Here is a 55,688-nt window from a genome sequence, read left to right as displayed (position 1 = left end):
ACAGCTACACAATGGGCTGGGATTTAAAAAACAGCACTTGCGCTTTCTGCATGAATTCCATCATCCTGACTAACAGAAACCAGTTTTTTTCAAAGGCTTCCTGCTAACGTTGATTGAAAGCCACATCCTCCTAACACTTCAAACATTTCTACCTGAAAATACAGTATTTTTTGATTTTAATATAGAAATGGGAGTATTGTTTAGAAAATTGTACTGGTAACAGTTTAGCCTCTAAAATCCAAAGACCTTCCACATACTCATTAGACTTCATTATAATAAAAATGTCCCAAAATATCAAACACTTTGGTTTGTCACAGTCATTTTCCCTTACCAGTGGAGAATACCCAGCCCAGAGAGGTCACAGGCTGGCTGGACTTCTCCAGCATATGTGACTTGCTGCTTTTCTTCATTAGCAGATGCTAACAAGCCATCAGCTTGTCACTTTTGTGGCTTCAGGTCACCAGGCTTGCACACCAAAGGAACCAGAAGTAACATATTGTTTACTTCAGCCTAATATTAGAATCACAGAATGGTTTGGGTTGGAAAGCACTTTAAAGACCATGCAGTTCCAACCCCCCTGCCATGGGGCAGGGACACCTTTTGGTACACCAGGCTGCTCAATTCCCTATGGATTGTGGCCTAATAGTCAGAGATGTTCCTGAAATGGGATACAAAATATTCAGAGCTGCAAAGAAGAAAGAGGCACGCAGCTGCTACTGCAGTCACGTTTTTAAGACCTTGTAGTTTACCTGATTCTCAACTGTGGGATCCACGAGTCATGTCACATGTTGGAGGAAATCCCGACGAGGGGCAAGGCAGTCCCACTCACTCTGGCAGCACACACAGGCAGCAGCATCTCTGCTAAAGTCATACTAAAGCAGTATTTTTAACATGACTTGAAAGAACTGCCAGCTCCTCTGTTGCCGAAAATGGGGCTATATTTAGCAATTATCTGTACTCAAACGTTCCTTTCAGGACTTGCACAGGCAGTAAATGGTTTAGTAGATTACCAGAAAGAATGAAACATTCCCCTAGATAAAAGCAGTGTTTACTGTGTTAAAAATGTTAACGCAGATGGAAATCTTCACACTTCACAGTACCAACTGACCCTGGGGCAGGGTTGGGAAGGGGTATAACCTCGAGGCTTCCCGTTAACATTTGTTTGCTCCCCTTGTGAGAAAAACTTGACTATTCCTCTGTCTTGCCTGATTCGTGATAGGGTTTTGCATTACTATAGCTCCTTTCAGCTCTCAATCTCAGACCCTTCACTGAAATAACATGGAGGCGGACAAGATAATCAGTAGGTGAGTGTGATCTGTTCCCATCTGGCAAACTCTTACTGATTTGTAACATTACTGTTGAATGTAGTTCTAGATAAAATCCATTTGACCTTCCTGGCATACAGCAGTCTGTGCCTTCCTATAAGCTATATTGTATTGTTAAAAATAACCAATTAATATTTCCAGGAGTCATAAAAATACACTTGAGGGGGTTTCCAGAAAGCACAGGGCTGCAGTGGTGGCTTAGGGCTTGGTACAATGGCAGCCAGAGCCAACTTTCTACTTGCCATAGTCAAAGCTTTCTCTTGTTCGCTTTGGCAAAAGACAGAGAAAGGGGCTGACGAGAAGTATCTGCCATTTTACAGGGCAGGCTATAATTTCATTGTTTTACTAGAAGGTGCAAATGTCTGTCTGTCTGCAACAGCAGCAGCAGAGCTGCCATAGCCTCTGCCATGTGAGCTTTGAGGTCTGGGAGAGCCTGACTGACTGGTACAAGTGTGGTAGCAGAGAGCAGGGTCAGGGTGGCTGTGAGGCAGTTTCTGAACACATGGGCATCCCTCACTGCTCAGTGCATCATATTATGCCTGGCACGTCACTAAAATTAACACCAGCTCCTTGAACAGGTCTAGCATCAGCCACCAGGCTGCCATGGGATAGCAGGAGATGGCTCTGATCTAGAGATGACATAGACTGTCATGAAATAAGAACAGGGCCTCAGATGGTCCCAATTCTGCAAATATTGGAAATGCTATTGCACAGAGCATATGCTTTCACTTTAAGTCTGCAGTCAAGGAGTTTGAGCAGAGACACAAAATTAAGCAAGTGTTCAACAGATTTGTTATAATTTTAAGTCCTCTGTTTGCTGCAGGGGGCCTGGCATTCAGTATTGCAAAGCAAATTTAATGCTTTTGGCTTGATCTGCAAAGCTGGGGAATTATTCAGCTGGGGAATTATTCAGCTGGGGGCAAGTGCAAAACATTGATTGCAGGCAATTGGGAGTTTTCTTTGACTTCCAGACAGGAGCAAGCCACAGGCCTACCAGATTCAGTGTTTCTTTCTGTGGTGCCTGTGAATGCTGGAGGTCGTGGGTGCAGGAGGCAGCTCTCCCATCACTCAGACCCCTTCAGAAAGTACTGGGTGGAAAAAGCTCTTTTCAGTCATAAAATCACATATGCACTTGGATAGCAGAGCTGCACCAAGACAAACCCTTTCTTCTGCATGGCAGGGATGGGAGGCATAGTCTGCCTTTTATTTCTCTTGAGCATCTCTGTGAGTCAAGATTTCCTTTGCAAGCCAATATAGAAACTTTAATGCCTGACATTAAATATTCTTTTTAAAGCTGTACTGAACTGGAAAAAAAAGTCAATTAGAGCTTCTTGCAAAGGAAATAAAAAAGTATATTTGTTAAAGTAGTGACATTTCCTTTTGATAGAAAGCTGGTGTTTCCAAGAGTCTGAGATAAAGGCTAATAGGCAAGCTATCAAAGAACACAGGAACAAGTCCTTATGCAATACCTCTCCCGTCTGTTCAGCACAAATTCATTTGATCTTTACCATTAAGCAATGCAATTTAGCTTCATAACACAAAAAAAAAAAACCAACAAAAAAACCCCAACAAAACAAACCAAAAAAACCACCAAAACTCTCTTGAAGTACATGAGAAGAATTATGTCCAGGCCATGAGCTTTCTGTCTGGAGTCATAGGCACTTTTCTCCACAGTCAAGGTGCATTCAGATGAGGAATTTGTTTTGACTTACTGCAAAACTAGTCAATAGCCATAAATGTAGACCTTGGATCTTGAGGAGATCCCAAAACTTAAGGAGGTACTAGAGCCTGAGGCCCAAACTCATATTTGTCTCTAAGATATGGGGAAAGAGTGCTACTCTGCAGCCCAGCTCTGGATCTTACACTGTCCTTCACAGTTCTCTTTTTCTGAGTTTCAACTCTGTTCCTTTTTCACCCTCTTCCTAGTTATCCTCTCTCTTATCTGCTATGCTTTTCTACATCTTCTTACTCTTTATTTCATATTGCCAACACTAAAACACTTATTTCTAAAAGTCGGGGTGATAATTTCTTGCTCCAAGAAGCCTTGCATCTAACATAGGAGGAATGCTGTGTTAGAACTCAGGTTTGTGGCTAAGATTCACTAGATGGAGAAGTAGAATCTCTTGTTTTGGTGCCAGCAGTGGTGCTTTGATTACCCTTGGAGCATACCATCCATAGGTAGAGTATCACAGGCAGGGTCAGGCTTAAAAAGGCAGAAACATACTTTCTCCAAGTGTGGGGATTTTTTATAACTTAGAAGCTTAGAGTTCTGATGCTTGTAAAGCAAGCAGAAAAAGCTGACTGCAATGTGCTTTCCTCCTCACCCATGAATGATATCTCCAAACAAGCATTTGGAAACCTCTGGAATTGTATCAGGCAGTCCAGTTCCTTCATGCAACACTGCTCTGTTTCTGAGTCCAGGCAATTTCTGTTTCAAATATCCAGTGGATTTTTTTCCTAGTCTTCTTAGATGAGACACTAATTAGCCCCAATCAAGAGTAAAGAATCTTCATCCTCTGGCACTGCATGTTCCTTGACTGAAAAGAGACATGCTGGTGTAAGTGTCTTACTCCTGTGAAGAAGAAAAGTTTGAGCAGGATTTGAAGCCTGGTGTGAAAACAGGTTTTGCTGACAAAGTCCTTGGAAATCAGAAAGCCATCCAGAACAGCTGAGGCCACCAGGGAGGGAACTGAAGGGAAATGGTTGCAATTTCAGCCTCCCTTTAGAAAGCCACAACATCACCTTTTTGCACGTGCTTTCCAGTTTTAGCTGGAAAGAGAGATGGGGTTAAGTGGTTCACACCAATCTCTGTCAGACCCCACCACAATGAGTATTCTGAGTTTGAAAGCTGAGGCATCCATCTCTGCTTGCATTCACTGAGCTTGCTGGACATTTTGCCACATACATTAGCGTGAAAAGGATCTCATACTGGTTCTCTTTCTTAAAAAGTGATAAAACAAACCAGTGAACAGTCTCAAATGTCATTAGGCTCAATGCATGTGCTCAGCTAATGGCAGGATTTAGTCTCTAGGCTCATATGTAGTTTATATCTCTTTCTCCTTGGTGACATATCAAATGCCATATTACCCCAGGAATGCAAAAATTGCTCCACTAAAGAAAATGCAGAAATTATTACTTTTTTCCATGTGCTGCTAACAGGCTTCATAACAGAGTAACAGGCTGGGGTGAATGGCAAGGGACCACTGCTGGCCTCTGCTTCAATCTAGTCCAGCAACAGAAGGATTCTCGGCTCTCATTCAGATGAATTCTGAATTATCTCCAAGGACAGAGATCCCACAGCCTCCCTGGACACCTGTTCCATTGCTTTATCACACTCTTGATAATCCTTTTTTTGTCCTATCAAAATCACAACCTCTCTTGTGTTTTAAATTGTGTCTATTACCTTTCAATCCTCCTGCTGTACACCTCTCCAAAGGGTCTGGTTCCATCTTCTCTAAACACACTCAGTTAACAGGATTTGTGTAATTTAAGAAAAAAAGATGGACAGAGTTACAGAATGCACATTCAGACTAAGAAATCAAATATTATGACTCCAGGGGAGTTAGACTGAGCTACTGGTTCAGATGATTGGCTCACTGAGGAACAAAAAGGTACAAAAATCGTGTTTGATCTGAGTCAAACACTGCTCAGAGCCTTGCACAGACCAAAGAATTCAGATCCGATTTATCACTAGGAAGAGTCAAACAGAAACTTCTCTCCAAGCAAGTTTCCGAATTAATTGTCCAATTTTGTTTTGAAAAAGCCTGTAAGTGTCCCAGCACTTTGTGGTGATCACATCTGAGATGGCCCTTTGTCCTTCCAGGTGGATTTGATAAGTGACATTGAGTGCCAATCCCCTCAGGAATGCAGATCCACTTTAAAATTGGTTGGTATGATGAGTCAAAGCCAAACCCAGAGCCAGAGGCTGAAATTCTCTCACTGTGCTCAGACTTCAAGGGCAGCTCTGAATTTGTCTCACTGTGGTGGTCACCTGCTGGCAATGGCAGCAATGTGGGATCATGTGAGCAAACATCTGTGAAACAGGAAACCTTAAAGAACTGTAAGACGTCTCTCAGGAACTGTACTCTCAGGTATCTGAAGAGCTATAGTAAGTCTCCTCTCCTGTTGAAGCTCACACTTCTGGGTACTAGTGTCACCTTGATAGATAGCTGAGTAATACAAAATTATGAAAAAAATCTGTGTTTGGTGTCAGGCTCAAGAATCCAACAAATGTGTTAAGTGTATGTTTAACTCTAGACAGGCATACAAGACCCATGCACTTAAGTGAGTTCAGAAACAATGCAGGATCAGAGCTAAGGAAGGCAGAAAGTTTGCCAACTCCTTTTTTTCCATCTTCTTTTTATTAAAGCAGTGGCATTTGAAAACCAGAGGATGTATCAGTCTATATATCTTCATTTTCATTATAGAAGCTAAAAAAGCACATGCCACCAACCACACAGGCACTAATGAAGAATACTGCTGCCTGTTTCAGCAGCAAGGCTAAGAAACTCTGACCTCTGAAGTGTCAGGCAGTCAAAATAGGGATGCAGTTTGAAAGCTATGCCATATGAAAGCTGGTGGAAACCAAAATGCTGCTATATATTTTTTTTCTTACTTTGTCCTGAGAAGCACACACCACCATGTACTGGCCTATTTTGCTCCCTGAGGATGTGAATAGAAATATGAGGCATGATAACTAATTAAGACTAGTTGCAGAGTGATTAAGCTAAACAGTATTTTCTTTTGGGAGAACCACAAGTGTTTCATGCCCTAGATAATTGATTTTCATATGCTTCCCTTGGCTACAAGTACAAGTTCCTTGCTACACATTCCCTGCTGGGTTTGGTCACTGAATTCTTGATGTTAGGGGAAGGAGATAATGAAAGTTATCATATCCCATTTACTCCTACAGACTCTTGGTTCAGTGGGGAGTCTGAACGTTTCTTCCCATCATCAATAATAATAGTAGGTCTCACTTAATGAGCTGTCACCGAGACAAGCATGCACAGGACAACAAATTAGCAACTACACATGCAGCCTTGGAAAAAGGAAGACCACAGGACTCCAGGATCAGAGGCCATTGATTTGTTGGTCCTTTAATGAAATGCATGATTATTGGTCCTTGCAACTTGCTGATTCTGTTTAAAGCACACTGTAAAGGAGGACCGTGGTTTCCAAAAGCAGTTTGTGAATGTAACTGTAGACCATGGGATCAGACTGACCGAGCAGAGGAGACGCGACAGAGGAGGCTGAGAATAGCAATGAGGCCTCTGCCAAAGCTGACCCTGGAGCAGGTGGGAATAACTCTCTTATTCAGACAGAGCAAAAGCAGGTATGAGGCAAAGGACCTGTAAACAAGACTTGGTGAGGAAACTCGGAGCCTTCTGCTTTGAGAAATGCCAAAGCCCATTTCTCTGCAACAACAGCAGCCACTTCCAGCACGTCGAGGCAGGCAAGAGCTGCTTGTCCTCTGCATTACCCTCCATGGTGGTGGACCACAGTCAATGGTGTTGGGGGAAGTCAGGGACACATAAGCTCCCGGTAGGTAATTGAAAGTTGATTGGCTCTAAAATTAGCTGCCAGCAGCCGAACATGGGCTGAATTGTCTGCAAGTGGGCACCTGGTCTCAGCTCAGTCACAGACAGGACGGGTCCACTTCTCAGCACCGATGGCACAGCCAGCTCTGGCTGCCTGCAGCCTCAGCAAAGAGGTGCATCCCTATCTTCCCCTACCAAGAGGTCAGTGTGCTCAGAAATAATATGTAGTAATGGCAATACTGGCCTTGTACTGCCTGCACACAGGTTTTCTCCAGGTGGAGAGGACTTAAGTTTCCAGCACTGCTAATCCCCTGTAAAGTTCACTTAGTAGCTGGAGAGATTGCTTCAGCTTTACTGAAAACAAACATCTTCCTCTGAAATGTGTTGCCTTTGGCTGGGCTGATGTGTTTATCCAGCAGTCAACTTTCGTCATTGCTTGCCTTATGTTATGCCAGATAATATCAGTGCCCTGTATGCTTAAACTCTGTGGTGTACTTTATGTGTAGTTTATCTCCAAACACAGCGCAAACAAAGTTAGTAGCTGGATTGCTCTAATTAGAGCAATGCTGAAGTGTGGGTCCTCAGTGTTGACATTGCTCTCCAGGATCAGGGTAGCAGACATCAGGACTCCTGGGTTCTGCTGCCAGCCTTCCCTCTCTCTGTGATCGCTGTGGAATAAATTGTGTAAATGGGATCTTTAGAATTAGAAACCTGAATAAATGCAGGGCACCTGAATTAGGGATTGAATATTTTGCATATTTGTGAATATATCGGATGCCTTTAACAAGTGTATTTTTATTAGGACAAAGAAACCAATTATCCTTTAATTAGGATATCCTCTAACACCTACTAGTCACAAAGGAAGACTAAAATTCCCTATCAGGAATATACGATTTAAAAGAAGACTGTCAAGATAAAATCCATGCTTAGAGATATTTATTGTCATGAACTTGTGTGATTGTAATAACCAGAGCTGAGAAAGGCTTCAGAAAGCAAACTTTATCAGATAAATGATCAGTGTTCCTCATTACGGTATTTACAAGCATTTCAGAGTTTTCTGAAACCAGCTGATTACAGAGGAGCCAGACCCACTTTTTAACAAGTTATGACCCCCGCAGAAATATTGAGCTCTTCTAAACAGTGTTGAGCTCTTAGTGAAACCCAGGGCCCTATAGACAAGAAGCAGATTTTTGGCAACTGAGGAAAAACGGTGTTCAGAGTTTCTGGGACCAGATACGTTTGTGTCTGAAGGCAACTGAGAATGAAAGTGAGCCTGTAAAGTCGTGAGGACAGGTGTTTGTAATTGGAAACCTGCTGATCACAGAGGCAAGAGAGATGAATTATGGGGTAGTGTAGCCTCCACTGTCAGCACTCATTTGTTGCACTTAATGAATTACTGGAATTAGTCACATAATGTATGCTCAAAGACCAGAAGAAACATCCTGCTGCTCACTTGGGCGGAACTGCAGAGCACCTGAACAAAAGCCTGACAAAAAGGGCCTGTGTGGGTACAAGCAAAGCAAAGTCTGTCTTCAGCTGAGCTGGGAAAGCAAGGTCTCAACTGTCTCTGTCCATCAAAACCAGATGGGATTTAGATTTTGGATAAATTATAGGGTCTAGCTGGATCAGGAAGCTGACTATGCAGTTTCACTGTTTTTTACCAGAATGCAGCACGCATTTCAAAGATGGATTTGTTTCAGAGGCTGCTGGTATATGTATCTTATAGGAAAGGGCCTGTAGACCTGTGCAGCTTGAACCTACCATAGAGCACCCATGGGACAGCGGAAATGTAATTTTCTTCTCTAGCCCATCAACACAATGCTACTGAGAGTGTAGTTGGCTACACTGTCTCTTTTAGCCCTCTGGCTCTTCTGTTTTGCCTTTATTTATTAGCTTTCAAGAATTCAATCTGGGAACCACAGGCAGAATCTCTAGCTGGCATTTTATGCTTTGGCAGCTGTGCTGGAGCAGAGAATGCCCAGACTGCTGGCACAGGTAGAGCTGGTATCTGTCCCTCTAGGGGTGCTGTGATCTGGCCTGGGGCCAGAGTATCATGGTGCTCTAGTCAGGAGTCGCATCTTGGCTTTGAAACTATGTGCTGTATTTCAAATTAGAGCTTCAGCAGAGGAAACTTCCATTCTTAATTAAACTTCACCATAATGCTGTAGCTTGGGACTGGCACATACAGATCTTTGAGCATGATCTCGGAGCTCTCTCTCCTGGTTCCTCCTCTTGAACATTTGGTTTTAGTGTTGCAGCTGGGGCTTCATTCCTTTAGCAACAAAGGTTCTGAGTTGCATCCACACAGGTGGAATTCTTAACAGCCCCACTGTACCACAGGGGGGAAAGATGGTGCTTAGGAACACAGGGAGGGGATTAAGCTTATGGGCAGCATCCACACAAAAAAAGTAGTGAGGTGGTGCAAGAAGGAGCTTGACATAATTTTTCATGCCCAAGACTGACCGAATGGCTGTGGGATCAGCCTGGGATTATGGAGACACGCAATCTGCTTTTTCACTGGTTGTAATTTCTTATTCTTGTTGGCACATAGCAGAAATCAAGAGTGGGCCGCAGCTGCCCATTCAGAGAGTGCTCATCCATCTCCAACGGACTGGGCTGAGCATTTCAAAGGAAGAACCCACGATGAGACTGAGGTTCATCTCTTTCCCATGTTATGTCTCCTCATGGCCATCATAAATTAGGTATGGGCTTAATCTCCCAAGCTCAATGTTTTATGCCCTTTTTAACATTTGCAGTTAGGAGAATTCCAAACAACTCCTTTCAACATTACTTTGCCACAACATCTGCTGTAGGTTCTGGTTTAATTAACTGGCCATGAGAACAAATTTCCTTTTACCGTTTTTTTTAGTTTCCCACTCTCTAATTTCATCACATAGTCATATGTGTCTCGGTTGCCACATGGGGACAGTAAAACAGGAATAATGGCGGAGTCTTTCCTATATGGGCATAATGTCAGAGTGAGTAACCTCAGAGCCTGGCAAGCACCCAGATACTAACTATGGCAAATACTGTGGCTGCACTCAGCTGTCTGCCACTGACTTCAGGTATGATCTTCCCCAGACTCAGGATGTGCAGGTCACACCAGCATTGTGTTACCACTGGATTTATTCAGAGAAGGGTACTCAGTCAAGCTCCTGGGCAGTCTGAAATGCTGCTTCTCCTTTATCAACCCCTCTTTACTTGCCTCTTCCAACATCTATTTTCCTGGGTATCTGGAAACCTGAAAAAAAAAAGATTTATTTAAGGAAGCTTTCTAAAGAATGGAGGAACCATCAGGGCGGCTTCCCAGAGAACTCTGTCCTGGTCTGTAATGCAAAATTGCTCCGGAGGGCTCAGAAGGAAGACAGCTCTGGGCAAAAATCTCACCTCTGCCCTCTAAATTAATCTAAAGAGGTAGCATATGTTTATTATCATCCAGTAGAGAGGAGCCATGGGAAGCTGTTAAGCTATTTAAGACATTTTTTAGGACCACCAGACAGGAAAATAAGCCCTCTGATTTATTGTGTGGAAAGAAAAGACAATATGATGCTCAGTTACATGCGGGGTGCATGCCCTCCCATCCCTTTCCCGTTGGTGTAGTCTCACCGGTGCCAATGGGATGATCACTTGCATAATTGAGAGGGCACAGCTGAGCTGCAGCAGTTGTTGCCTGTAGCCCTATTGCCTGAATGCAAACAGGGTTATACCAGCCACACTGATTATATGCAGTGGCATGAAAAAAGTGGATCATCAATGTAGACAAGACAACCTAGCACTGAATGGGATTTTGTTACAAAACTCTCAAGCTGTCAAATATCAAAAGCCAGATAATATAAAGTCTTTCCCAGCAACAAATCCAGACTTGAGCAAGAACACTTCTGACTATGCTATGGGCTACAAGCGATCATTTTCCCTATATATGTCCAACATTTTCTCACCCTTTATGAGATGCACAGCAGGGTGGAAATCTTGTAGGAAGACATCTCAAGCATGTGTCAGAAATGGAGCCCAAAGCAACATAGTCTGGAAAATTTAGTGCTCAGAGTACTGTCAGCACAATCTGAGGGGGAAGCATTTGGTTCTGTGACACTGAAGAGATATCTTAAGTCTTCCTAGTACCAGGAGTTTGACCCACTTCCCTCTGCCTTTCAGATGAATCTGATGCAAAATGGCCCAGAAAAAAAAATGTAATTCTTTGTGGTGCCCTGAAGTCACAAGTCAGGCACCTGAATGCAGGCCATTGAGTTTCACATCCTGAGACACTCAAAACTATCAGAGTCAGGGTTTGCTGGGTAATGCTTCTTTTCTTTACTGCTTTTCTGGGGTTTGCCTCTGGAGATCAGACATTGCTGGGGGCATCCTTAAACGTGATTGAGATTGCAGAAACAGAGGCCTTAAGAAAAATACAAAATATCCTGACATTTATGATGAAGCCTGCAAATCAGACCCTTTGATTATATCCTCTTCCTCACCTATGCTCACCTATGCAGACAGGTGCCGCCTGTGTCATATGGGTTGGTTTTTCCTGGCAAGTGCCATATTGTAAGCACCAGCAGCCAGTTTGGCATCTTGGGATCAGTATATGGTGATAAACAAAACTTATCTCTAAGGATAACCATGAGTTCTGCTCTGGTAACAGAGGAAAAACAAACCACTGGTCTCACATTTCAGTGCAGCACTTGTCATCCAACAGTATTCCAAAAGTCAGCAGTCCACTGAGGTGGGAATATTGTTAGAAAGGGGTGTAGACAGCCTGCATGAGACCATAAAAATCTTTCCCTCTTCAACTGCCTTTGCTCCTCCTGCATGCAGGCTCTGGTAAAACCCAGCAGTCAAATACCGGGGCTCTTGAAATACCAGATTTAATTAAAGGGATGGTACCCCATGCAATTTGCCTTGCAGATGCCACTTCTCTCAGTTGCTGCCAAAGCATTCCCTGTGCTGTAACAAAACTTGGTATCCTTGGTGCTGTTTGTGTTAGTGAGAGACCCTCGTGAGCACTAACTCACTGGTCTCCTACTGCCCTGGGAGACATAAAGGGATGTGCCGTGATCCATATATCACACCTGGAAAGATGCAGTGAGGCAGGCCTGTTGCAACCAATAGATTTTGAAAGGGATTAACATGATTTGGCAACTCTTTTAACACCACAAATCAGGACGACACTTTGCCTACAGAGGAAGTTACATTGCAGTAAGAAGAATCATAACAATGTAATTCCTTCTGTGTAGACATTCCCTTTCAAAGCAAGACACTAGTTATAGCCACACAAACTCCTGTGGACATTCTCAAAGTAGGGTTGAAAAGTAAAGTGCCCAGAGCTTTGTGCCTGATCCTTTCAACCAATGCTTGAGCTCATTCACACAGACAAACCACCTACCCCTTTAAAAAAGAAAATGCACTAACCCCAATTTGAATAGTATTAATGTAGTATGCACTCACAATTAAAAAAAAAGGTTAAACTTTGAATAGCCGGTTGTTCCTGTCACCTGCTTTGCTTGATGCCATGCTTGCATGCCTGTGAACTTCTGTGTATTGTTCTGTAAACTACTTCATGGTATTTTACCAATCCCCTGTAGGCTGTGGAGCAGCACTTTGGCGTTTGGACAAGGCTGCCTTGCCTTAGAAGTGAAAATAGCCCCTGCTGGAGAAAGCACTAACAAGCAGCTATTTCTCTTTTGCTCAAACCCTATAAATAAACAACATATAAACAAGCATATTTTCAGAGAAACTGGACAAATTCTGGAAAGAAAAAATCCCTCCAGAATGATGGCATGCAGGAAATTCCCAAGCCACATATCTCATGAGGCTGGGAAATATTTGGAAGATCAAGTAGTGCTTGTTTGGCCTTTTTTATGTCAGCTCCCAGCAGAGGCAGATTCAGGGTTAACCAGGCCATTGACTCGACTCAGGATGACACTTTCAAGTCAGCCCTTATGTCTGTGTAATTTGCTTTCCTTATGGAAGTCCCTGGATGGAGCAAGGCACCCATAGGTTTGTTAAAATGTGTGAATGCCACTCCATGCCTCTCTGCTGGTCACCTTCAAAGCAGGCAAAGCCCCTGACAGCCATGCGGGGCACTGTGGGGTGTGACTATCTCTGGCTCCCGGTCAGATCATCCAGATGAGCTCTCCTGGGTCTGTCTCCTTTTCCCAGTGTGGAACTAAATGCGCTGATGTGCCTGAAGCACTGGCGTTTGGGTCAAGAACTCTTGTAAGAAGTAATTAGCAATAGCAAAGGCTCCGCTGTATTGAGCACCTGTGTATCTGACCGTGTATTCGCAGCACCATCTAGTGCCTCACAGAGATTCTTCTCTTCCCCCAAATCCGCAGTGATGTATCCAGGGGGGGCCATCCTTCCTCCCCGGCACACTGCTAGTCCAGAGGCTGTTGTGGGCCTCGCTGTGAAGACAAACACTGCGTTTGGGCACAGCAGATGTGTGACGGCCTGGGAGATGGGCAGCATAAGATCAGAGGTGTGTCAGCATCTCAGGTTTGATGAGATGCCAGTGTGCAACTCTGAGTGACACCTGCGAGGTTTCTGAAGCCCAGCTGGGGCTGCACATCCAGCCTTAGTGGATGGAACCCTATTTCCAGAATCTCTATAATATTAATGACAAATACTTGCCAAGGGTTTGGAGTAACTTTAGTGCTCTCCTCTTCCTTTCTCCAGTGAAGCTGCAGAGCCAATGCCCTCTGCTGACACTGGAGAATAATTACTTCCTGTGAGGGAGAAAAAAAATCCAGATTTAGCTTCTCAAATCGCTCTACTTTGCTTTTGTCAGCAGCCTCACTGTTATCCCCAGGGGCTGGAGAAATCAGAATCACAGAGTAAGGGTTGGAGGGGACCTCTGGAGATCACACAGTCCAACCCCCCTGCCAAGGCAGGGTCACTCGGAGCAGGTGACACAGGAATGCAGCCAGGAGAGAGAGACTCCACGATTTGCCTGGGCAGCTGTTTCAGTGCTCTGCCACCATCAAGGTTGGGAACTTCTTCCTCATGTTGAGGTGGAACTTCTTGTGCTTTAATTTACGGCCATTGCTTCTCATCCTGTCGCTGGGCACCACCGAGGCGCCCTGGCTGGGAGCGGAATCACGCGGCCAGTATTGGGCTGCGGGAAAGCAGCTGAGCACTGGCTCGCCCAGGAGCCGGGGAGCCTGCCCTATGCGGCGGAGGCACGGGGGATCGGGACGAGGATGCGGCGGGTCCCGGGGGCGGTCGGGATGAGAATGCGGCGGGTCCCGGGGGGTCGGGATAGGGGAGCTTAGGGTGCCGGGGAGGGTGGCGACGGGGATGCGGAGGGTGCCAGGTGGTGGTTGGGATGGGGAAGCGGGGAGTGCCGGAGGCGGTCGGGATGGGGGAGCGGACGGTGCCGGGTGCGGACGGGATGGGGATGCGGCGGGTCCCGGGGATTCGGGATGGGGGAGCGGAGGGTGCTGGGGGGTTCGGGATGGGGGAGCGGAGGGTCTCAGGGAGTGGGTCGGGATAAGGATGCGGCCGGTGCTGGGGTGGTCGGGATGGGGATGCGGTGTGTCCCAGGGGTTCGGGATGGGGATGCGGAGGGTGCCGGGGGCGTCGGGATGGGGATGTGACGTGTCCCGGAGGTTCGGGATAGGGGAGCGGAGGGTGCTGCGGGGTCGGGATGAAGGAGCGGAGGGTGTCGGGGGCGGACGGGATGGGGATGCGACGTGTCCCGGAGGTTCGGGATGGGGGAGAGGAGGGTGCTGGGGGCGTCGAGATGGGGATGCGACGTGTCCCGGAGGTTCGGGATGAGGAAGCGGAGGGTGCTGGGGGCGTCGGTATGGGGGAGCGGAGGGTGTCGGGAGCGGACGGGATGGGGATGCGGCGTGTGCCGGGGGGGTCGGGATGGAGGAGCGGAGGGTCCTGGGGAGCGGCGGGACCCACTTCCGGCCCGCGCCCCGCACCACGTGACGCGCGCTCGCGCCCGCCCTCCATTGATACACAGTAGCAGCCTGCCAGGCGCACCCAATCGCTGCCCGAGCGGCAGATCTGTGCGGCCGCCGAGGCGGGGGCGGGCGCTCGGCGCTCGGCTGGCGTTCCCGCGGGCAGGGGGCGCGGCGGGCGCGCGGCGGCGGCGGGAGCGGTGGCGATGGCGGAGCCGGCGGAGAAGCTGTACCGGGCCGAGTATGCCAAGAGCGGCCGCGCCTCCTGCAAGAAGTGCGGCGAGAGCATCGCCAAGGACTCGCTGCGCCTGGCGCTCATGGTGCAGGTACCGCGTGGCGGGGCCCGGGCGGGCTGGGCTGCGCGCTCCGCTCGGTACCGCCGGCGGCGGGGCCAGCCCGCGGCTCCGCTGCCTCCGCGGCGCTTCTGAGTCGCTCGGCCGCGCCGCTCGCGGGGGCGAGCGCAGCCTATTTATAGCACAGGCGCCTTCGCTCGGTGCAGTGGCCGGGGCAGCTCTGGCCGCAGCTCCCGGCGCGGTGCGAGCTGCTCCCCCCGCGCTGCAGGGGCGGCGGGAGGCGACGCCGTGTGAAGGTCACCGCTCAGCGCCGGGGGGCGGCCCGGGGGCCCGCACAGAGGCGCTTTGTTGGCACTCGTGGAGGGGAGAGGTGGGAGGTGGCGAGGATTGGCTTTTGCGTGTCCCTGGGGGCACCCAGTGTCGAGGCCGGGGAATCTCCCCCGGGTGGGCGCTTTGCATAACGAGGCGGGGGAAGTGCAGCCCGAAAGGGGCTGGAGGTGTGGGGCAGCCCCCCGGCAGGGCGGTCCTGCAGAGCTGGCTGCACAGCGCAGACCGGGGGCGGCCGAACCGCAGTTATCGAACTGGCTGCGAAGGCACGTTCTGCTGTCATCCCCGGCGTTATTATTTGCCTTTTTGGGGAAGAAACTGCTCGGCCTCCCTTTGGAATGAAGGGCAGGGCCCCCGTGCTGCGGTGGAGGGCCTGGAGCTGTGCACATCGCACCCTGCTGTGCGGGGATGGGGGGTAATCGCCGCTCTGTGCGGGGGGGCGCACGCCCCTGTCCCGGAGGGGGTACCTGCTCTGCCCTGGCTCCAGCAGGGCAGGTGGGAGGGGGCACCTGCAGCGTTCTGGGTGTGTAGCTGGCCGAGTCTGGGGGGTGTTGCTGCGAGTGGTAAGCCAAGGCATGTATGCGTATTTATGGACGGCGAGCAAGGACGCGGAGTGCGAACGGTGGAGCAAAGCCCTGCGGATGGATGGGTGCTGTGGCCGCCTGAGGAGCAGGTTCTGGAGGACGTACCTCCGTGTGCCCCGGGGACAGATAACCTTTGCAGGCAGGTGGGCCGGTCCCGGTCCCCCCTCTCGCCTGCCGGGGGCCTGACCCCCGCCGGGGCTGCGGGAGGCCGGGCAGGGCTGGCAGGTCTGCCGGGGCTGGAGGCACAGCTGGCTCCCCGCAGGGGAATACCTATCTCTGCCTTTGTTCCCCAGAGCTGCCTTCTCCTGGGAAAAGTGTGGGACCGTGCGGTGCCAAGCTGCGGTTTTTGCTCGCACGTGTTCCTGCTGCCTTTTCCTTTTGTCCCTCAGCCGCTCGCTGGAGCTGCTCGTCCCCTTCTCTGACTGCTGCTCCTCGGTTTCCTCGCGTTTGTTATCCCTTCCTGTCTTCCCCGGCACTTTCAGCTGATGCAGGGCGGGCTGCCCTTCCTCAGTGCGGAGGCTTGGGAGTCCGCGACGTGCCCGTGTTCTGTAGGGTTTGGTTTATGGAGCGATCTCCTGTCAGCAGGTGGAAGGGGACAACTGGGACCGTGCCATTCTTCACAGAGGCACGGCCTTTTATTGCCAGCTATCTCCCCAGAACTGCCGGTCTTGCACCAAACAATTACAATTTGATTTATTTCCCCCACAACCTCTTAAATTTGCTTGGTCCTTTCTGCAAAGGGCTCTGTCTCCTCACCGCCGGTTTTTGTATCCGCAGAGCACTTCTCACACCCTGCTGGTGAGCAGTTCCTCCTCCCGAACTTCACCAGAGCATGTGGGTCCCCTGCTTGTTCTTGGGGAAATCCCCTGCAGAGCAGCCTCTGTGCCTCCATCAGTGCACAGAGCTCTTTTGCAAACAGGGCAGAAGAAATCAAAGGAAAGCCCAGACCAAGTCGTTAGCGGGGTCTCCTGTAACCCCTCTTTTGTTTTAGTTCCTGTAGAACTCTGAATGTCAGTGGCATGCTTGCTGTTTTGCACAGGGCAGGCACCCAGGCACTGCAGGATCAGAACAGCATTGCCTTTTAGGTCTAGCTGGAACTGAGTGGTTTCCATTATCTGCATTTGCAGTGTGAAAGTGAATCGGTCTCTTTTTTTCCTTAGTTTGTTTAGGAAACTATGGTCTAGAGATAGGTGAGCTGGGAGAAGTTGTGTAAACAAGGCCTAGCTCGCCTGGAGGTTTCCTTTCCCACACAGAGAACTCATGGAGTCCGCAGCTCCATGTAGAGGAAAAGACATACTTACTGCATGCATGGCTATTTTATACGGTGAGCCCCTTTCATACATGCCAGTGCCTTGTGCCCCAAAAGCGTTTGTGTTGGGGACAGAGCCCTGGGGAGTCCTCCAGGAAAGCTCTAGACACAAGCTCAGATGTGTCCAACTTTCAGTGCCAAAACTGCATGTTACTTCCAGATATGTTGAGAGCAACAGCAGGGTGCCTGCTGTGGTGCTGAGTGTAACTGGGTAGTCCAAATCCTGGCTTGTGGAAATAAAAATGCCCTTTTACACATAACCATTAGTGAAAACTGTATTTTGGGCTCTCAGCTAGCTATCCTGGTTCCGTGCTGTGGTCTTTGGAGCCCTTTCCTTCTTGCTGATGCACAAAAACACTGCTGTTGTTTTCGGCTTGGAGATCCCCCTCCTGTTTCTGAATGATACATAGAATCATAGAATCGATTGGGTTGGAAAAGACCTCCGAGATCAAGTCCAACCCTCGGTCCAGCTCCAGTCCATTTACCAGATCATGGCATTCAGTGCCACATCCAATCTCAGTTTAAAAACCTCCAGGGATGGGGAATCCACCACCTCTCTGGGCAGGCCATTCCAATGCCTGATTACTCTCTCTGGAAAGAATTTTTTTCTGATAGCGAACTTAAATTTCCTGTGGCAGAGCTTGAGCCTGTGCCCCCTTGTCCTATTGCTGAGTGAGTGCCTGAGAGAAGAGACCAACCCCCAGCTTACTAGAACTTCCCTTCAGGTAGTTCTAGACAGTGATGAGGTCACCTCTAAGCCTCCTCTTCTCCAGGCTAAACACCCCCAGCTCCCTCAGCCTCTCCCCATAAGACTTGTGTTCCAGTCCCTTCACCAGCCTTGTTGCTCTTCTCTGGACCCGCTCTAGCACCTCAATAAAAGGCTTTCCTAGATTGTTAATTCTGTATCATCAGTAATAATAATTACACAGCACTGAGGTGTTTGTGTGTGTTATTTGGAGCCAAACCACTGTACAGTTATTTTGTCTGATGGGTAACCAGAGTGATGTCAGGCTGATATTTAATGTGTCTGAGCCTTAAGCAAGTGAAGTACTTGCATGGTAAGGCTGGTACAACGCACTCTGGAGCTGTACTTCAGGGAGGATTTGGGTGATGCTTCTGTCCTGATTGTGGAATCATAGAATGGTTTGATCTGGAAGGGACCTAAAGGACCATCCAGTTCCAACCCACCTGCTGTGGGCAGGGATGCACCCACTAGACCAGGTTGCTTGAAGCCCTATCCAACCTGGCATTGAACACTTCCAGAGATGGAGCATCCCCAGCTTCCGTGGGCAACCTGTTTCAGTGCGTCACCACCCTCACAGTGTAAATCTGCCCTTTCAGTTTAAAGCCATTCCCTTGTCCTATCACTACACCCTCCACAGTTCTCTTGTAGGCCCCCTTCAGGTACTGAAAGCTGTTACAAAGTCTCTTTGGAACCGTCTCTTCTCCGGGCTAAACAACCCAAACTCTCTCAGCCTGTCTCCACAGGAGAGGTGCTCCAGCCCCCTGATCATCCTTGTGGCCTTGTCTGGACTTCTGATGCAGGATTTAGTCGGGCTCTCATGTTTCCCTTAGATTTTGCCTCTGCCTTTTGCAGCTTACTTAGGAATTTCTTCAGGTTGCAGTCCTTGAACCTGCCCTTGTCTTGTGCCTGATGTGGGTTCTGCAGGACATGGATAGTTTGCTTGAGAAGTGGCTCTCTAAGGGATTGTGGTGGTGTGCTGGGAGATCCTGTGAAGTGAGGTCAGCAGCCTCTAGTGCTGCAGCAGTCTCAGAGGGGTTGGTGCAGCCATGCTTAGGCTATGACCTTTTTTTTCCCAAGTAAAACAGATGGGCTAAGCAGCAGGAAGGTGAACTGGTTAAGCTAGCTAAATGCTCTCTCCACATCTATCCCCTTTGGAACGTCTCTCTAGCAGCTTGTCTGTCTTATTAGATTTTCTTCTTAGACTTTGTCCTGAATAGTACCCATCTCTTAATTTAAAAAAAAAAATAAAAACCCCACACTTGTGTTTGCCCAGATACTCCTTTTTATCTTGGGTTTTGTTTTGGTTTTTTTCCCCTCTTGATTCTGCATGAATTGCTTTATCTTGGCCTGATGTGCTTTGTTCCTAGTCGCCCATGTTTGATGGCAAAGTCCCTCACTGGCACCACTACAGTTGCTTCTGGAAGCGGGCTCGAATCGTGTCCCACACAGACATTGACGGCTTCCCTGAGCTTCGGTGGGAAGATCAGGAGAAGATCAAGAAAGCCATTGAAACTGGAGGCCCTGGAGGAGGTAAGCAGAGGCTTCGTGGTGTTTGGAGGTTCAGCTGGAACTGTGATCACTCTTCTCATGTTGTTATCATGGTGATTTGATTTCCATGTCTCTTCAGCAAGTTATGTCAGAAGAATTGTTGAAGTGTCTCTGCACTCTGGGCTAGGACATTGGCAATGTCATCCAATGTGTTAAATCCTAGAATCATAGAATCAATTGGGTTGGAAAAGACCTCTGAGATCATCAAGTCCAACCCTTGGTCCAACTCCAGATCATGGCACTCAGTGCCACGTCCAATCTCAGTTTATAAACCTCCAGGGATGGGGAATCCACCACCTCTCTGGACTGGCCATTCCAATGCCTGATTACTCTCTCTGGAAAGAATTTTTTTCTGATAGCGAACTTAAATTTCCTGTGGCAGAGCTTGAGCCTGTGCCCCCTTGTCCTATTGCTGAGTGCCTGGGAGAAGAGACCAACCCCCACCTGGCTAGAACTTCCCTTCAGGTAGTTCTAGACAATGATGAGGTCACCTCTAAGCCTCCTCTTCTCCAGGCTAAACAATCCCAGCTCCCTCAGTCTCTCCCCATAAGACTTGTGTTCCAGTCCCTTCACCAGCCTTGTTGCTCTTCACTGAGGGGAAAAAGCCAAGTCAGTTGGCAGATGGATTGAAAAGTATTTTTTGTAATCATGATGGTTGTATTTTGTTTCTAGTTCTCTCATATTAGCAAATGCTTCTGTATTATGTTGTTTTAATGGTACATTCACTGCAGTGTGTTGTTATGGTGGCTCTTTGTTACCCCCTGAACTAGTGAGTCAGGGGAGCAAGTGAGAAAGGTCTAAGTCCAGACCAGGCTAAACTCACTGTGTCTCTGTGTAAACTAAGGGTGCTGGGCAGCTTTAGGTTGAGGTCTGCTTGTTGAAATGTAGTAATACAAAAAGTGAAACGAAACTTAGTTCAGAAAAAGAGTACTGCTTTGCAGCAGAGCTGTCTGTGACTCCTCTTCCAGTCAATTCTTCAGTAAGATCTCATTTCTTTCAAGAAGGAAACAGAAAGGGTCAGCTCTGTGGACCTTTGCAAGTGTTTTAAAATAATTAAATAAGCAATTCTGTACAATTGCTACTTAGCTGTCTAAAGAACTCAGTTTTTATTTTTAAAGTGCTCTTGAGCATAGACTGCTTATCTTGCTCTGTATTCAAATTCTTGACAAATGAGTGTCTGAAACACAAGAGGTTTATTAATCCAGACTGCTAACAATCTGGGACAGAGAATAAGAAAATAAAGGAATGCATATTAAAGCTGAACTCTGTATTTGCTTTGTTCTCCAGGAAAAGGAGGGGAACAGGAAGGAGGTGGCAAGGCTGAGAAGAGCCTAAATGACTTTGCTGCAGAATATGCCAAGTCTAACAGAAGTACTTGCAAAGGCTGTGAGCAGAAAATAGAAAAGGTAAAATGCTTTTCTTAGTTCTCCATCTCTTGTCTTTTCTTCCACCAGTTTTAATTCAAACAATGGCTTTTTTAATTGCTTCCTGTCTGTCCTACATATGGAAAGCACTTGCAGAGCTGCATTTCTGTGTTTGAAGAGCAGCTGCATGCTGGACAGCTGACAGTAAAAACATCCCTCAGGCTTGGTACCCTGGACTTCAAACCTGCCCATCCTTCCTTTCACCTGGACCTTAGAACAGGCTGGAATGCTGCTCACCAGCCTTTCTGTGGCAAGAGAGCCACCACCAGCTGCAGCTTTCCTACTTGTTGATGCACTGCAAAGGTGTTGGCCTCTTTTTCCTCCCCAGCCAGACCAGCTCTGTGTGTGTGTGTGTGTGTGTGTGTGTGTGTGTGTGTGTGTGTGCGCGCGCGCGCGCGCAGGGTATCCGTATTAATTCCATGAAAGCAGACAAAACCAGCGATTAGATTAATTAACTATGCAGTCTTGTAGTTGAACATTTCTCTGTGCTCTGCTGCTAAAGGTGGTTGACAAAATGAAGTTGTGAACCTCTGATGGATGTGACTAGACCTGCCAATTAGCTAAAGCTGGCAAGGGCCAAACAGCAGTGTAGGCCTGCTTTATCTGCAGAAATAGTGCTGACTGTTGTGTATACATTTTCTTGTTGGAGCACTGAGTCTAAGAGCACCTCAACCAACTTCTTAGGAGATATCTAAAAAATTTGCAGTAAGACAGGGTCAGATCATATTAGCATGGATGTTTGAGTGGTAGGGACATAAATTTAATTTTTTAGAGTTGCCTTTATGGGATTTGTTCATGTGAGTTGTGCTTGTTCAAGCTTACTGGGAGTTGGAGTAAAGACAATGGGATTACACTGTTTGAATGGTTTTGAACAGAAAACTACCTAAAATGTGAGTTACTTCAACCTAGAAAGAGTATTGATGAAAGCAGAGGAACTGTAGTGAAAGAGCTTGAACAAAAGTTGCAGACTTCAATAGAAAAACTGTAGCTGTTTTACAGGTGTTTAGGAAGCATTGTGTTGGTAACATGTTAACATTCTACTCTTTCTAGAATGGCCTAACAATTGCTCTTGTGTCACTTTAATCTACCTCAGGGCCAGATCCGGATTTCCAAGAAGATGGTGCATCCTGAAAAGCCTCAGCTGGGAATGATAGATAACTGGTACCACCCGGACTGCTTTGTGAGCCGCCGAGCAGAGCTGGGCTTCCTCCCCTCCTATGGGGCCACTCAGCTCCTGGGCTTCAGCATCTTGAAAGCTGAAGATAAAGAAACTCTGAAAAAGCAGCTCCCGGCTACCAAGAGTGAAGGGTATGTGGGCAGTGTAAGAAATTGCATTGTTTGGAGAAGCCATTGCCTTCAAATACATCCATTATAAGTGTTATGTGACATTGCTGTCTCTGTTAAAACAATATTGGTAGTAGTAGGATTTGGTCCTTCCTGTGACCTTGGGTAGATGACAACAGACATTCCCTGTCCCTGGGAGCATGCGGTCCCGTTGCCCCCCATGACTGCCTTGAGGAAATGCAGAGACCTGCAGCTGTGACTTGGAGGGCTGAAGTTGGACTTACAGCCGTAAAATAATGCAAGCTTAATACAAATGGATACTGGGCCCTGCATCTCCTTGTGTGATCCTGTTGTCAGTGGTGGTTTCTCCACTCAAACCACTTGTTAGAGAATTGATTTGACATCTCCTATCTATGAGCTGCTGATCTGTGACTGGTATTTATTTGCCACATAGTGCTTACACTTGGATTCTTTTGTTTGCTAAATCTTTTATGATATGTCTGAAATTTCATTATCTTGCATTGAAACTTTTAGTGGAGGCTCTTGGCAGAAGCTCTGACTGACAGAGAAGCGTTTCCAGGTGACTTGCTAGTTTTGATGAATCTATCTTTGTTAATGAAGGCTTTTGTTACCTAGTCTGGAAATGACTTTGCCTAGAGTTATGCTTCATAACACAAAGCAGTGTTGCATTGTCTCCCTACAGAGGAAGGAACTTAAGGTGTTTGTGGATCCTACAAATAAGAAAGATTATGTCCTTGGAAGGTATTGGGCTTCTCTGTGTACATTTTAGACTGAATTCAGCTTTGCTTTTGCAAGGGCTCACCATGAAAATGTCCAATTAGACTGATGTCAGTTCTAGAAATCTGTGGTCATGTCAGATCTATGCAGTCTTTGTCAGTACGAGTCTTCCAGATATGCAGCTGATGACTGCTGGTGTAGGTTCAGAGCCTCGCATGTGCAGGAATGCCATCCTCAGCTATAGGTGACAGAGGAACTGGCATAAACTGACATGTAAGAGGCTGAAATCCTCATGTTTTATTCCTGGTTGGCAGGCAGTTGCTCCAGGAGCGTTGGGCAGTGGTGCAGGTGCTGCAGTGCTGCGGGAACCCAGTCGGGTTCTGTGCTGCTGTTCATCTCACTCAGGTAAACTGGGAGAGTTGTGTGCAAGAGGAGCTGTGTGCGTCTCTTGGACAGCCTGCCACTTTCCCACGCATTCCACAGGATTTTACCTCTCTGTGTGTTGCAGGGGTGTAAGCAGAAGTGCAATATTTTAATGCATTTGCAGCTTTTCAAGTAGTCCTTTGCTTTTTATGCCGAGGTGCATGTCACTTTGTCCTAGAACAGTGTGTGAGTTTAATGGGGTTATTTGTAGTTTTCTCCTATGTTCTTAGCAAAGCTCTAGAGATCTGACTATGTAAAAGATTCTCTTGTCTGCCCTGACTCTGTTTTTCTGGGCCACTTCTTGGATGCAGTGAAAAATATGGAGACTTTGTAAAGACAGGCCACAGAGTAGTTTGCCAAGTCACTGTGTAAATAAAAGCCTAGAAGTGCAGTGGAAAAAAACTTACACAGGTGATGAAGAGCAATGTGTACCAGGACCTCATGACATAAAAGCAGCAGGAGGACTCATCTTTCCTGCTTTCTAAGCACTGGCTGAACAAGCCCCTCAACCCTGAAGGTGCTCGCTGTCTCTGATGCTCCACTACCTTCTGCTCTTTAGGTTTGAGCCAAGGGTAGTAAGGGTCAATTGGAAAAATAGTTGTCAAACAAATTGAATGAGCGACAGTGTAAATAAACAGTGATTGGAGGGGTGTGGTGTGCTAACTACTTGATGAATTTTCTGCCAAGAAAGCAATGAAGTTATGGAGAAGCCGAAAGAAAAACACCCCAGAGGCTTGAATGAGGTGTGCTTACCTCCAATCATTCACCTCATGCATTCATGCAGATAACAGAAATTAACAGAACTTACAGCATCTTGCTGAAATGAATCTCTCTGCATCTGTTGCAAGTGAGATTCTCAAAATGATCTTTAAAGGTATTTCTAAGTGTGCTGTGTCCAAATTATATCTTGGCTCAGAACTCTCTAAAATTCAGATGTGAAACATCCAAATTTAGGTGCTGCTTCCGTGTGTCTAGCCCATGCTTTGAGAATCACAGACTTTGAGAGTGCCCTATCAGCTCTTTCTGTAAAGTTATCATTTTGACATGCCTATTGCAGATGAGAGACGTGAGGTGCCAAACAGGGCTACCCAAGAATAGCTTGGGAAATCATTTCCTTCTGAAGAGCAAAAATGGCAAGGTTTGCTACAAGAATCCTGTCTCCTTTTCTCAGCCAGCTCTGAGTGAGACATGTTAACCCTCCCCTGGGCTGGGGGCTGTCCTGCCTAGCGACCAGCACTTTGCAGGCCTGGGGAAGGAGGATCTTGAGTCCTTGCCTGCAGCTTCTCTGTTGAAAGAGTGCTCATATACTGATGTAGGAAATACAGTAGCAGCTTGCAAGTTCTCTTAGTATTTCTTTGGTAGCATGTGTTTCACCCTCCTGCTCCGAGCTGTAATGCTTCCCTGTATTTTCTGCCTTGCTGGTTTGGGTAGAATTGCTACCCAGGACCAGGAGTAGTGTCCTTCTGGAGATGCCTTGTAGCACTAGATTAACTGCAGAGGTTTCCTGAGGCAAATGATGAGTACTCAGGTCACTGACAGTCTGTCAGTGCTTAACAGAGGGGAGGTGAAAAGGGGAGTTCTTATTCCTCCCTGCGTGGGCTGGTTACTTTATCCAGGCTTGCTGTGACTGTCCTTTCCACCCCTTCCTTTTCATTGTAGGGAGGGGAACAAGAAAAATAGAGTAGATGGTCAGGAAGTGCTAGGCTAGAGTGGGCCAGTTCACCTCCCTGTCTATCGGCTCCAAAGCTGGAATAAGTCTTGTGTATCTTCTGTGAAAGTGAGAAGTGTTTGCATTGCCTGAGAAGTACCAGCTAATTAAGCTGGTGGGCTGGAGCTGTCAGATGTGGGGAGACTCCCTTTCCCAGCAGGAGAAAGGGTGTACACTGTAGCACACAGGCGCTGTGAGCAGCACACAGTGTTTGATCCCAGGGATGGAAGATAAAATTAAGGTGTGTGTCAGTGAGGAGCTATTTTGTCGATTGTTCTAAAATTTGCTGTTTTGGGAAAGTGGAAGATTAATTCAGCTTTGCCATTCCCTTTCTCCAGGCTATATAAAATGATTAGTGTTTGCTTTAGCCTTGCGCAGGCACAAAAGAGAAGGTGACCAATAGCTTTATGCCTCTCTGCAACTGGGATGATCCTTCCTACTTTGTTTTTTTACCTGTGGCTGGAACAGATACAGTAATCACTCCGCGAGAGCAACTGCTGTCCCCTGGACTCTGACGAGAAGCTGCCAAAAGTGTGAGTCGTGGCCGAAATTTGGATGCTTTCCCTGGGTCACAGGGCCTCTCAGCAGTGATCGCCTTCCAGTGGCTGGTGTGCTGGATTTGCTCCTGTTGGAGACTAGGAAACAAGTTACATTATAGGAGTGAGTGCTGGAATGCTGAAGGCAGCCTGACCATGAGTATGTATGTATGGCCAGACTTCGGGAATGAAGATTTGGCAAGGGCTCTCCCCACGTGGGTGCCCTTCCAGCCTGCACAGTGGATTTTTTAGGTGAGGCACAGCGTGCGCAGAACTGGCCCCACCGTTTAGGTCCTGAGGTCCATTTGCCACGGCTGAGCGAGCTTGGGCAGTGACAGTGAAGTCCTCGGGACGCTGCAGATACACAGGGTTGGGCACCCATCCTAAGCACTTACTTTATCAAGGCCCCTAGTTTGGGAAAGTGCAGCGGAGTGCTTTGTACTCCAGCTGATGTTTTTCCTAGGTTGTGTTTTGTACCCCTGACTCTGTTAAAACTTGGGAAAGTCATTCTTCTCATGGCAGGACTCAGTGAATGCTCTGGTCTTGCCCTTTGCAGGGGCTGCACCTGAGAAGGAGAGAGGACTTGCTTAGCCTGGGGACTTCGGAAGGCACTGCCCTGTGTGTGCTGGGGCCAGTCCTGCCTTGTTGTTTGCTGCTTGCCGGATTTAGAACACAAAGAGGAGTTTTTCTCAAGCAATTGCTTGTTGTATAGTGCAGCTGTTTCCCCTCCCTGAGGCAGCTTCACTGATGGGACCTGGCAGGGGTACAGCTAGAAGATGAGCTCTTGTGCAAAACCATTCCTCAAAGACTTGCAGAGTGCTCTGAACAGTGGTCTGGTCAGAGGTGCTAATGATGGGCGAGGTGTGGCCGCTGCAGATAAAATGAGGCATTTGGCTCAATTTTAGGGCCGGGATGGTTATTGTAATGTACAGGTCTCATGCATGAGGCTCTGGGAGAAGAGTAGCTTCTGACATCCTCCTGCAACTTTATGGCTAATAAGCTGTCATACAGTTAGTCTTAACAGGAGCAAGATACTAGAAAGTGAACAGTTTAGAACTGTAAGTGGGAGAACAACTGAGAATGTCAACCTTATGGCTTAACCATCAGCCACAGCTTATAAAGTTAAAGCAGATGCTTTCTTGAAAAGAAACCTGGCTGATGTTTTAATTCGATTGCAGCTGTGTTAAAACGAAGTGCAGGATTCAAGCTGTGTTTATGCTCTGCCTCAAGTTGCAGGCCCACCTTGCCTCAACTGGGGCAAAATTTCACACTGATTCAATTTATTAATATTGATGTATTTTGAAACCAGGCAGACAAAGAGGATGACATAACTCTGGAAACACAAAAGACCTTCCTCCACGGTCTCTTGCCTCTCTGAAGTCTGCCAAAACTCCCCAGTTTTCATTTGACTTCCTCCTTCCAGTCTTTCTCAAGCAGTGTTTTCTTTAACTTCTCCCTGTGCATCTCTAAGGCCCAGCTAATAGCAATAAATTTCCATGCACAACCCACAATAGTATGTCACAAAACTGCTGCCGGCCTGGGAGCACTTTGCAAATAGAAACTTCCACGAGTTTGATTTCAGAGCCCTGACTTAATTCCAGTCTGGAAAGAGAAACTAGATGTGAAATACCTAGTTTCCCAGTGTATTAGCTTACTAAAGTTACCTTGTTTGCTGTCCTTTATTTCGGTATGGACTGTCTGAGCTGAAAGATCAAGCTGTTGATTCAGCTGAGAGACACTGTGGTCTTTTAACCTGCGTTGCTACACCTCCTTAGATTTGGAGAACTATTCAGTGATTCTTAGCTATGCCTTTGAGGTAACTTGTACTGGTGTAGATGAAGATGCCTGGAAATGCAGTGTTTCACGTGCTTTTCTGCCAGACCGGATGATTGCCCCATGGAAAAGCTCTAAGTGTATCTGACCTGATTGAGGCGCCTCGTGAAGCCAAGTACTTGTGTATAATGTAGCACTGAGGAATTTGAAGAATGGGTTTGCTTGCCAAAACTGAGGATATTCAAGCCTCTGCAGATATCGGCAGTCAGTAATCTGAGCTCTGGTAACTGCTGGACAGGCATTTAAATAACTTCCTTTCATGTGTGTGTGGTTTGGTTTTTCTGTCTTAGAAAGAGAAAAGGAGAAGAAGTAGATGGAAATGTGACTGCAAAAAAGAAACAGAAAAAAGAAAAAGAGAAAGAATCGAAGCAGGAAAAACAGCTAAAGGTGAGTTTTAGCTGATCACATCCTAAAACCTGCTTTGTTAGAACAGTGCAGTGTCAAGCACTAAATGAAGAGCTGTAGCACCTAGAGAAGGCAGTGCCTTGTGCCCAGGTGGAACAGTTGCAGCACAGCTGGTCCCTCTGTCCTAGCACAGGAGGTGCCCTGTCGTCAAGACTTTGCTGAAAGCAATTCACCCTGCTCCTTTCTCTCCAGACAGGAAGGATGTTCTCTACTACTTGTACTTACTGGATTTAAATAGATTAGGTTAAACGCCATTTCTCTCAAAGAGGCTGGTTCTTCTGTCATGTATAGTCTGGCTCTGCTGGCTGAAGCTCAGAGCCCTCACACTGTTGCAGAAGAACTTGGGAAACAATAAATAGCTCATTGTAAAAGTTAAACAGAGATAAAGTGCTCCACTCTGGACTAATGAGAAATCATATCTTTTTCACTCTGGGGAGCTGTGTTCAGTTCTCAGGTGCAAATTGTGATAGGTCACAGCTTTCTACCTTTTACTTTGTAGAATATCGTGGGAAGAATTCCCAGTAGAGCTTCAGGAATTTTGTATTTATTGAAAGTTCCCAAGAAAAAAATTACAAGCTACTTTTGCTGCAATTGAAGTCTTAGTGGAGCTGTAGAGAAATGGTGTCTCCATCTTTGAACAGAAGTTTTCTTTTTTGTTGTGTGGCAGCACCTTAATTAAAAAAAAAAAATAGCCGAGACATTTTTAAGGTTTTGCTGCTGCAATGCAGATGTTCAGGACAGATCAAGGCACTTTATGGATCCACTTTGTGGATGAGACGTTTTAGAGTTAACTGGGTTCTTTTTTTAAACAGCATTTCATTGAACATGATCATTAACACTGAAAATTTAACCATTTAACCCAGATAAGCAGTTCTTCCAGGGTAGACTGTGTTTTTGACTATAGCCAGCGAATAACATTCAGAAACTGTCTGAGAGATTTGAGGATGTTTGATTGCTTTTCAACCCTTTCAACTTTCACAGAAAAGCCCAGAAGAATGTGCATGCCTCTCTGCACTGCTGCAGGTGACTGATCTGGTAGAAATTCTTCTTATGGTTAGTTACCTTAAAATAAAAGTAGTGATGATCAGCATTTCTGATTTTTGTTTTGATGAAAGGCTCAAATGCAGCCACATCCACACTACTGTCACTGTCAACTAGTTAGGTGGTATTTGTGAAGGCTGTTTAGAGCTTGTTAAAGTAAGGACACTGAAATTTGAAATGTGTGACTCAAAGATACGTTCCAGGTGTTTCATAAAATATGTGCCTCTCCCTTTTGGTAAAGCTGCTGGTTCTTGGAGCTCTTCATCTTCCAATCTGTGTTGAAGATAACATGGAATTCCTAAAACCTTGTCTACATACTGCAGTTTCAGGAGTGTTCTCAGGAACTTGCAGTCGATTGCTTTCTAAGCTACTGGGTTTTGTCAACAGGAGCAGACAGAGCTGATCTGGGGCATCAAGGATGAGCTGAGGAAGGTCTGCTCCACTAATGACCTGAAAGAGCTGCTGATTGCCAACAAACAAGAAGTTCCTTCGGGGGAGAATGCCGTGAGTTGACCTGTAGTTGCTCTTGACCTGTAGTTGCTCTGCGTGTGTGCTGGGTCTTGGATTGAGTGAAGCTGACCCGACTCAGCATTGCTGCAAGGTCCGTGAATCTGAAGCAGGTTCCTATAACATATAAAAAAGAAATACGGTGCAAAGACTAGTCCTTTTTTCCAGGACTCTGATGATACTGCTGTTAGGCTTGCTTGTGAAGGGCAGTGTGGTGCTGTGCAATGCTGAATTCAGTGCCTTGGCACATGCTTTTATTCTGCTATGCTTTAACTGGTCTATGGTCTGTTGGTTTTTTGGTGCTGTCAGTTCAAGATCAGGTTAGCTGAGGCGCTTCATATTGCCTTCCTCAACTTAAATTATGCAAAACGAAGCAAAAACCATGAAAATTCTTTCCTGGTTTCTTTTCTAAAAACAATCAGTTTCAGTCTATGTAGCTTGTGAAAGTCTGCTCTCTTTCAGAGCCACATACTGCTTTAAGTATTTGTATTTATCAAGACTCTTTGTAAGGAGTGGGCTGGGATGTGGGAAGTGTCTAGACTCAAAATGGTCATGAAATATTCTCTAGGCAGGAAAACCTGGACTTGTCTGAGCCCACATTCCCACCTACCTACCCGTGTGCTCAGATGCATTAGCTCATCTCCTTGGCTGTTCTGGCATAGCAGCCTGATCAGGTGCTGTGTGGTAGGTATGTTCTCCTGAACCCACAGAATTATGGAATGGTTTGTGTTGGAACGGACTGTAGAGATCATTTAGTCCCAACCCACATGCCGTGGGCAGAGAATGCCACCCCCTAGACCAGGTTGCTCAAAGCCCCATCCAACCTGGCCTTGAGTACCTTCCACAGATGGAACATCCACAACTTCTCTGGGCAACCTGTTCCAGTGCCTGACAACAATTGGAGTGAAAAATTTCTTCCTAAAATCCAATATCAACCTACCGTCTTTCAGTTTAAAGCCATTCCCCCTTGTCCTGTCACTACAGGCCTTTCTAAAAAGTGCCTCACTGGCTCTCTTGTAGGCCCCATGTAGGTTCTGCAAGGTCCTATAAGATGTCCCTGGAGCCTTCTCTTCTCCAAGCTCACAATCCGAGCTCTCTGCCTATCTTCAACCTTCTGATCATTTTTGTGGGCCTCCTCTGGACTCATTTCCACAGGTCCATGTCCTTTTGTTCAGAGCCCCAGCTCTGGATGTAGCATTCCAGTGGGGGCCTCATGATAGTGGAGTCAGGGGGGAGTGTGAATCACCCTCCTCTTCCTGGGTAGGAGAGGATGTGAGCAGATATGGTGTGACTGGAGAAACTTCATGTCATGCCTTTAAGGCATCATACATCAATCAGTGTGGATAATAGTCTTGGGTTACGTTTAGTGTATATGTGACATGTGCTGGAAACATCTGTGTGCTGACAGCCTGATGGTGATTTCTTATGCAGCCCCGTGCAGTGAGGTGTGTGGGCTTCAGCCTCCTCCTGCAGTGACCCGTTTTGTATTCTCTGTTGCTTTAGATTTTGGACCGAGTGGCAGATGGGATGGCATTTGGAGCTCTGCTTCCCTGTGACCAGTGTAAGGGGCAGTTTGTGTTCAAGAGTGATGCATATTACTGTTCAGGGGATATCACTGCCTGGACCAAGTGTGTTGCTAAAACGCAGACTCCCAACAGGAAAGACTGGGTAATCCCAAAGGTGGGTGTTTACTTCATATTTGATGTTCTGAAGCACATTTCTTAACTGATGTTACCTCTTGTGAGGAGTTTGAATAAGCAGCAGTGAGTGTAGGATGGCAGAGAGCAGAACGTGCTGCAGAGCTGAGCAGCTGTGACAGCAGGAAGGTTCTGTCACAGCTACATCCCTCCAGGGGCAGGGAGCTAATGCATAAATAAATCATATTTTTTCCAGTAACACTAAATTGAAAAAGATGTTGATGATTTGATTTGAAACTTACCATTTACCCTCTTCCAGCTTTATTTTCCCAGTCAATAAAGTGGGTTTTTGCCTAACTTAGTGTGAATCTCTCAGAAATACTTTCCAAGATTTAGAGTAAATGCCAACATTTGGCCAGTGCTCAATTTAGCCTTTAAATCTAATAATAGTTTTTGTTGGTCCTAAACTCTGCTTATGCTTTCATCCCACAGGAGTTCCGGGAAATTCCTTACCTGAAGAAATTTAAATGTAAGAAGCAGGACAGGGTGTTCCCTCCAGATGCTGCAGCTGTGAACTCTGTGCCTCCTCCCTCAGCATCTGCTCCTTTGTCAGAGACCATGTCTGCACCTAGAGGTAAGTGTCAGGCTGGGCAGGGGTCAGTGGAGCTTAGAATGATGTTCAGGCTGCCGTTCCCAGCCAGGCAAACGTACCACTGAAAAGGCACACGGTTCTCCTCCTACCCTCAAGCAGGCAGAGCTCTCCTGGTGAAAAACAGTTTCATGTGCTTTATCTCCCTAGCACAGGTAGGCCTAATATCTTTGCCTAGAGGTCCTGGTTGTTTACTCACAAATCTTTCTGGATGTTTGTTGATGGTAAACAAATGATGTGTTTGTAAGGAATCAGAAACTTAAAGGCTGCTGTGTCCCAATGGAGAGCTGCTGCAAAGTGCATTCTTGCTTGGTTTCTTGGAGAACACCCAGGGACCTTCATAATATGAAATATTCCACATCAGTTTTAAGGGGAAGAAAGTTTTTTTTTTTAAAGTCATCCACTGAGATTTGGCTTTACCAATCACTGACTTCCATTATGCAAAACAGTTGTGCTGTCTCCAACCCACAAACTTGCAAAAGATTGGACTCCAGAAACTCCCTGTAGGCTATTGGAATGAATTGCATGCTTTGGTGACATAGCCTGTCCATTAAGATCTGTGCTGACTTCTTTCTTCCCCAGCCTTTCTAGCTCTGGCCATAGTTTTGGGAGCAGGGCATTAATGTTAATTGGTGAAAAGGGTGGGAGTAATTCTGCACAGCTAACGTTAGCCAGATGATGTTATTTTAGCAATGAAGAAAAAAATAACCTAGGTCTTGTTTCTGATTGTCGTATTGATTCCAGCTCCAGTGCCCCCTGAAAGTAAACTTAAACTAGATTTAAAGCCAGATTGCTTTGTTTGCTGGCAACCAAACTAATCTGAGTTGAGAGGAGCAGAGGAAACACAACCCTCAGCTGGTCAATCAGAGTTGATAGCATTTATCTTTAGCAGTGCCGATATGCTCTTAGACACTTAGCGTGTCCTGGACCCTCCTGCATGACACAGTGTCAACACAATGTGATGGTGCCTTAGATGGTTACCAGTTTACTTCTGACATATTACAGGGTTTGCATGGTAGAGCCTTGTACTGTCTATAAGATAGAGATGTGAATATACTGTAATGTAGGAGCACTGTTCCTTGAGAGATAATCCTCTTTGCAGCCCCTCAAAATCAGATTTTCCTTCAAAGAGACCGGAGCTTTTGTGTGACAATGAGTTTCTCCCATGCTGTCCAGGCATCCAAAAAGGAGGGAAGCAGAGCAGTCTCCAGTAACACAGTGCTGAAGCAGACTGATTTTTTTTTTCTTCTCCCATTTAACAAAACAAGAAGGCAAATAGCATGCCTACATACCCATTTCCCTGTCTTCCATCCCTTCTGTTTGTTGTCAGCTGCTTAGATTTGTTGCTTTTCCTATATGAAGGGGAACTTCTCCCACTTAGTGCAGTCGGGACCTGCTTGACCCCTTGCACCCCTGCCAGTTGGGCTGATTGTACAGAGTGGGGGGAATGCTGTCCCTTGGTGCTTGTCCACGGGACTCTGCCTGTTGCTAACATGTGTTATTTCCAAACCCCTTAGACAAACCACTGACCAACATGAAGATTCTGGTTGTTGGCAAGCTGTCAAAGAACAAGGAGGAGGTGAAGAGCATTGTGGAGGACCTTGGAGGAAAGATGACCACAACAGCTAACAAGGCCACCCTGTGCATCAGCACACAGAGTGAGTAGCTGTGCCTCAGTTACTGGTAGCACTGGTGACAGAGCTGAGCAGACTACAGAGGACATGTGTCTGGAGATCAGTGTTTGGATTAGGGGGTGTGTTTTGTGTGCACACATGGCCTTAGTGTGCTTGGAAAAATAAAGACAGCTGTGTGCTGTTTGTTCAACATGCCTAGCGGGTTAACCCTGTGGGTTGTGCATTAAGGCTCTGTTGGGTCTGTGGCAGCTGGAGCGGGGATCTCTGTGCAGACTGTTGGTGTGCAAGCCACTCTTGTTGGGATGAGGGATGCTGGGGGCTGTGTCTGTACTTGCTGTGGAGAAGCCACAGAGCTGACTCTGGATGCCTGAGGGCAGTTGTTTTTTCTGCTGGCAACTTAGGGTCTGCTCTTGCTCCCTGTTGGAGTTGAGGTGCAAACTGACTGCTGAGATAAGGCATCTTCTCCCACCTGCCAGTAGAGACCCAGCCCAGCTCTGGGAAGGTGAGAGCTGGACCAGTCAGGCAAAACAGGAGTGTTCCTGCTCTAGCCCAAGCTGCAGATGAGCTGAGGTGAATTTTGCTCTTCCAAGAACATGATGAATCCAAAGTAGTGGAATTGTGTTTCCACGAAGTGTTACAGAGCCCTGAATCATGGCCAGAGGGAGAGGCTGCATTCTAAATTCTCACTGATGTGGTTTTTTTCTCCCTTTGCTAACCTTGATTCTGCAGAGGATGTGGAAAAAATGAGCAAGAAGATGGAAGAAGTGAAGGAGGCCAAAGTCCGTGTGGTCTCAGAGGCATTTCTTCAGGATGTGAAATCATCCAGCAAGGACTTCCAGGACCTTGTGTCTCTCCATGCGCTTTCACCTTGGGGTGCAGAGGTGAAAATGGAGCACGAGGAAATGGCTGTGGATGGGAAGGGCAGCAAACCTCCAAGTATGAAGAGTGCTGGGAAGGTCAAAGAAGAACAAGGTGATGAACAAAGTGGTTGTTTCTCCACAGGCCTGTTCAGTTCTGTCCATGCACAAAGCCAGACTGGGTCTGTTCTTGCCCTTTTCTTGAGTTCTCTGCTGTTTTTCTTGTAATAAATTTAAATAATGAGGCCTTAGGGCAAGACTGGCTTTAAGTAAACATCAGACTGTCTCCTGAACTGAGTCTTGTTTTCCCTAGTTCATTCTTGCTTCAGAGATCTGTACTCTGTGTGCCCAGGCTTTTCTGACATCAGTGCAGTCTTTACCTTGTAGCACATGAGCTTATCTGCCAGTTTGGCTCAGTATTGCAGCTCCAGGGAGGTCCTGGGGCATCAAGATGACAGAGACTACTGTGATCTTCAAGGGCTGTTATCAAGTGAGAAAATATTGGGGTCCAGAGCACTGAGCCTCTGCTACTTGATTCAGAACATAACATTTTTTTAAGAGAGGAGGAAAAATAGCCACCACTAGTGGCATTGCTCACCAATGCCATAGACAGCTTGCATTATTAAGACAGGACCATGAACAAAGCCATCAGGTCTGCTCAGTTATCTTCAAAACCCTTTCTCAGTGTCCTCCAAGTGTAGGTTTCTGTCATACAATTGGGAATGTTATTGCCAGACTGTCTCACAGCAGTAGCATCTCCAGGGAATCCAAACACCCCTCATGCCCTGTGAGGTTTTTTAAATCCCATTTTTGGGATTTGTGGTTACAGAATCACGGATTATGCAAAGTTGGAAGGGACGCACAAGGTTCCTTGAGTCCAACTCCTGGCCCTGCACAGGACCATCCCCAAGAGGCACACCATGTGCCTGAGAGTGTCATCCAAATGCTTTTGAACTCTGTGAGGCCCTTGGGGCCAGGAGAGACAGAGAGAGATACAATCTGGGGAGATACTGTTTTTCATTTACTTATGTGGCGGGGACTGTGATGTGGCTGCTAAAGCTAGGTAGAAAAAAGCCATTGAAGTCACTGAGCTCATATATTGGGAATCTGATCCACTTTAGGGTGATAATTACGCAAATTGGAGAATTTAAGTGTTCATTCAAGTCAGATTGTGTTGCTCACCTAGGAAAAAAATTAACTGTGTTTTGCTGCAGGACCTAGCAAGTCTGAAAAGAAAATGAAGCTGACAGTTAAGGGTGGAGCAGCAGTAGATCCTGATTCTGGTGAGTGATAACAGTGCCTGCGCCTGCACCACCCACAGTCTTCAGGATGCATGATTGTTTGCAAGTATTGTTTCAGTGAAAGCATAAGGGTTCTGTAAAAGGAACATGAATTTTTAAACCTTTTTTGTTGCTTTTGAAGGATATTGACTGGCATCTAAAGCTGGACATGGCAGGATTTTCTAGTGGAGCTTTCTGAGGGACCTTTCAAAATAAAGTGTGCACCTTGTTCAGCTTCAGGAGCATCTGTCAGTGGGGTGAATAAAAGCCTGGCTGGCAGAGGCCACAGGTCTGGCATGAGCATCTGCCCCTGGACTCTTGGGGAGCAGCTCATGCTACTCTCCGAATCTGTGGTGCACAGATGTTGTTCTGAAAATTCATAGGCTAACCTTTGCTTTTTAGTCCATTTGCTAATGTGACATCAGCAGAGCTGCACCTCTTGAGAATTCCTTCAGCCTGTCATGCAACATTACATACTAGGTTATAATCTTTTTTCCCTCTAGTTAGGATTGATGTTCACTCCAGTTACCTAAAGGTGTGTGCTCACAATTCATTAAAAGGAAAACCTGCTTCAAGTAGTTTTGAATGAGTGTATGGTCTCTGGTTTTGTGGTATTTTTGTTAAATCACACTACATGAAATATTTGGATGAGCACAAATGCAGGAGGGAGAGCTAAAGCAGTAACTTCCTCTGTGTTCTAATTTGCTGCTTCTCTGCAGGTTTGGAGGATTCTGCTCATGTCTTTGAAAAAGGTGGAAAAATTTTCAGTGCAACCCTGGGACTAGTAGATATTGTGAAAGGAACCAATTCTTATTATAAACTGCAGCTGCTAGAGGATGACAGAGAGAACAGGTGAGTTTAGTTTTCCCTCAGAATACTTCCGTTCACTTTTTTCTAATAAATACTGTATTTTTGACATCTCTAAAGGCCACTTAGGAGTAAAATGTCTTTGAAGAGGTACAGATCGGTGTAATTATTTTTTAAAAAAAACCCACCACAACGGAAACAAACTAAAAGAACTCCTCGAAACCTGGCAAACAACAAGCCATTAATGAAGAAACCTCTGCTCTGCACAGAAACATTTCTTTGTAGTGTTGACAAAACCTAAGGGTTCTCCCCCCGCCCATATTCTCCAACTTAATCTTGTCTTCTAATTGCAGAGCTGTAACCTTGGGAAACAAAACCAGATTCTGGCTGTTCTACTACAGTGTAGTCCTGAACTGTGTGCCCTGAGGCTTAACAAAATGTGCTAAAATAGTCAGAGCTGATCATGTGTTTAGCTTTTCAGTGTCATTGGGTGCATGGCAGAGCTGTCCAGTGGTTACATTGCTGATGAGATAAAGAAACTGTGAGGGTTCTTTCAAATGAAACTGCCCCTGCCAAACAAATGAAGTGACACAGAAATCCAGAGCAGTTGATATCTGTCAGCAATAACCCTGGCTCAATTGATTTATGTTCAGAATAAGCTTTTGTTGCTGCCTCTTGTATGTGAGGTTGTATCAGATCTGTGGTTTAGTACATGGTGTGATCTCGGTGCCTGCATTTCGTACCTGACACGTTGAAAAGGTTGATTGATTGAATCCCCATAAATACTCTGGAAGCTCACCCAAGATGGTGGTAGTAGTAGAAACAAAAGTTTGATTTATTTCTGGTTTCTCTAACATACTGAGTTCTGGGGCTTGAGGCTTAAAGATGTGTTGTCTTTGTTTTTCAAATATATGGCCCTGATAGTCTGAAGATTTGTATTTGCAAAACATTGAGGCTGGAGAGGTGTTAGGCTCTCTTTTCCTGCTGTGCACCTGTTTATTCTCAGGGCTGTACTTGTGGTATGTTAACACTGGGCATTTTTCACTGCAGTTCTTGGACATAAGTTCTGTGGTGACTCTTCTGTTAATTTCCAACAATTACTGATGGCAACTGTCTCCCATAAAACCAATGGTATGGAAAGGGCTGATGGCATCAATTGTGTGGTTGTTGCAGGGTCAGTTTCATTTGGACTGAGACCTAGCACTGGAGTATCTTATGTTTGTTCTTTTCTCACATTTCAATTCTCTAGATACTGGGTGTTCAGATCCTGGGGCCGTGTGGGCACCGTAATCGGCAGTAACAAACTGGAGCAGATGCCATCAAAAGAAGATGCTGTTGAACACTTTCTGAATTTGTATGAAGAGAAGACTGGCAATTCTTGGCATTCAAAGAACTTCACTAAATATCCAAAAAAATTCTACCCACTGGAAATAGATTATGGACAGGTAACTCTGAAATGTCTCTGTACCAGGTGGAACATTGCTTAGCTGCTACTCTTTAGCTGTTCTGTTCTGTGCTCTTGTTGGATCACTTACACTTTGCAAACTAGAGGAATCAAGTGCAGCTTTTGCATCTTCTCTGTGCCACAGGAGAGAACTGGAGATCAAGGAGTGCTATCCATTAAAACAGACTGTTGTGAAACTAGGGAGTTTTCTGTTACCAAGTCTGTAGTCCCTTTAGTGCTCAGTCCCGTGTACTCTGTAGTTTCAGGGGTGTTCATTTGAACCTAATTCAGCAGTCAGTTCACATACATACTGTCTGAAAACTCGATTTTCTTTTATTTAAAATAGATACTTCTCATCTGTCTTCTGCCTCCAAAATTCTCCCAAATGCTGAACCAATTCCTATGCAGCATTTCTGCCTAGTGAACATATTGAGCAGGCTGAGAAAGAGAAATTATTCACTGCCAGTAAGATTTGGCTATTTAGACAGCTAAGCTAAATAAGAATTCTCTTCCTTCTGCCCAGTGGGAGTTTGTGTTTATTTAAAGGCATACCTGTAGATTAAAGTATTTTGCGATTAAATAGTTGAATGCTGTTAATAGCTATAAAGTTACCAGAAAACATGTTTTCAAGCTGTTGCATTTTTCTGTGGCCAAATTAATGGGTGTCATATTTTAGTGCAAAGCACTCAAAACTTGGCTTGAATTCTGGAAATTTGAATATTGCAATTGCAAAGTGTCTGTTTCTCTGCCACATAGTGTTACTCAAAGCACCTGGCGGATGCTTTATTTCTGCAATGCTCTCTCCAGGAAGGCATCTAGATGGTATTATGGCTAATTGATGATTCCTGTACACATCCGTGACAGTTTTTATTACAGAACCTTTGTGAAACTAGTTATTATATCTATTTTGTCATAAAAGCAGCAAAGTAAACAGTCATTTTTTCATATCAAAGTCTCTATGCAGCAGAAAGCTTGCAGAAAAAGTAATTAATACTGTTGCTTGAGGTGAAGCAGAGATGCAAAGAGAGTTCCTATTCCCTTAATTCTACTTTTCTGCCTATTTTTACAATGCTGTCTCTTGAAATAACATCTGCCAAATTACTGAATAGGTAGTTTTTTAAGCCCACTTTGTTCCAAAATGTCAGAGCAATGTCCCACGCTCCCCATGAACTTCAGGCTAATCATAGTATGTATACACTAAATTGGTTTTGAGTTGTTGCCATGGCAGCCAGCCTGTTACTTTTATCCTCTGTGATTTTGCTAATTCTGATACTATTTTTACCTCCCAGGATGAAGAAGCTGTCAGGAAACTGACAGTAGGTGCTGGGACAAAATCAAAACTTGCTAAGCCAATCCAAGATCTTATTAAGATGATCTTTGACGTGGAGAGCATGAAGAAAGCGATGGTGGAATTTGAGGTGACTAAACACGTTCATGTTTCTCCCTTCTAACCCTCCATCAGGCTTGAACAGACAGAATATGCAAGTTCTTTCCAATCAAGGGTGCATCATCCTTTCCAAAAGTCAATAAATGTTTTAGATCAGTCTTAAAATAAAGACAAGAGTCCAACTGGAATTTCCAAGCAGTAGTAACTTAGTTATGATACCTGAAGTTCTTAAAACATGGATGCATTCTTTGTCTTATCAGCATCCTCAATATAACAAGCCCATGAGAAAGTCATCTGCCAGTCCTGGGATCAGTAACCATTCTGTCTTTTTGTTTGTGGTGGTTTTTTTTATTAGTGACACATGCATAGTGACCACTACTGAACGCTCTTAAAATACTAACACAGATAACCAATTTGCTGGTAATGTGAGGCTGGAGACACATTTTTTCTAAGCAGTGAACCACTTTGGGGTGAGGGAGTGCAGGACTACCACTGGTTTAGGTAGCAAAGGAGATGCAGCTCAGAATTGAGAAATATTGCCACTTGATACATACACCAATGAAGTACCTTGGCAAAGTCCACATCCTCTTCTGAACAGGACCAAACTTGAGACTGTTTTTGTTGTATTGCTCATTTCTTCTAATAATACTCTTTTCGTCCATCATTCTTGCATCCATACTTCTTGATCCATCCTTCTAACAAGCTTTCAGAGAGTGGTTCTCTGTCTTCATCTGTCTCTACTTGCACAGACAGTTTTACTGGTGTTCAGAGATCCTAGTGTTTGTTTTAATGCAACCATTCAAACTAGATTAATTCTAAATAACAAATTCTGATTTTCTTCAGCCAGCTTAGTTATCCTGCCCTAAGATTTCATGTTTAAGCAGTATCAGTATTTTGTGTCTCTGTCTTTCAGAACAGGCTTTGCGCTGTTTTCTGCAGCTGATCTGAAAGCTTTCAGGTGTCCTGCCCAGCATTTTGTAGCACCTTGGGTTAATTGTGTTTTCCTGTATCTTCAGAGGTGCTTTATATTCAAGTCTTGTAAAATATTAGTAATTCTTTGGAACTATAACTGGATAAAGACTCTGAACTGATCGTCATCTCATGTCATTTGGTTTTGTAGAACTCTGTTGAAACGATGTTAATTCACACCATCTGCAGATCTATAGCAGAACTGGGACTCCAGATGGGCCTGTCTTCCTATTAAATTTATCTTCCTGTGCTGATGCTGCTGAACAGCTGTGTTCCATTAGAGGAAATAATATTTTTCCTAGTTAGAGTTTTCTGTGCATCCTCCAGAAACGGCTGCTTGGTTCCTTTCATCAGCCTGGTACTGAGTATTTCATTCCATCCAGGCCCTCTCGCTCTGCCAAAATTGCAGCAAAATCTTAGTCCTTTCATTACATGACAGTGGATTTATCTGATGCATTTGTGTTCCTGTCTCTAATGTAGCTTTCAAGAATTTTACCTCACCAAGCATAAAGAAGTTTATTACAATTATCTATGCCACTGCCTTACATGAGAGGGCTGAGTCTACTCTACTGCTGTGTCCTCCCTTGCCTGAATGGAAGGCAAACATCTTCCTTGCCTCTCATGGCAATCTTAGTGCATGCATCTGATGTGGAGCTAATTCTTCATATTAACTTCAGTGCATCTGGTGGTAATTGCAGTGCTGTTCTTTTAGACCCAGCCCCTTGGCTGCTATGCTCTTTTGACACATTTAACAGTAACGCTTTGGATGCAGTTTAGGTTTCTATCTCAGTTTAGCTTAGCTTTGCAGGGCTCTGACTGCCTCCCATGAGTCACAGATGGCACAAAACTCCAGCCCTGTGGCAGTTTGTGGGCTCTGTTTGAGTTGTACTCCTAAATCACATGACTGGGAGATGTTTTATAGGTGTTAGTGTTTCAGTGCTTGTATGTATTTGTTTATACATGTATATAATTTAGGATTAGTATAGGTACCTGCAGCTATTCTGCACACCCAAGTTAAATGGCCTCATTTTACTTTTACATGTCCTGCATGATTTTTCAGCTAATAATTGGATAATACAAATTGGTATGGATGGTACTCAGCAAGAGGGTATTGGACCCAAGAGTTTGGGAGCTAAAAATCTATTGCAGATTGTTTTTCATTAGATTAATAATCTTGGCTTTGTGCCCCTTATGTCCCCAAGATATGATCATTTTGAAGCTTGTCTTCCCTCTTGCAGCCCATCTTTGATTTCTTAGTATCTGGATTTTATGTATGCTTAGCTGTCACTAAAGGCAAAGTTTTCCTAAGCCCAAAACAGGGTAGAAACTTCCATGCAAAATCACTTCAGGACTTTCAGACTGGTCTCTGTGGCTTGGAAGAGCCTTCAGAGTTGAGCATGCAGAGAAGATTTGCATTCAGCTGGGTATCCTAGCTCCATGGTGAATAAATAATGTGGAACTTATCCAGATGGTATGTGATAGTACTGTTGAGAGTCCTGAAGGTGTATGTATGATCTTTCTAGAAGACTGTATTGGGCTTGATTTTTGTTGAATGTTTTTGCATTTAGATGATGCTTAACAGTGAAGGATATCCGCAACTCTCCCAAGATCCATCAATACACAAAGCAAACCAATATCTAAGTTACATAAGTAGATAAATGCAGGCAACTAAGATATCACTTTTGACTTAGTTGGGTTTTTTTGGTTCATTTTTCATGAATGAATATGAAGCAGCCTATAACCCCTTTGCATGTAACCCTCGATAATTGTAAAGTTGCAAGAGTGTCTGGGCTGTACCTGGGGACACGCATTTCTTTTGAACAAGAATTCCTTCATCCAGTTTGCTTCTTTGCCAGTCTTAAGTGTATGGTTCCTGAAGGGATTGAGGAATGCATCTGACAGCAAGTTACTATTAAACTTCATGCCAGATGCTTAATACTCTACTTTTGCATTGCCCTAGCATGTGTGCTTAGCTTCCTATTGCTAGGTATTCCTTTTGTTATAGGATACCTTCTCAATGGCATGTCCTTCTGACATAATTGTTTAATCTGGAGTCTAAAATGTTTCCATTCTTTGAGTGGCCAGTCCTACTAACATGGAGAGGTTAGTTTCCCTAGAAACCAGAGAGGGAGTGCTATAGGGGATTAAATGTATCATATAATCAATTGGGTTGGAAAAGACCCCCAAGATCATCAAGTCCAGCCCTTGGTCCAATTCCAGTCTGTTTACCAGATCATGGCACTCAGTGCCGTGTCCAATCTCTTGTAGTGACATTTGGTTTTAATCACTTGTATCTATCTCAGATTGACCTGCAGAAGATGCCATTGGGAAAACTGAGCAAGCGCCAGATCCAGAGTGCATATTCCATCCTGAATGAGGTTCAGCAGGTAAGCATGGAAGATGCTAGAGCAAAATGGGGATTCAGAAGTTGTTGTGGACTCAGAGTGGAGTAAATGCTGAGCTGTGTGTATAAAGATCTGTGCTTTCTTTTTCTCTATGGAGAAGAGGATGTGGCTTCCATGGGTAGCCAGTTAGTTCTCTTTGCTGTTGTACCAGTTTGGGCAATACTTGTGTCTTTCACACTTTAGTAGCACAAACTTTAGGCTTAGCCAGACATAAATGACAGTTGAGCAAATGAAGCCAGTGTCTTATTCTCGTAGTTAGCTGGTATTTTCACCCCAGAGAAGCCTGTTAGAGCACGAGCATAAAGGTTGACATAGGAAAGGATCTGATTTGACAATGTTATTGTATTTACACATCGTGATCTGAGCCATTCCAGAGTCACTACATAGTATTGCCAGAAGAGCTTGTGAAAATACACCAGCATATAACCCGTTTTTTTGGTCATGGGCTCACTGGCAAAGCAGAGGTACAGGAAATTTTACTTCAGTTGTTAGACTAGACCAGAACCGTGACAAGAATATGCACCCCTTCCATATCCAGAAGACTTTATTTTGCCCTCCAGAAAGATAATCCCCATTAGATTTTTCTCATACGGGAAATTCTGTGTATTCCTGTGCAAATACTGTGACTTACTACGTGCAAGACAATTAAATAGAATTGCACTTTTCAGTCCTGTGAGTGTTTCAGCATGATCACTGTTTGTGTTGCTGCTTCTGTGTTAACCCTATAGTAGCATCTTGTGTGTGTTTATTGCTATGGAGACTTAGTCTTGCTCAGTAATTTGGTGCTTGTTGTCACATCTAGGCAGTTTCTGACAGTGGTTCAGAATCACAGATCTTGGACCTCTCTAACCGCTTCTATACTCTGATTCCTCACGACTTTGGGATGAAGAAACCACCTCTCCTAAACAACTTGGAATACATTCAGGTATTGACTGGAAACAGCATGTTGTTTGCAAGCAGCAGGTCTGATATCAAACATCTTACACAGAGAATATGTGAGGTTGTAACACTTAATTTAACCTCATGCTTTTATGAGGTTAAAGCAAGTGTTAAAACCTCACAAACAAAAATATATTCTGAAGAAAAACAAGTTAAACTTTCTGTACCTCATGAAAGCATGAAATTAAACTTGTTTTTCTTCAGAATATGTTTTTGTGTGCATATATATGTGTAAATATTTATATGTATAATGTATTAGAAGACAGAGATGTTTTATATGTGTGTATATTTTAATATATTTAAGTATATATATATATTTAAAAAGGCAGTGGTGGTTTGTTGTTAAATGGCACCATGTGGCCAGATTTATTCTGAATATCTCAAGGGCCCAAGTGAGATATGAAACCTCTTTAAATTCTTCAGGCTAAAGTGCAGATGTTGGACAACTTGCTTGATATTGAGGTTGCTTACAGCCTTCTCAGAGGTGGAAATGAAGATGGAGATAAAGACCCAATTGACATCAACTATGAAAAACTTCGAACTGATATTAAGGTAAAGGAAAAAAAGGAAATGAATGACTGAATATAAGTTGATGTTCTGTTAGTTTGGAATGTAACAAATCAGCTAAACTGTAACTGGACAGATGGATTGGCACTGAGATGGTTAGGGGAGTGGGCCATGTGTTGTACTTGGAGATGCTGAGAGAGTGGGGCCTTTTTGACATGGAGAAAAGAAGGCTCAAGGGATATCTTAGCAATGTGTATGAATACCTGATGGGGGAAGGGAAGAAAGAAGACAGAGGCAGACTCTTCTCAGTGGCTCCCAGGGGCAAGAGGCAATGGGCACAAGTTGAAATATATAAAATCATATTTAAACAAAAAGATTTTGTTGTTGGTAGTGTTAGATTTTGGGTTCTTTATTTGTTTGTTTATTCTGACAGTGGTCAAAACTGGAAAAAGTTGCCCAGAGACTGTGGAAGCTCCATTCTTGGCGGTTTTGAAAGCCTGCCTGGACTCAGCCTTTGGCAACATCCACCAGATTACCCTGCTCTGAGCAGTGGAGTAGAAAATCGTCTCAATTTCCCACAGTGCCTTCCTGTCTCAGACATTCTGTGACTGAGTGCTGCCTGTATATCTGTACATTTTCTCTAGCTGGGAACATGTTTCCACCTAGATGGTAAAGAGGCTTAAACTGAGCAGTTGCAGAAATTGACTGGATGTCATCATATTAGAAGAGGCCTTTTAGTTTTGTATGCTAAAGAAACTTCTCATTTGCCTCTTTGCAGGTTGTTGACAAAGATTCAGAAGAAGCCAAGATTATTAAACAATATGTGAAGAATACTCATGCTGCTACACACAATGCATATGACCTCAAAGTTGTGGATGTAAGCTGGGCAAAACTGGGTTTTTTTTTGTGAAAATGGACTTTTCTTAATTGACTTGTTCACAGTTTCCTTTTATCTTTTGAGTAGATTGCCCAGTTTACTTTTGTTTACTTTGTTGGAAGGATAGTTTGATAGAATAGTTCCTGTTTAACAAAATAGCAAAAGTCTAGGCAGAGATGAATCTAAGCTTAATGAGGTGTGTTTGTGTTTTTATTTTAATTAAATTGGCCTTAAAAGGGAGGTGGAGGAGCAGTCATCTGAAATTGAGCCTTAATTCATTGAATGATATTTCAGAAAAATAGGGCTTCATGAAAATGCAGAAGAAAAGGTGGGGAAGTAATCAAAACAACTGCTGTGTAATGGATGCTACCTCTTTTTTCCTAGCATGGCACAGCAAATTATGAATACTAAAAACCATCCAGATCAACTTTTTTAGCAGATTCATGTATATTGCAGACTGGATGATGTTTTTTTTACCTCTCTGATTAGTTGCATGAAGGTAACAGCTTATTTGCTTGGTTGTTCTTTTTCTCCTGTCCCTTTTTGAATGGAAGATCTTCAGGATTGAGCGTGAAGGGGAGAGTCAGCGATACAAGCCATTCAAGCAGCTCCACAATCGCCAGCTGTTGTGGCACGGCTCCCGCACCACCAACTTTGCAGGGATCCTGTCCCAGGGCCTCCGGATAGCTCCGCCAGAAGCTCCTGTGGTACGTGGGGCAGCTTCTCTGGCTGCCTACACCCCTGTGCCTGGAGATGGCCACAGCTGGGGACAGCCTGAGTAAAAGATTTCTCTGTGGGGAGGGCCCTGTGTTACCTGTCAGCTTTCACACACCAGTGGGTGTCCTAAGTGAGTTGCTGGCTGCTACCCACAAGAGCTGGAGTTGCAGCTTTGCTCTCCTGGGAGACCAGCTGGGTAGATTCAATGCAGTCTTTGTGTTACTGTCCCAGTTTTATTTGTTTATTTATTTATTTCCTGCTTGCAGACTGGCTACATGTTTGGGAAGGGCATCTATTTTGCTGACATGGTATCCAAGAGTGCAAACTACTGTCACACATCTCAGGCTGATCCCATAGGTTTAGTGCTACTGGGAGAAGTTGCCCTTGGAAATATGTAAGTGACTTACGAAGAGTATTTGCAAAATGTGCTTAATATATACTTGTAGAAGGTGATGCTAAAATTGCAAGCCTTCTCTTCAGTGTAAAGAAAAAGTACATCATATTTCTTTAGAAACAAGATTTGTTTCTTCCTAAAGTGAGAGCTATTTGATGGGAAAAAAAATAACTGTTGCTGTTCAAGCTCAAATGTTGTACAAAATGCCAACATCATTAAAATTAGTAACCCAGACAAAGAAGGAATGCTGTTGAGTTCCAGAACACTAGACTCTAGATTGACTTTATATTAACTCACTGTAAACTGAAGCCTGAAAAGTTTGTGATTTTTTTCTTTTCACCAAGATAGTTGAAGATGAATGTAAAATGCTATTGTGTGTTCTTTGTGCTGTCCAGGTATGAGCTAAAGAATGCTTCTCACATCACAAAGCTGCCCAAGGGAAAACACAGTGTGAAAGGTAAGCATTAGTAATTGTCATTGGTAGTCTCTAATTGGTGGCAAACTTAGGCTGTCGTACTCTCCTTAGTGAAGAGAACTGTAGTCATTTCGTAGCTGGACTTCCTTTAAGAATTTGTATACTGTTGCTCTGTAGTTGCATCAGGATATGTGTAGGTGTTGTTTTAAGATGGAAGTTAGTAGACTTGGAGTTTTAAGATTAAAGGTTCCTGAAGTTCAGGAGAAACTTTAATTTGATATTACACAGGAAAAGATACAAGGTGCATTCTCCAACTTCTTACGTCCTTTCATCAGAACAATACAATGTATTTTAAAAGGAAGATGGGAGGTTTGGTAGATCACAAGAATAATTGTTTAGCTTTCAAAGTGCCTTAGAAACTTGGAGAGAAGGAAAAAGCTAAGAATAAAAGTTCAGATGGAACATCTGTTCCCATTACGCTTCTATCTGCAAAAAGTATCAGTATATTGCACTGAAAAAGAAGATGAGAGACAAGACTTAGCTCTCTAATTCAAGGGAAAGAAATGGTAATCATGATTGCCTTCTGTACTGAGATGGGAGAATGAAGAACAGTAACATTCAGTAATGAGTGGCTTTTCTTAAACTATTCATTTTGAGAAGCTTAAAAATCAGCTTCCTAAAATAGAATAAAATGTGATTTAGCATCTTCTTCAGTACATACTACCCATGTTATTATGGATGTCAAATCAGATTTGTATTGAAAAGTTTCAAGAGAATTAGAATTGTTTTGTTATAGTTGTCTAAAAATGCTGCAATGTGCATGTTTTCATTAATGGAGCTGGGATATGAGAGCTATAAATCTTTGGTTTAGCTTGTGTTCTTTTACGGTACTTCTGCACTTGGTTTGAAAGTCTATGTGAAGTAGTATTTGGCTGGCTAAGTTATTTTATGTGCAAAGTCTGTGTTTGCCTTATAGATTTGTAACTAATGTTTTTTCCCTTTCTAGGCTTGGGCAAAACTGCACCTGATCCCACAGCCACCACCACCCTTGGTGGTGTAGAGGTTCCCCTAGGGAATGGGATCTCAACAGGAATTAATGATACCTGTCTTCTGTATAATGAGTATCCTTTGCTGTTAACGTTGGCTGCATTGGTGTCTGAGTGTTGCTGAGTTTAGCAGGATCTTGCTAAGGCCAGTCAGGACTTTTGGCATTGTGTTTTGTTTCTTTCAGATCTGCTTTGGAGAGCATTTGTGAACAATCTCTCCTGTAAGGGAGATGATTTTCAGTTGCTATACTTAAATTGTCGTTCTGCTGTTGTTCCAACAGGATTCAGTACTTGAAGGCACTGGAGTGGCCAGGCAACACTGCCAAGTAGGGGCTTGCCCAGAGATGTGCCAGGACAAGGGGGAGGGGCTTGCAGCCCGTGGTTTCACATTGATCCAGTCTGGTTTCTTCCTCATGGTGCTGTGGCTGGCCTGGTTGGTCAGGAGGGTCAGGGGAGCCAGCTTTGTCATCACATGTCTTGTGTTCCACAGACCCCTTGCGGGTACTGAGTGTCTATTCATTCCAAATGAATGTGTGCTCAACATTCATAAGAGATCATAAGAATACGAATAAACGGCATCTGAGGTCCCAAGTCAATCTCTTCACTGCCTGTGAAGCAGGGAAACCATTAATGCAACTTCTGGGGCTGTAGACCATGTCTTCTCTCTTGGTGAGCTGTTTTCTTCCAACAAGCAGTCTTGGCAGCACAACTCAAGGCAATACTGTTTTTATCTTGAGTTTTCTTAAATGCAGTATCTGTCTTAGTCAGACAATAACCTATAACATAGTTAATACTAGCTAATTGAGTTAACATGATGTGCATTAATTTTTTTCACACTTTAGGATCGTTTGAGGCCTAAAGCATTGAGGAAAAAAAATAGGTGAGCTGGGACTTTCTGTGAAAAAATAAGAATGTACAAGCACTGCCAGCTCTTCTCTGTGATCCCAGTTTGGCTTTTTTAGTTGGAAATTGAAGGCATTAATAACACTGGGCTGGAAAGCAGCATTAGAGCTGCAATTACAGTTGTAAGTGCAAGGTCTGTAACTGTGTATCTCATCTGCGCTATGTCGCTCCACTGTTTAGACAGGGAGAGAGATGTGTGTTACTCTGTCTGACTAAAAGTACTCTGCAAGAACTACAGCTTCATATCTAAGTCAGCTGACCTGCTTGTCACTCAGGATTCCTTCTGCACCATCGTCAGTTCTCCATGAGACATAATTGCTTGTTTAGAACTATACTATAAAACATTCTCAGATTCAGAGAATAGTCAGATTTAAAATGTTGTGATTTGAGCTGTTAGAATGGGTTAATCACACAGGCATCTGTATGGGAATGTAAATTCAAAGGTGAAGTTTGACTGTGTTTTGAGTTTTTTCTGTGTTAGTGATATCAACTACATGAATTATTCCTTAACCTTCTTCCCAGATATATTGTGTATGATGTTGCTCAGGTAAATCTGAAGTACCTGCTGAAACTGAAATTCAACTATAAGACGTCACTCTGGTGAACAGTATTTAGAAGCCCTGTTAGAGTTATACTGTAGTTACACTATAGCGTTGACTTCTGACATGCTTATGCATTGACTTCTCTTACCAAGATACCAAGAGCTAAACTGCAGAAGAGGTTACTAAATCCCATTTAGTACAACACTTAGTGGAAGTTTTATATAAAAGTGTGGCAACACATGGACCTGAATTCTGATGAGAATGCGTACCTGGTTTTGTTTTATACCACTTCTAATTTTGGTGCTTTAAAGTGTTTCTTTTAATTGACCAAACTGACAAAAAAGAAACTAAGCTGGTGTTTCTAGCCAGAGTTGGGCAACAACAGGAGAAGGCATTTGAGGATGTTTTCAGTATTCACTCTGTTAGGGTTCGCCCTTGTTTGAGATACTCTTTTTCAGGTTTCCTTTGAATAAACGATAAATGTGCATTTATTTTGAGGTAAAAAAAAAATAAAAGCTAATTTCATACTAACAGCTTTATGTTTCAAAACTTCCAAATCGTTTTGGTTTTGAGTAATGATTTAAATGTATTTGGTAGAATGTTCCTAAACGTATCTCTCTGAAAGACAAAATGCTAAATCTGTAGTCACGTTTCAGGAAGTCACGGTGAAGTGAAAATTTGGACTTTCTGCTGAGACTTCATCTGTCAACAGTTGGTGTGGTAAACATGGAAAATGAGCTTGTGGCTGTTTGAATTTAGTATTAGCCCAAATAAACCTCCTTTAAATACCTACCTTACTCATGATGTAAGTTGGTTGTTGTAGACGTCCTAACAAAAGCCGTAAGTTGAGTTGGGCTCAGGCTTCATTCATCAAGACATGGAGTGAGGTCTGTTGCTACACTGTGGGTAGTCTTGAAATCCCTGTCTTGAAACAGCAATTTCCATGTTTAATGCTTTTTACTTCTCACTTTCAGTAAGTTGTTGAGCAATATGGGAGCACTTAACTACAGAGCAACATCTGATCTTTCTCTTCAGAAGTTACTGCTTTCCCTGAGGTATTAGGGAAAGTTGGCTAATTCCCAAGAAGGGGACAATTCAAACTCATTCTGTCCATAGTGGCTTCAGTCTTTAGTAACCTGTGTGGAAACAGCAGATCTGTTCCCTAAAATGTTGTCATGTCCCAATGCCTTTTGAAAAAGCAGTTCAAATTCAAGGTGGTTGCTAACAGTGCAGATCTTTCCAGGAGCCCGTGGAGGAGAGGAGGATGAGGAGTAATAAATGGAAAACAAAGCTGCTATTGGAGAGAAAAGGAAATGGGGAAGGACTGGGTAAGTCATATGGCTTGAGGATAGCTCTAGAGAAAAGGATTGAGGTTGCTGCTAATGGATTTGGAGAGGAAGTGAAGAGAGGCCCATACCTCCTGGCTCTTCAGTAGCGTAATCAGTGGCTAATCATTGGTTTGCTTCCAAAAAACATTCTGGTCAGTCACTTAAGTCTGATCTTGTCAGTCTCTGAAAGAGAACATGAGAACTATTTGAGTTTAGTTGTGATGTAGATAATTATAGTTTCCCAAAAAACCCGCAGCTTACTATTCAGTTTGGGGCCAGGAATTAAAGATACTTGCTTTTGATGCTTCCTTTGTCACTTGTACCAGAGGTGACTCAAATGTTCCCTTTTGCTCCAACCCAAGCATTACAAGGAGTTCTTGAAGCTGAGTATGTAGTGCTCAGTTATACAGCACAAGCAAGTACAGCCCAAGCTGTCTGTAAGCTCACAAATACAGCAGGGGAAGATAAAGAGGGACAGGACTTTCTGAAGAGGCAGCAGGTGCCCTTTGGGTGCTGTAGGAGAGCCCTGGTGTGACTGTCCTGCAATGAAATCTAATGTGAATTCAGGCACTGCTGCTCCTGCCAGTTTGCCCAACCACAGAGCAGATCTGCTGTCCTGAAAGAAGGTGCTGGTGCTGCTGGACCCAGCGTACACGGAGTCTCTCCCCGGGGCCAGGCTGAGAAGAGCCGTGTAGTGACAACCATTGAAGGCATTGCTTTTGGAGTACGTGCACTGAGTGGAGCTGCATGAATAGGTAGTCCCATTTCTGTCAAAAGCACTTGAAGGAGTTGCAAAGACATCAGGTCCCATGACATCCTCTGCTTTCTTCAGGGAAGGCATGTTAAGGAATGACTTGTGATCTAAATGTTAAACTACAAAAAGCAGCAATTTATGAATATTTAACTATTTTATCATTATTTAGCATGGCTGGAGGCTGTTTTGTACAATGGCTTACAAACATTAGGATAGTCCATGCAGTTCATATGAATGCAGTTAATTGAAGAAAGCTAACCTAGGCTGACTCATTGGCAATCCATGTAGATTGTTCGTGACTTGCCTGACCAAGTTTATGCAGAAAAGAAGTGGCTGAGAAAAGAAAACCAGACCCAAACTAGGTGTTTTAGCTGTAAAACAATGACATTCTGCCCCTGCCCCCCTTTGGTTTCTGATCAGAGGGAAGTAGGGAAAAAACCTCAAATAATTATTATATGAAAAAGACCTCTGGACACAAAACTTTCTCAATACCATAAAGAGTTTTACTCAGGTTCTTTAATGAGTCATGCAGTGTTTGTAACTATTGAGGTCTCTGCTTCAGCTTTCTTTGTGTAAGACTGTTCAGACCTCCCTCTGTGAATTCTGGGGACATAATGACATACTTATGTGCTGAAGTGTTATTGTAGCCAATTTATACTTCACATAGTGTTTTGCTTAATTTGCTCTTGTGTATGTGGTAAAGCCCCTAGCTTAGTCCATTATACTCATACTCCTTCTGTTATGCCCATAGAAGAATAGTTTCCCGTGTTGTGGAGTACATGCATCTGAACAAGAGCTTGTATGTGCTTTTACTTTCAAATTAATGCCAGGCTGCATCTCTAGAAGCGGTCATTTTGGAGAAGCAGCAGTACTGACAAGAAATGCAGATAATATGCCCTAGCCAAGGTGAGTTGCTGCGAGGAGTTTCATTTGTTCCTGTGTGAAGGTGGCATGCAGGGCTGGAGGCATTGCTGGCTGCTTCCACAGAGAGCAAGATACACAGGTACAGTCTGAAGGTGAGGAGGACTGTCTTCCCAACAACTGAAAGGGGAAATGAGTGCTTCCCTCACCCTGTCTAATTTCATAATGTGATTAATGCAGCAGGACTCAGACTTCACAAGAAGATGCCTCAGTGACTAAAGAGCATGCTCCTGCCAGCTGTCTGTGCTTTTCTTCCTGCTGCCAGGGCCTGCCTGGGGGAGATGAGAAAATGACACTTTAGTAGCTGTCTCCAGTCCCCAGGATGAAGCATTACCTGTTCTGTCCTGACAGGAGTCTGAATGCAGTGGTTAGTAGGTGGTGTAACCCATGGCTTAATACCATCTGCAGCAATTAATGGGAAATGGGATTTTGGAAGTGCTTTCTGCAGCATTTCGGCACACACTGTTAGGAGGAGCAGTTGCCTAACATGACCCTCTGTGAAAGCGAGTGGCATCAGTGAAGCCAGTTTAAAATCTGCCTCCAGCTCCAGCTGTCAGGTGAGTCAGCAGCACCTAATGGCAGGTTGTTGGCAATGGGCACAGGTGCTTTTGGTTACCATGCCTGTGTCGGAAGAGGTGCGTCATTTCCACCTCACCCAAGTGCAAACCGCGGAACAGTAGGAGGCTGCACTGAAAATGCTGTGTTACTTGTGTGCACACTGTCCAATGGCCCTGGCTGGGGCTTTGTCAAACAGGGTCAAGTTTGTGTGAGTTAGAAACAGTGCATACAGGAAAAATGAAAAACCAGAACATTGAGATACTGCAGCATTTATAAAAGGCCAAGAGATAAAAGGTCCTTTATAGCAGGAATCATAATTCAGTGTTGATTGTTAACCTTTTCAGCACAATGGATGGCATCTGTTAAATATTTTCCAAATGCAGCTGTTGGAATGAGGAAAAATGGAATACCCAGCATTCTGCCCAGCTGAATTCTACCATCACACATGGTAATTTTAAGATGACCAGCAGGAGGTGTTTGGAGTGAAGGGAAATCTCTCTTAGCTTTTTCATCTGTTTTCTTGTTTTATCACAATCTGCAAAGATGCTGTGAAAGGCATTGAGGTTTTTTGTTTCCTTTTTCCTTTCCCGTCTGGAAATTCAGGCTCTTGAGGACTGTTGCAAAATGTGTGTTGTAGAAAACTTTTCATCCCTGCCCTGAAAACATCTTGCCTTAGTGAAAGCTCTAACATTGAGGTGGTGCTGGGCAGTGCTGCTTTCAGCACAGCCAGACCTGATGACAAGGTTTACAAAGTGCAGCAGTAAAAACCTCGCTGGTGATCGGTGTCTTCTGTCAGCTATGGAAGACTCAGTGTCACCACTCTTAGCTGAGCATTAACATACAGCCCTTGGAACAAGGCAAGCATAGCTGAAATATGAAAAATATTAGTGGTGTTAACACATTATTGTTTAGCTGAGCCTGGAAGGTCTGGTCCATGTCAGGCCTTTTGGGGGTAGAGGTGTTTTATTACAGGGGGAAATTGTACAGGGTTTAATGTTTTGTATTCTACTGTGTTTGAAATAGCACAGATTACTTTTGTTGTTTTTTGTTATTAGTTTAATTAGTTTTATGCCTACACTGGTTTGCATCTGTCTACTGTAACAGCTTTCTTTTGAGCCGTGCAGTATGGAAACCTCCCACTGAAATGGCTTAAGGTCTTTGGGGGCTAAGAGAGGGGAAGGCTGTCTCAACAGCCTTTCAAAATGACCTGAAAAAGGGGCTGAAATGCAAGCTAGGCTTTGTCTTTTTACCTTTTTTTTTTTTAAACTCTGCTCCAATGTACATAGAAAGCCCTGGGGGGAATTTCTATAAACGATTTTACTCGTTTTGTTTCTTCACATAGAAACTCACTTTTTCTCTCTGGATTTTATTTATTTATGTATTTAAAATTGTTTAGTAACATGACCTATATCCTGCCTCTCTCAACCTGCCTAGTCATCTGAGTTCATTAGCAAATTAAAAACACAAACTGTGCTCCATGTCCCAAGATACACATTTTTAATGTTTTGTAGAATATTTGCTTTCACCAAGATGCTTTTAAAGAGGTGCAAACAAGCATAGAATCTGTTTTGCATTACACCATTTTGCTGTTGGTAATATGTTTAAGATGTGACACAGACTTTGACTAAGATATACTCTTATTTTGAAACTTAATTGGTATTTTCATACATTTTTGAAAAGGAATTTTGATTGGTATAAGTAATGGTAGGTACTGTTCTCAAAGCTCAACCCATGAAGAGTCTGGTCCATTTAAGGTGCTTGTGGTTCACGATAGTATATCCATGTTAATAGTTCTTGATGGAGAAGCTTTAAAATTCACTGTGGTGTAAAGATCTAAGGGAGGCTGCACAAAATCACTGCTGCTCAAAGGAAGCTTTCAGGAGTGAGATGATAGAGGGCAGGCCAAAACAAGGAGCTTGTTAGGCAACAGCCACCCACAGTCAGGGGGTTGTTGGCTCTCCCTGTCGCTGGGTGAGAGCAAGTGAGACATTGACCTTCAGGCTTTGGGCTCAGTGAGCATTTCAGCTGCCTCCCAGGGGGAAGAGTGACATGGCCCATGACAGCAGGGCCAGGACTGGCCGTGCTGGCTCTGTTATCCCTTACTCCTTTGCAGTCGTTTATGAAAAGCAGAGACAAGGAAAATAGATACAGTTCAGCCACAGAGTTTTTACTTCATGAAAGAGGATGGATATAACACACAAGCTGTTTAAAGACACCAAAGCAGAAATGAGGAAAATAGGCAGTGTTTAGCAGGAAGTTATTGCTCAGTGAAGGAGGATGGATATAATATAGGGACTGTCTAAAGATATGTAGCTACTGTGGCTACTCTGGGGTGACCCTTTGTGACAGCCTAGCTCCCCACCCTCCCATAACTGCCAATCACCCATTCCCCCTAATCCCTCATCCTTCGTAAGAAGGACATGGAGCAAGTTCAGGGGAGGGCCATGAGGCAGTTGGGACTGTTCAGCCTGGAGAAGAGAATGTTGGAATGTTGTATGGAGACCTCACAGCAGCCTTCCTGTATCTGAAGGGGCCTGCAGGGATGCGGGAGGGGGACTCTGTCAGGAACTGTAGTGGTAGGACAAGGAGTGATGGGTACCAACTGAACGGGGAAATTCAGGTTGGCTATTAGGAGGAGATTCTTTTCTGTGAGGCTGGTGAGACACACTGGCACCGGTTGCCCGTAGAGGTTGTGGACGCCTCATTGCCGAACGGGTTCAAGCCAGGCTGGATGGCGCTCTGAGCAAACCGGTGTCGTGGGAGGTGTCCCTGCCCACGGCAAGGGGACAGGACCTAGTGATTTTTAGTGACCATTTCGACTCCTTAACTTTGATTCTGTGGTCCCGCCAGGCTCCAGGCGGCCAGCGAGGGGAGCGTGCGGCTCCTGTGGCAGGCGCTGTGCCCCTTCCCTCCCCTCAGCGCCCCTTCTCTCCCCTCGGTTCCCCCCTTCCCTGCCCTTCCCTCCCCTCGGTTCTCCCTTCCCTGCCCTCTCCTCCCCTCCCCTCGGTTCCCCCTTCCCTGCCCTCTCCTCCCCTCCCCTCGGTTCCCCCTTCCCTGCCCTCCCCTCCCCTCCCCTCGGTTCCCCCTTCCCTGCCCTCCCCTTCCCTCCCCTCGGTTCCCCCTTCCCTGCCCTTCCCTCCCCTCGGTTCCCCCTTCCCTGCCCTTCCCTCCCCTCGGTTCCCCCTTCCCTGCCCTTCCCTCCCCTCGGCTCCCCCTTCCCTGCCCTTCCCTCCCCTCGGCTCCCCCT

The 55,688-nt window shown here is 44.8% G+C and overlaps 1 protein-coding gene across 2 annotated transcripts; it reads left to right on the top strand.

The window, feature by feature from the left end:
* The first annotated feature begins 13,624 nt into the window (after positions 1-13,624).
* Positions 13,625-49,414, top strand: PARP1 (poly(ADP-ribose) polymerase 1). 2 transcript variants are annotated; one of them, XM_071579701.1, is made up of 23 exons: positions 13,625-13,843; positions 19,392-19,554; positions 20,860-20,978; positions 22,090-22,304; positions 27,809-27,905; positions 29,352-29,468; positions 30,975-31,151; positions 31,601-31,742; positions 33,275-33,415; positions 34,121-34,363; positions 35,463-35,531; positions 36,248-36,380; positions 37,585-37,780; positions 39,069-39,197; positions 42,439-42,522; positions 43,343-43,465; positions 43,903-44,031; positions 44,765-44,863; positions 45,418-45,570; positions 45,847-45,974; positions 46,370-46,431; positions 47,396-47,510; positions 48,861-49,414. In XM_071579701.1, the coding sequence occupies exons 2-23, from the start codon at positions 19,398-19,400 to the stop codon at positions 48,940-48,942; spliced, it is 2,910 nt and encodes a 969-aa protein (XP_071435802.1). In that variant the 5' UTR covers positions 13,625-13,843; positions 19,392-19,397; the 3' UTR covers positions 48,943-49,414. The 2 variants fall into 2 exon arrangements, with proteins under 2 accessions (XP_071435802.1, XP_071435794.1); XM_071579693.1 differs by lacking the exon at positions 13,625-13,843 and adding an exon at positions 14,916-15,092.
* The last annotated feature ends 6,274 nt before the right edge of the window (positions 49,415-55,688 follow it).

This window comes from Pithys albifrons, chromosome 2, assembly GCF_047495875.1.
Source record: "Pithys albifrons albifrons isolate INPA30051 chromosome 2, PitAlb_v1, whole genome shotgun sequence".
NCBI classification, from domain to species: domain Eukaryota; kingdom Metazoa; phylum Chordata; class Aves; order Passeriformes; family Thamnophilidae; genus Pithys; species Pithys albifrons.
Note: the sequence above shows the minus strand (reverse complement) of the source record. Positions and strands in the feature narration are given on the sequence as shown.

What these genes read in the sequence shown, in the direction of transcription:
- PARP1 (XM_071579693.1), top strand. Translation starts at nt 14,973, where the DNA reads ATGGCGGAGCCGGCGGAGAAGCTGTACCGGGCCGAGTATGCCAAGAGC. An exon ending in AGCAGGAAAAACAGCTAAAG is followed by an intron (nt 27,906 to 29,351) that starts GTGAGTTTTAGC and finishes TTTTGTCAACAG; the next exon opens with GAGCAGACAGAGCTGATCTG. An exon ending in CCTGTGCATCAGCACACAGA is followed by an intron (nt 33,416 to 34,120) that starts GTGAGTAGCTGT and finishes TTGATTCTGCAG; the next exon opens with AGGATGTGGAAAAAATGAGC.